Raw genomic sequence first — 72089 nt, 5'->3', positions numbered from 1 at the left:
TACTGCTCTAAGAAATAATTCGATTTGGAAAATTCAGGCACTACATAATTTGCCTATTTATTATTTGCATACAAATAACACTACTGAAATTATGTCCAAAAATATTATTCTTCATCCTTAGGCTGAAGAAAAGTGTTTATTGTTTACACCAAGTACTTAATTCCATTTTCTAAAAGTGCATGTTATATTAGGTCCCATTTTATAAAAGCAAGGCAGAGTACAAATTCAAGAAGTTTTACTGTGTCTTCTTTTTTTAATCAGATATTCCAGGGTACATGACACAACTTGTGTTTATTCTTTTCCAAGTGCCTTCAAATATAAATATTCCAAAAATACTTGAAGATGGATTAAGGAAATGTTTACTGTAAGAGTATTTATTCTGTGGCGTTTGGAATCACCTTTTGACTATAATTAAATTATTTACATATGGGTAAAAGTGGGGATCTATGTATGTCATTTCTCCTTCATAAACAGAAGTTGAGATAAGTCCTGAAAGTGAAAGTGAAGTCGCTCAGTCATGTCTGACTCTTTGCGACCCCATGCGACCCACCAGTCTCCTCTCTCCATGGGATTCTCCAGGCAAGAATACTGGAGTGGGTTGCCATTTCCTTCTCCAGGGGTTCTTCCCAACCCAGGGATCGAACCCAGGTCTCCTCCATTGCAGGCAGATGCTTTAACCTCTGAGCCACCAGGGAAGCCCTTGGATAAGTCCTACTTATCTTTAAATTATCTAAATTATTATCTCTAAATTATCTGGCTTCTGGAAAGAATCAAGTCTTCATCTATATATATCGCACTTGGAATTTTTTCTCTGGTTGGCATAACTTGAGTCTATCACTTTATCTCAGAAAACAAGATGTCTGTGTTGAAGTGCCATTCTTCTGTGTCAATAGGTTCCTTCATCTAGTTAGTGAGTCTGGGAACAATATGCATGTGTCTCACATTGATTCAAATGTTTTCAGTGGTTGTGCCCTTGGAGTGTCTTTGCATTATCTCCAACTCGCCTGTCCTCCTTCAGTTCACACCACACCGCATCTGCTTGATATCCTGCGGTCATCTGTCTCCCTCACACAACTAAACCAGCAAAGCTGAATTGTAATGGGTGGCTAGAAACCTGGTGGGAGAAAATGGAAGTGAATTTGAACTCAAGATTAAATTTCCCTTCTAGGATTCCAAAGGAATCAATGGGTCTATGACCTTAAGTTTTTGCTAAGTATCTACAAGTGAACTACTTTGATTGATCTATCAGTAGTGCGTTTGCTTGTGAATACTTTTTAGAAATAAATTTTCATTCAGATGATAACAAGAGGATTTTGCAAATTAACTTATTTCTCCAAAATTTTTTTTTCTTAAAGAGAAATTGGGCAATACCTGAAACGAAATACATCTGGACTATTTTCTAGACCTTTGAGAATAAAATAATGCCCAAGTGATTGTGACTCTCACCTAACTTTTTCTTTTATTAATAAGGGAGGGATTTATCATGAATCTGGATCATGTATAAAGCAGTCTCTGTTACTGTCCAAAAGATACAGCCACTGAGGAAGGAATAAAGGTATTTAGTTTAATCATGTTGTTCTAGGCCTATAGACTAATGAAATCATGTCAGAGGTGGGAAAGGGTTAGGGGAAACCTGCCTGAAGATCTGGCTTTGGCAGTAGCCTCTCTACCCCTAACCACTCTCTTTCCCCACATTCAGTCCAGATCCTTCCCCTCCATACTTGTCTTACATGCTAACCTTGATGCTGTGTCCAGTAGAGGAGCTCTCATTCTGTTCTGAGCAAACTCTCCCATATTTGGAATGTTCTTTTCACTGATATTCATTGAAAACTGGTAGTCAAAAATAATAGCTGCAATTAATTAGGTGCTTACTTATATGCATTATTTCATTTGATAACTCTATGAGTGCTATTTTTATCCTATTTTACAGTTGAGGAAATTGGGCCTTGAGAGGTTAAATGAATTGTCCAAAGCCAGAACACAAGCTGGGGCTTAATTAAATGGATGTCAACCCCTGTGCATTTAACTTCCACGGTACATGGTACAAGGCTATCAGTCATCCCAAGTCCATACTCCTCACTTCCACTACTGCTTACCTATTGCCGTTGTTTTCTGAAAGCCAGTCAAGGTCAAAGCTCTGGAAAGGTTTTATCTTCTGGGGAAGACTTCTCTCTTATCAGCATCTTCACTGGGGACTCTCTTCTGAAGCTTCTTCGTTTGACTTCATGGCACATTTTATCGTGGAATCTTGGTTTTCCTTCCCCTCTGATGTTTTTCGCCTTCTCCTTTTTGCTCTGTTGGCATTCCCCTAGGCTTATCCTTAGCCCCCTTACCTCTGGTCAGTACATTTTGTTGCTTCTGGATGAAATTTACATAGGCACTGAAGACAGATCATTTCACATCCTATCTTCTAATATATTCGCTATGTTATTTGATAATATTCACTTCTGCTATAAAAACCTCAAAACAAGCAAGATGGATGAAATGCACAAGAAATGTTAAGTATAGGTAGTAAGTGGGTAGCTTATGATATACAGGCAAAAACACATGGCATATGTGGATAATCAGTAAATGAGAAGCCCATGAGATATAGGCAGAATGAATACAGAGTTAGTGACCTGCAAACACATACTAACCAAAGGAAGAGATCATGGAACAAATGAGAATGTTACTTACAGACATAGAGAGATGTGTAAGCCAAGTCGCAATCATGCCCCACCCACAACTCTAGCACAACTACTGATATTCCTTTCAAAGCTTTTAGTGTTTTATTTGAACTTCTGGTTTGCTACTTTTCCTGCCGTGTACACATCCTGTCTTCACATCTAGTCTGAAAGCTCCCAGAAGGCAGGTACCCTGACCTATGCAAACTTCATTATGGGGAGCATTTGGCATCCAGAGCTGCTGCCTTATACAGTTGAATAGTTCATGGCATAACCTGGGTGCCTCAGCTCAAAGTTAACTGCTTCTCTTTTATTGTTATTTTCATAAAGCTGTCCAACTGTGAAATCAAGAATTAGTGTTCTCCAGTTCTCTCAATAGTAAAAACATGTGTATCACCTAGGCAGAAAGCACTTCTTTTCCTTTTACTGAAAATAAACAAAAAATAAACAAAAATAATTTACACACATATGCTGATGCATTGCGCATACACCCTAGCTTTAATCTACTGAGAGTATGTTACATAGAGGCAGGACAATAAAGCAGCTAAAAGCACTGACTCTCGAGTTCAATGCCAGGTTTTGAGACTTGCATTTGTAACTGCCTATCTCTGAAACCTTGAATAAGCTTATTTTTCACCTACCTTCCCCAGAGTCCCTATCTATGAATGTTGGGAAAATAGAAATGGTACCGAGTGTATAGGGCTATTGTATGGAATAAATGAGCTAAAGCAGGCGAAAAGTGCTTAGAACAGTGCCTGGCAAGTGGTAAGCTGTCACTACATCTTGGCTTTTATTATAAGAGCTACATATCCTACAAAGCCATTTTAAACAGACCTCTTTCTCTATATTGTGAATAACCTTCCAGCCAGAACTGTTTGCCTTTCAAAACCAGATTCCAGTCTCACATCCTCTGTAGATAAGTGACTACGTGCACACTCATTATCAAGGCCAAGAAAAGCTGCAAATAATGCTGACGGTCATTAACTCTAATAATACTCCTTTTATGTTTGCTTTGTCCTGTCAAGTTTATGAACCATTTTCACATTCACCGCATCATTGGATTTTCACACCTCTGTAACAAAAGCAGCCAGCTATTATTTTTCATTTTTGAAAGACAAGAACTAAAGCACAAAGGGGTTAAAACGGCTTGCCTTTGGTTACCTGGAGGATGACCGTGAGCTCAGAGCATTGTAACTTCTGACCGTGGACCTTCTTTCTGCAGCACTGGTTGAGTAGGCTCTACTGACAGGTCTTAAGAGCAAAAATAGCTTCAAGCCTATAGTCCCTGACTCTCCCCAACACTCTTTTTCTGTTCTTTTTAAAAGAATAAGAAGTACCTTGTTGTTTATTTTCCTCAAGGATTTTGCTACTAAGATCCTCCTTCCTTCACTATGATCTTCAAGTTCTGAGAAAATAGAAAATAGAGCCCACACAGGGCTTCCCGGGTAGAACTAGTGGTAAAGAACCTGTCTGCCAGTGCAGGAGACATAAGAGATGTGGGTTTGATCTCTGGGTTGAGAAGATCTCCTGGAGGAGGGCATAGCAACCCACTCCAGTATTCTTGCCTGGAGAATCCCATAGACAGAGGAGCCTGGTGGGCTATGGTCCATAGGATTGCACAGAATCAGACGCAACTGAAGCAACTTATCACAGCACACACACAGACCCCTCACAAAAACTGATGTTTTCCTCATTCATAGGTGCTGCATTTAAGCCTAGTGGCTGCATAACAGAGGAGTTCAAGCAGCACTGACTCAGAGAGGCATTGTCTGGGTGTAATTCGTCTTTACCGGTTACCAGTTTCATGACCTTAAGAAAGTTACTTAATTTCCCCCTGCCTCACTTGCCCCATCTATAAAATGGGGAGAACATATTACCTTCCTCATAGGGTTCTTATGATGATTGTAAGAAATAATATGTGTAAATTACTCAAAAGAGCACCTGACAAAATAGATGTGTGCTCCTGTTATTATTATGTGTGAGAAAAGAGTCTTTAATTTGTTCTCCTTTTGACTGGTTTTGCTCCACGTGCCTACTGCAAGAACTGTCTCTGTGTGAATTTTAGCATTCGTGTAAATCCTCAAATGCTAAACCAATGCATCTCTCACATCAGTTCTTTGATTCTCCCAGATCTACTCTCCCTTGCACACCTTGAATTAAAATATCCATGGTCTCACATTGTCCCCAAACCTATCTCAACGAGTCTGTTTCCTGACTTTTACCCTCGTCACCATGATCCCCCTCCAGTTTTGCCTAAGGAATATGTTGCTATGGCAACACTCACCACCCACAGTCAACAGTCAAATTTCATTTCTCAGACATAGCTATTAAAAAATAAATGGCCCATGTAACATTCTTTGTGTTTGTTTCCCTGTTCATTTGTGAAATCTCCTACCTTTTCAAGGCATTACTAAATGTAATAAAATACCCTTTTTAAACATTTGGGCAAAAATGTGTTAATTCAACAAAGACACTATTCAGATTCTCAATGTTATAAATAGCTTTCCATCAACATGAAGTTTTAAAAAAAAAGTCACAGTCATAAGCTACTTCAGTCCTAGATTTTGTTTAGTCAAACTGCATCTTATTTTGTAATAGGAACATAAAGTGAATTGTTACATATTATTTGCTAAAAAGAATTCTGCCTCTTTAATTTTTAGAACCCAAAGTAAAAATGACTTATTTAACTGAGTCAGAAAGAAGAAGAGTGGTGTAGGATTTCTCCCTCTCTTCAGTGGCCTCCCCACCAAATCCATTTTTATTTCCCCAATGGAGGACAAACTAATAACCCACGGTATGTGTACAAGCCGTGGTGAACATCACGAATTTCTAGGATACCTTTCCCGGTGCATGGCCGGGTAAAACCCAGTCCAGCCCCCAACAGTGGGATATCATGTGTCAATAGCAACCATGTTTAACTCATTTCCATGCCTGACTCTCCAGCCTTCTCTTGGTGGGTCCTTAAAAAGTGATGTCTGCAGTTGAGTCTCCTGCTGTGGAGGCCTGGGAATGGAGGTAAGGAGGAAGCTTTACCCTATCAATGCCATCTCTCCACTTGTTGGCAGATAGAACAGCAGATGAATAAGCAGAAGCCCACCCCTACCCTTCCCTTTATTCTCCCACTTTCCCCATCTCACCACCTCCTCCAATTCTTTTCTCCTATCTTTGATGATACTCCACACTGGTGATGATTAATTATAACCAGAACAGCATTTGACAAGAATACATATGAGTATGATATCACTTGAAGTTTAAGGAAAGAATATAGCTTGGAAAGTTTTAGGACAATGTTCTTATAAGAACTTTTTAGAATAAAACTCTTAGGAATTTTGACCACATGCCATTAAAAATCAGTGTCTATAACAGGAGGTTTTCATTTCTCTAAACTGTGAGACTGCTTTTGTATTTTAACTTTACTGGAAAATCTCAGTTAACTCACTTAAAACATTAAAAACTCTTTTATAGATGTGGACAAGGGAAACAAGGATAACTGGCAGGAGCATACAAACTAGAAAGCACTCGAAAACTGCCTTGTAAGATTATGAATATGGTATGTAATAATGAATGTGCTGATTTTGCCTAATTCTGTGTTAAGAGATGTACTCTGAATTTTAAAGGAAGATGCACTTCTTTATTTAATTCAGAGAAAATGACTTAGGGATTCGTCCAAAAATTCTAAATATCAGACAAATCCTTCCTACCATACTGACATTTCCTATTAAAAGTGAGTAAATACTACCACCAAAAATCAATGAAGTAATTCCTTTTGAAGAAGCAGTGTGGGTAGGTGGCAGAGAGACAATGGGTATATATCAGAAAAACAGACATCACAATAGACAGCAGCTGGGCCAAGGTAGGGCTTCCCTTGTGGCTCAGATGGTAAAGCGTCTGCCTACAATGCGGGAGACCTGGGTTCAATCCCTGGGTCGGGAAGTTCCCCTGGAGAAGGAAATAGCAACCCACTCCAGTATTTTTGCCTGGAAAATCCCATGGACAGAGGAGCCCAGTAGGCTACAGTCCATGGGGTCGCAAGGTAGGCAACTACACGGTATAAGGTGATTCCCCACTGTGGAAAGTCCAGCTTTCCAGTAATAGAGGTTAGTGTGTGGTTCCACTCTACTGGGAAAGAATGAAAAGATTTCTCTTGTTGAAAGTTGTTCCAAGTGGATTTTTTAAATACTAGATTAATATAATTTTTGACCTGTCATAACTATTGCTTTTTCTTATATCTAGGCATTTACCCTCTGGAAATTATCATTTTAAGCAAGTTAAAAAGCAGTTAGATAAGACTTAGGGATTTCTCTGGTGAGCTTCCCTGGTGGCTCAGATGGCAAAGCGTCTGCCTGCAATGTGGGAGACCCGAGTTCGATCCCTGGGTTGGGAAGATCTCCTGGAAAAGGAAATGGCAACCCAATCCAGTATTCTTGCCTGGAGAATCCCATAGACGGAGGGGCCTCGTAGGCTACAGTCCATGGGGTTGCAGAGTCAGACACGATTGAGCGACTTCACTTTCACCTTTCACTTTCACTTTCTGGTGGCTTCAGTTAAGTTCAGTTCAGTCGCTCAGTCGTGTCCGACTCTTTGCGACCCCATGAATCACACCATGCCAGGCCTCCCTATCCATCACCATCTCCCGGAGTTCACTCAGACTCACGTCTATCGAGTCCGTGATGCCATCCAGCCATCTCATCCTCTGTCGTCCCCTTCTCCTCCTGCCCCTAATCCCTCCCAGCATCAGAGTCTTTTCCAATGAGACAACTCTTCGCATGAGGTGGCCAAAGTACTGGAGTTTCAGCTTTAGCATCATTCCTTCCAAAGAACACCCAGGGCTGATCTCCTTCAGAATGGACTGGTTGGATCTCCTTGCAGTCCAAGGGACTGTCAAGAGTCTTCTCCAACACCACAGTTCAAAACCATCAGTTCTTCAGTGCTCAGCTTTCTTCACAGTCCAACTCTCACATCCATACATGACCACTGGAAAAACCATAGCCTTGACTAGACAGAACTTTGTCGTCAAAGTAATGTCTCTGCTTTTGAATATGTTATCTAGGTTAGTCATAACTTTCCTTCCAAGGAGTAAGCGTCTTTTAATTTCATGTTTGCAGTCACTATCTGCAGTGATTCTGGAGCCCAAAACAATAAAGTCTGACACTGTTTCCACTGTTTCCCCATCTATTTGCCATGAAGTCATGGGACCAGATGCCATGATCTTCATTTTCTGAATGTTGAGCTTTAAGCCAACTTTTTCACTCTCCTCTTTCACTTTCATCAAGAGACTTATTAGTTTCTCTTCACTTTCTGCCATAAGGGTGGTGTCATCTGCATATCTGAGGTTATTGATATTTCTCCTGGCAATCTTGGTTCCAGCTTGTTCTTCCAGCCCAGTGTTTCTCATGATGTACTCTGCATAGAAGTTAAATAAGCAGAGTGACAATATATAGCCTTGACATACTCCTTTTCCTATTTGGAACCAGTCTGTTGTTCCATGTTCAGTTCTAACTGTTGCTTCCTGACCTGCATATAGGTTTCTCAAGAGGCAAGTCAGGTGGTCTGGTATTCCCATCTCTTTCAGAATTTTCCACAGTTTATTGTGATCCACACAGTCAAAGGCTTTGGCATAGTCAATAAAGCAGAAATAGATGGTTTTCTGGAACTTTCTTGCTTTTTCCATGATCCAACGGATGTTGGCAATTTGATCTCTGGTTCCTCTGCCTTTTCTAAAACCAGCTTGAACATCTGGAAGTTCGCGGTTCACGTACTGCTGAAGCCTGGCTTGGAGAATTTTGAGCATTACTTTAGTAGCGTGTGAGATGAGTGCAATTGTGCAATAGTTTGAGCATTCTTTGGCATTGCCTTTCTTTGGGATTGGAATGAAAACTGACCTTTCCCAGTCCCGTGGCCACTGCTGAGTTTTCCATATTTGCTGGCATATTGAGCGCAGCACTTTCACAGCATCATCTTTCAGGATTTGAAATAGCTCAACTGGAATTCCATCACCTCCACTACTTTGTTCATAGTGATGCTTCCTAAGGCCCACTTGACTTCACATTCCAGGATGTCTGGCTCTAGGTGAGTGATCATACCATCGTGATTATCTTGGTCATGAAGCTCTTTTTTGTACTGTTCTTCTGTGTATTCTTGCCACCTCTTCTTAATATCTTCTGCTTCTATTAGCTTAGTGGCTAGGATTCCGTACTTTCACTGCTGTGGCCCAGGTTCAACCCCTGGTTGATAACTGAGATCTTGCAAGTCATGCAGTGTGGCCAAAAAAAAAAAGAAGAAAAGAGAGAGAGAAGATTTAAACACAATGTAAAGAAAAAAAATATTTCCTCCTCATCTTCATGATGGGAAGAAAATAAAACAATTTCCTGAGAAGAGGTGGTGTATCTAAAATCAAAGGGAATTTCCTAATGGTGAAATTCAAACTAAATTCAATTTTAGCTAAAGAGCATCTTGATTGTTATCTTAATGAGTCTCAGGTGGAGATAGTCGTTGCCAAATTCAGCAGTTTCTAGTGTTTGGCTTTTTTCACTGAAGACTTCAGAATATTTGAAATTAATGAAAGGTATTAGTACAGTATACCCTTGATGATGATTCAAGATACAGAGTTAAAGTCACCAGAAGCTTTGCAGGCATGGGGTTAGGCCCCCAGAGTGTGTTAGTAGAAAGAAGAAACAAAGCAATTCTCTCCCTCACCATGTCAATGGAGGATTCATTTTCTAGGCTCTTCTTGTATCCAGTACTAATAAGAGGGAACTCCACTTGAATTCCTTTGAGAATGTACAGAGTTTAAATCTGGTATCATGTTTAACTTGTCTGCTTTATACTTTAGAGAACCAAAAGATTTATACCTTGAAGCTATTTTTTGCCCAAATGCTTTGAAAGGAGAGCACATTAGTGCATTGAACTCTGTGAGCAGTGTCTGATGTAATGAATGGATGATTTAACATGGGATTAACACTCTTCTCACAAAAATACCTCCGGTGTATACAGACCAAGGTCTCAAAACAAAGGCAGCTAGCCCCCGAAGGCAACCAGACATTCTGATTGGTCAGATAAGCCAGCGTTTATTATTTTAATTATGAAAAGGCAAATCATGGTTCTTATCAGCCTCCAGCGATAAAACAGGACCCATGGGCTTCCTTTATTAGTTGTTGATATTAATCAGAAAACCTGCTTACTGCTATTCTAGTTGCTCTGGAGGGTGGGATGCAGTCCAAAGTATCAAATTAATGACCATGAAATGCAGTTGAAAAACTACAACTATCACACAGGAAACAATAGCAAATAATACGAGGTGATATATTCATACAGCAAAGTCTCCTGCTTCTGTTAGAGAGAAATGAGAAGCCACATAAATTTTTTTTTAAGCTGGGAGAAGGAGTGGGGAAAAGAGGGTACCTAGTGGATCCTAAGTGGATCTGAGCTTTGTGATAACCTTGGAGGAAGTGTGGAAGTCAGAGTGTGCTCAGGTGGGAGCAGGTAGGGGTGCATAACAGGAGTGGAGAGACCATGTTCGGAAGCTAAGAATCTAGTTGATAAAGAACAGAAGTAGTGGGAACAGAGAGAATACAAAGGATACATTCAAGAGACGTGTCTAATGTGGGAGCCATAGGAAAGAGTATGGTCGTGGAAGAAAGAAAGAGGAGGGTTCAAGGATATCTGTGGTTTCTCCTTTGGACAAAGATCTTAACCTGAAATAGACATTTATGGGAATTTTGGCATGAAGTGATGATAACTTCAGTCTAAAGGCAGGACAGTTTTGATGTTAGAAAACTCAGAAGCAGACTCATAGACTTAGAGAATGAATGTACGGTTATCAAGAGAGGAGGATTGTGGAGAGGTATAGATTGAGAATTTGGGATTGACATGTATACACTGCCATATTTAAAATAAAATGTCTTTCCATGGGGGAAAAAAAAACCCTCAGGCAAATACTGTGGCTGTAGGTCAGACATCTGACAGAACTCAAGGCTCCATTGACTACAGGTATATGCATATGAAACTGATGCCTGTGCTGTCTACTGTGTTCTCAGCACCCAACACCCCTGAAAAGGAAGCTCTACTATTCATTTTAAAAAGTTGGCTTGAAATTCAGCATTCAAAACACTAAGATCATGACATCCAGTCCCATCGCTTCATGGCAAATAGATGGGGAAACAATGACAGACTTTATTTCTTGGGCTCCAAAATCACTGCAGATGGTGATTGCAGCCATGAAATTCAAAGACCTTGAAAGAAAAGCTATGACTAACCTAGACAGCATATTAAAAAGCAGAGACATACTTGCTGACAATGGTCCATTTAATCAAATCTATGGTTTTTCCAGTAGTCATGTACAGACTTGGTGAGAGTTGGACCATAAAGAAAGCTGAGAGCTGAAGGATTGATACTTTTGAATTGTGGTGCTGGAGAAGACTCTTGAGAGTCCTTTGAACTGCAAGGAAATCCAACCAGTCCATCCTAAAGGAAATCAGCCCTGAATATTTATTGGAAGGATTGATGCTAAGCTGAAGCTCCAATACTTTGGCCACCTGATGTGGAGAACTAACTCACTGGAAAAGACCCTGATGCTGGGAAAGATTGAAGGCAGGAGGAGAAGGGGACAACAGAGGATGAGATGGTTGGATGGCATCACCAACGTGATAGAAATGAGTTTGAGCAAGCTCCAGGAGTTGGTGATGGACAGGGAAGCCTGGCATACTGTAGTCCTTGGGGTCACAAAGAGCTGGACATGACTGAGAGACTGAACTGAATATTCACTTGTGGTTCACAGACTTGATGCTCAGCTACCATTCTCCTTCACTCCTCCAGTAGAATTTGATCCTGTTTCTACTATACCTGCCTACCCTTTGTCCTCAGTGTATCCTTGCCCCTCCAGGATCAGTGGGTCAAGAATGTGTTCTCTGAAATCTTCTTTTACAGCCAGTCCATCCTAAAGGAGATCAGGCCTGGGTGTTCATTGGAAGGACTGATGCTGAAGTGAAATTCCAATACTTTGGCCACCTCACGCGAAGAGTTGACTCATTGGAAAAGACTCTGATGCTGGGAGGGACTGGGGGCAGGAGGAGAAAGGGACGACAGAGGATGAGATGGCTGGATGGCATCATCAACTCAATGGGCATGAGTTTGAGTGAACTCCGAGAGTTGGTGATGGACAGGGAGGCCTGGCGTACTGCGACTCATGGGGTCGCAGAGTTGGACACGACTGAGTGACTGAACTGAACTGAATTGCTTTTCTTCATAGCACTTATCACACTTTGTAACTATCTGTTAATTTTTTGTCTTTCATGAGATCATAAATTCCTTTAAAGTGAAAACACATTTCTATTTTATTTATCACTAGATTTTCAATACAGGGTTCAGTGTTAAGGATGTGGGAGATGCTCAATAAATATACACTTAATGAATGAATGTGAGTTCTCCATTTCAGTTCCATTGCCTTTGATGCTTTGTGTACCTCATGGATGCTGTTTCCATGAGCAGAATTCCGGTAGTCAATTGTATGTGATTGGAGAAAGTGAAAGATAAAAGCATGATGGAAAAATATAAGTGGATTTAATGTCTCACCAGAGAAAGGAGATGAACAAGGGAAATGTCAGTGACTCAGACCTGTGTGACTGAAAGCTTTCTCTCTGTCATCTCCTGCTACCGGGGAGTGCTACATTATGGTCCAGGGAAAAAAAGAAAAGAAAAGCTCTGTTTTGGTAGTTGAGTTGGTGTTGTACTCAAATTCAAGTTACAACAGGCTGAATTATATGGTAATTCTATTTTTAATTTTTCAAGGAACCGCCATACTGTTTTCCATAGCAGCTACACCATTCTGTATTACCACTAATAGTCGAAAACTGTGTGAATATAATTAAGATTACTGAGCTGTATGCTTAAAAATACTTAAGATGGTAAATTTTATGTTATGTCTTTTACCACTTTATTTTAAAATGTGAGGTATCATTGGGTGCCTACAGGGTGTTGCTACTGCAAGGAGATCAAACCAGTCAATCCTAAAGGAGGTCAGTCCTGAATATTCATTGGAAGGACTGATGCTAAAGCTGAATCTCAAATTTTTTCTTTGGCCACCTGATGCAAAGAACTGACTCATTAGAAAAGACCCTGATGCTGGGAAAGATTGAAGGCAGGGGGAGAAGGGAACGACACAGGATGAGATGGTTGGATGGCATCACCAACTCAATGGACATGAGTTTGAGCAAGCTCCAGGAGTTGGTGATGGATAGGGAAGCCTGGCGTGCTGCACTCCATGGGGCCGCAAAGAGTCAGACATGATTGAGGGACTGAACTGAACAGGGTGCTGCTAAGCACCTCAGCTGACAGATTCCTTGAATGATACTGGAACCTGTAAACCCCAGTGTTTCAGTGGAGAGCCTTGGGGGAGAAGATGGAGTGCTGAATAATAAAACCCATTCTAACCTTATCACTACCCTGAGTTTTCATCCAGATGAATTAAGTATTCTCATTGTTCATAAAACGCCTGAATATCAGTTTTAAATTGACTATGAAGTAGTAAGAAAAAAATATTAGGAAATTTAATATATTTTATTTGGCCTTCTTTCTTGCACTTAATATTTTGTTTTCATTAAGCTGCCCCAAGCTGAATTTAAGATAATTTTATCTTCTTTCATCCTTTGATTGTCCTATAAAGCCTCCTGTGATCCAATTCTTAATATTGATGGGGTGTCAGTAACTCAAAAATATCCAAAGGATATTGGTCTCTAACACTGCCCTCATATTTCTGTGCTCTTTTAAAAGAATCCAGAGTATTCTCTTGAGCAGTTTCAAAAGGTGAAGAGAACAGATTTCCTGAACATAAACATAGACTCAACAATAAGAATTTTATATGTATTCCCTGTTGACATATATATATATAAAACAAATAAAATATATATTTTTATAGATAAATTTTTGTATATATATATATACATATATATATATATATATAATATCTCAGATGGAACAGATTTGGAGAAGGGAGAATCTATTCCAGGCTGAGAATTAACAAAGGTAAATGTTTATTCCAAGAGAGAGGCCGGCAAATTGAATTCTTAACCCTTGTCTTTAAAGAGGGATAAGGCAGAGCTAATACTCCACAACAGGAAGAGAGAGTCAGAGAAAGGCCAGGGGAGCTGCCCTCTCCCTTGTTGGACTGGGGCTCCTGGGTGTAGCAGAGTCATTGTGTGTCTGTCTGTTGCTGAGCCTTTTTCTGAATTCTCTCAGTACAGAGAATGGAAGAGGGTTTCCTGCTCTGCTGGCAACGCCTTCTCTGTGCTGAAACCCCACTCTCTCCACTCTCCAAATATTCACAAAGGAGGTTCAGGAATGAGTGAGGAGGAATTTCCACAACCTTTTCCCTGATGGCAAGTGTTTCTGCTGGTTTTCCAAGCCACTGGGCAGAAGACCTAAAGCCTGTCAGAGGCTTACTGCAACCTTCCTCCAGGTCTCCCTGTCCTGGTCCTGAAGGCACATTCAGATACTAACCCAAGAATCCTGCAGTCATTCAAGACTACCCAGCTTGTAACGGACAACACATTTCTAAATCCCTGCCTGACTCTCCAGTTTCATCTCCTGCAATTCGGGGTGACCCTGCTAAGTTGAAGACCAAGAAAACTATAATCCTCAAGAGGATTCCCCAGTGAGATTTTCCAACCAACACCTATCCAGTCACACAGAGTGAATGAGGAAGGGTTATTATTAAGCAATGACATGTTCACAAATACACTTAAAATCGTGAATTCCTACGCTAAATATGAGGCATTGAAAGTAGGTTGGTACAAAGTATCCTAGTCTTTCAATAACTGTAAAGCCAAATCTACAGCAAGACACAAAATTCATGCTAAATTCACAAAAGATATAATTTAGCAAAAATATAGTAACCATGATCTTCAGTATTTCATAGATGTGTGTGGCTGTAAGTATAGTATAGCAAGCAGTACTTTTCCTAGTCTCCCCACTATAATAAAACATGTCATATTACATGAATGCAGGATAAAACAAAGAGGTAGAGTACCAAAAAGATATATGGCATCCAATTTTATTGAATACATTTGCCGAAATCACTGCTATTTTATTTTATTTATTTTTTTTATTTTTTTTGCTCTTTTAAAACAAAAATTCCTGATGCTAAATCTGAAAGTCAAAAATCTTCTGAAGGTAATGGATCTGAAATGTCTTACAATAGTAAGAATAAATCACATTTCTGGAATAGACAAGCCAATATAGAATCTGTTGTGCAAGAGTGTGTGAATTTCTCAGATACACAGCCCCTAAAACAGGCCAGATAGTAAGTCTGGCTAATAATAATCTCAGGGTCCCTGACTCTACAAGGTAAATGCTAAGGTAACTGCTGATTATCCCTAGTACTTACAAAGTGATAACAGATAAGCCTAATGGGATTTGAATTTAAGTAGCTGTGATTTTTCCCCCCTCCCTCTTCCAGCTCTGTGAAGTGAAAATTGCATAGGTGCCAATAGAAAGGCACACTTTCAGACTTAAGGCATGCCCTGATGACCAAGCGCACTTATCATGCTAATCCTACCAGACCAGATCAGAGTATTCGACTAGCGCTGGAACAGGCACCACAATAAGCTGTCTAGCGGCCTAAAGAGAAATGCCGCCCCCTTTGTCACAACAAGAATTTCTTAAAACAGGAAGAGTAGTACTTCCAATCACTTTGTTAAGAGACACACTAGCCAACAGGCCTAGAACTGCTGGCCTCATGGAATAATGATCTGATTCATGACAAAAAGCTAGAAAATTCCATGTGTTCACTTATTTAAGATAGAGCATCTTTGCTACATCACCAGCACTTTATGTGTGTCTACACACATGCACACTATGTGTGAGTGTTATTTCTTGAATGCCTACCATAGACCTACCAATGCTAGGGACCTGGAATAAATGCTGAAGAAGAGAGACTGCACAACTGCTGCCCCCAAGGAAATTCAGTCTAGTGGAGCCGTGTTTCTCAAAACTTTTAACATGCATACACATCATCTGGGGATCTTGTTAATATACAAATTCTAGTTCCTTGTGTCTGGGGTGGTGCTGAGATTCTGTGTTTCCAAGGCAGGAGACACAAGTGATACCAGTTTGATCCCTGGGTTGGAAAGATCCCCTGGAATTGGAAATGGCAACCCCCTCCAGTATACTTGCTGGGGAAATCCGATGGATAGAGGAGACTGGTGGGCTCCAGTCCATGGGGTTGCAAAGAGTGACGCGATTGAACACAAACACAACTAGTCCCTTTTAATGCCAGTGTTCTTGACATTTGCGTAGTAAGGTACTAGAGGACATAGACAGTGTATCACACAATTATAGAAGGGAAAAGCACAAGCATCCATGAGATCAAATAGAGTGGGGAACCTCATATATACTTCAGGGTTTAGTGAGGACTTTAAGCCACAGGAGTTTAGAGTTTAAACTCATGTTTAAGCCACAGGAGTTTAGAATGTGGCAGACTGAGTTATTGAGACCAACTGTAGTGAGTGCTACATACACCTTTGGTGTCTTTCTGCCTGAAGGTATTTTACTCTACATCAGAATGTGCAGGACCTGGTTCAGGGATTGTTGGGAGTGCCTAAGGCCAAATACCCTGGAGCTGCTTGCTTGAAGCTAGTTGGTACTGCTTCACCACCCGTTGGTGGGACACACTTGGGTTTCATAGATTCTCAGATGGTTCCCTCCAGTATTGGTCCCTAGTTGCCCACAGTCACAACTCATTAACTTCCCTGTCTCATTTGTTGTCAGTGACTTCTGCCTCACCTCCAAATAAATTACTATGAAGAGCTCCAAAATCCTTGTCTCAGTGTTTGTTTTTGAAAGTGAAATGTGAAAGTGAAGTCGCTCAGTCGTGTCCGACTCTTTACGACCCCATGGACTGCAGCCTACCAGGCTCCTCCCTCCATGGGATTCTCCAGGAAAGAGAACTGGAGTGGGTTGCCATTTCCTTCTCCAGGGGATCTTCCCGACCCAGGGATTGAACCAGGGTCTCCTGCATTCCAGGTAGACGCTTTAACCTCTGAGCCATGGGGAACTTGAATTAAGAAATCATCCCTTTCAAAGAAGACAACAGCAATGAAATATACACACACTCATGTTTGTCTATATGTGTACACACACACACACACACACACACACACACACACACACACACAAAACCAGGTTGAATTCTAAGGGGTTAGAAAGAACATGGAAACCTAAGTGAGTGCCGTGACTGCCTACTTTTGACCTTGGACATTTGCCACCAATCCTGGTGATCTTGAACTTTTATAGCTTTACAAGGAGAGAAGAACAAATGTCCAAACTCACTCCCACCCAAGGAAACCTCCTACCAATCAGCTGAGCTACATCCTCAATGTCAGGATAAACCAGAAATAAACCTCTCCTAAGGTCAGAGAACTGCAGGAGAAGTTACCTTGGGATTGAACAGAGGAGAAAGGAAATATCTTAACGAAGCTGTAATCAGAAACTGTTCCCACTCCCTGACTGGGATGGTGGCTTCTTGTTTATTATAAAACTGTCCATAAGTATTTCAGGTACTTACGTACATTTTATCCCACAATTTTCAATGATATAATTTTAAAAAATCTAACAGACAAGAGAGGAATGAGGTCAATCAAGGGAAATCATGTAAGAATTATGAGATGTTTTGGAGGAACAGAGAACAGGCTAGTGTGGCTAGAGTACAATGGGCAAGGGGGAGAATGGTGGTGGGTTCAGTCATATATTCATTTACTCATCTGTGACAAGTACTACCTTATGGAGCTTGTGTTGAATGAGAGACAGGCAAGAACAATCAAGTAAATGAACAAGATCATTTCTATGATATGAAGAAAACAAAATAGGTTGGTATCACAGAATGGCTGGGGCTAGAGAATTAACTTGGTGGGAAAATGGAGATTGGGTTGCCAAGAGGATAACCTAGAAAGAGAAAGGTCTCAATAAGGATTTGAGCTTTATTTTATTTTAGGAGCAACAGAGGTATACACAGAAGAGAGACAATCAGACTAAGGCTCTTAAAGATCATACAGATGAGTCTGAAGAATTCATATGGGGTTCAGAACGATGCAGGCAGAATGGCAAGAAGATATTTGATAGGGGTGGACTAGAATGATCGCGAGTGAAAGTGAAGTCGCTCAGTCGTGTCTGACCCTTTGCGACCCCATGGACTGTAGCCTACCAGGCTACATGCCATCCATGGGCTTTTCCAGGCAAGAATACTGGAGTGGGTTACCATTTCCTTCTCCAGGAGATCTTCCCAACCCAGGGATTGAACCTGGGTCTCCCATATTATAGGCAGACGCTTTACCATCTGAGCCATAGTGAGACATAAAACTAGATCATTCAAAGTATACTGTAGACTTTACACTTAACCTCTGGTACAGATGCTTCCCCTGAAGGAAATCGCTAATCATGGAGTCCTAGCATTTTGGCTCTAATTGAGCAGATGACTGGCATATCACTGAAGCTGAATCAATCAGAATCTTTTCCCGGAATTTTACTAATGGAGCTAGAGGAGAAGGCTCTTCTTTAGTAGAATGTTACAAGGGTATAGCATGAGAACTGCCAGTTTTTTGGTTCAGGTCTTTTGAATAAAGACAGAAGGAAGCAGGAGAGGATGCAGCCATGAAGAGAGAAGAGAAAGGGAGAGAGATTAAGACAAACCCTAGTGTGATTATATCTCCTGGCTGCTGCGGTTTGGGCAGTATTCCATTCGACCATTGGAACGACTCCAGGATTTTCCCAGTTACAAATCATATAATTCCTTTTAGCATTAAGCTAATTTGAGTTGGATTTCTGTCAATTACAATAAAATTTAAAAAAACACAACCCATATAAGAGGTGAGGAAGGTGATGGTGAGCATCTTAAAGGATAGATGTACCATTTACTGAAATGATGAAGGTGAGTTGAGAACCTGGGTCAGGATGTAAGAACCAAAGTTATGTTTGCTGCTGCTGCTGCTGTTGCTGCTGCTGCTAAGTCACTTCAGTCGTGTTCGACTCTGTGTGACCCCATAGACGGCAGCCCACCAAGCTCCCCCGTCCCTGGGATTCTCCAGGCGAGAACACTGGAGTGGGGTGCCATTTCCTTCTCCAGTGCATGAAAGTGAAAAGTGAAAGTGGAGTCACTCAGTTGTGTCTGACTCTTACTGACCCCATGGACTGCTCCCCCATGGACCAGGCTCCTCCGCCCATGGGATTCTCCAGGCAAGAGTACTGGAGTGCGGTGCCATTGCATTCTCCGAAAGTTACGTTTAGGAAATGGGAATCTGAAATACAATATGAGATATCGTATACTAAGTACATGGTGGATATATGAATTTAGAGCTTAGCCGAGAAACCAGTGTGGATTTGTTTGGGCATCACTGGCATACAGATGATATCCCAAAACATAGGATGATATGAGATGAGATTACATGAAAGAAAGTATCCAGAGGAAAGAGAAAAGGGCCCAAGACTAGGACCTGATCAAATCTTTAAGAAAAAGGTTTGTAATTCACATACCATCCCCCTGCTTCCATACGACTGTAGTCTGTTTGTCTGCTGGATGTTATTAGCTAACCCTGCAAGTTTCACCTTCATTGTGATCAGTCGAAAAACAAAAAGGTCTGGGTAAGAGGGGTGTGTGTGTGTGTGTAACTTTAAAGTAGTGAGACTGATTTTCAAGTGTAGTACATAAACTGGCTCTGCAGGCAATTTAAAAAAAAATCTTAGATAAATATTTATACTTTAGAACTTGGTAGGCATTTGGATTATAACAAGGCTTTTGTGTGCATGAGTCATACCTCCATTATTTCTTGATTATAAACTTGGCAATGGGGACATGTACTAGTTCTGTAATGGCCACTGGAGAATAATTTTCTATATTACCTCCAGGGCACACGGAACATGATCAGGACTGCCTCTGTTTAGAGAGCAGTTTGAACGAAGGAGCATAAAGTTTAATGTCTTTTAAAATTTCTTGTTTCTGTAGTAAACCAAATGAGTACCTGTTATTGTGACCTACGTTTCTGAAATGAGTGACTTTATAGAAATGTATGCAGACGACTTAAAGATGATGCTACCTAAAAGAAGTCTTTACCTGTTTAAGTGTTATGTGAATTTGTTAGGTTAAGAGTCTGTATGATCTGTGCATTAAGGGTCGTATCCTACATCTTGATTAGGCCATGTACATAATATGATTAGAAGCTGTGTTTTCAGAAAATAAAATTACCAAATTTTATCCTTCTTTAAGTACTATCATATATACTTGAGACTTAGAATTTAGAATTTACTCAGTTTGAAATATAAAGAAAATGATCTTTGATCATTTTGTTAAGGTTCAATAAACATTTTGTTAAGGTCCAATACACATTTTGTTATGGTTCAATATAGTTCTAAAAGGCAATGAATCTTTACAATTCTTGGTCTCTAGCTTAGATTAGCTTCTGAATGCCATGTTCTCCTAATGGAATGTTGTTTCCTTTTCAATTTCCTCTGAAGTATTTTTATATATCTTTGGTGATCTCTGAAATATGCTAAGACACAGATGTTGTTTTCTTTCAACAGTAGCAGAATTTATTCAGTGAGATTGACAACTTTATAAACTTATAGCTTGAATGTGATTAGTGAAATTTTATCCTTCTTCATCATTGTTTCTGACATTTTGAAATTAATAATCAAATGAAAATATTGGGCTAAACTTATTCTCCTTATATATGGTCCCTAGTTCTTTGGATGGGGTGACCCTGTATAAATGAATGAACAAATAAATATCATACATAATTCTAAGTAATAATACACAGATTGTCTAAAAAAGAAACAAATATTTTATTATGCTTCTTCAGATTAATAATTAGCTTACATTTAGAAATGTGTTACCTTCAAAATAATGTGGGGATCAAAGGGAATATACTGACAATATTTCTTGAAAATATAACTAGCATCTTATTTTGTTTATACCTTACATTTTGGAATTCAGCTGCTCAGAGTCAGATTAATTATAATGTTTGGTTCATGTCATTCATCATTTGTCCAGATAAAGCCACTTTTCTTTATTTTATTAATTATGTAATTACTGATTTTTAATAATGGAATAACCACCTACAAACCCACTATCCAAATCAAAAGCTAGGACTCTAACTACAGCCCACATCAAATACCATTTCTCCTACCAGAATACTGATCAGATTAACTCAAATTGCTACTTGCAACTATATTTCATTCATTTTGATTGCTATATAATATTCATTGAGTGAATATATCATAGGTTATTGATCTGTCATCTGTTGCTTGACAGTTGGATTAATTCTGCTTTTTTAAATGTGAACAATGCTGCTATCAGCATCCTTTTGTATGTTTTCTTGTACATGTGCAAGCTTCTCTTGAGTATTATATACCTGAGCATGAAAATTATACTGAGGTAAACAGTATATGAATGTTCAATTTTGGGAAAAAGTCGCAAGCATTCCCAAAGTTGTTACTCTTATCTGTAATATATAAAAAAGGCTATAGATTTTCACTTTCTGTTGTCAGCATTTCAAATATTTGGAATCCAGTGGAGGTAAAATGGTATCCTATTATGATGGTAATAGCATTATTTAGAAATAAAAACAGTCTGGGAATAAGGTTTACTCTCTTTTTCTTGGCTGTGCTGGGTCTTCATTGCTACTCTAGGGCTGTCTCTAGTTGCCCTGAGCAGGGCTCACTCCTCCTTGTGGCACTCAGGCTTCTCGTTGCCCTGGCTTCTCTTGTGGAGCATAGGCTGTAGGGCACAGGCGCTCAGTAGTTGTGGCTCTCAGGCTTATATGCCTAGCCGCATGTAGGATCTTCCCAGATCAGGGATTGAACTCATGTTCCCTCCGTTGGCAGGTGGATTCTTAACCACAGGACCACCTGGTAAGTCCTAAAGTTTACTTTTGAGTTGATCAAAATATTTTGGAACTGATAGAGGTGATGGTTGCGTAACATTGAGAATGTACTAATTAATCACCTTAAATGTACACCTTCAGTTCAGTTCAGTTCAGTCGCTCAGTTGTGTCTGACTCTTTGCAACCCCATGCACTGCAGCACGCCAGGCCTCCCTGTCCATCACCAACTCCTGGAGTTCACCCAAACTCATGTGCATTAAGTCGGTGATGCCATCCAGCCATCTCATCCTCTGTCGTCCCCTTCTCCTCCTGCCGCCAACCCCTCCCAGCAGCAGAGTCTTTTCCAGTGAGTCAACTCTTCGTATAAGGTAGCCAAAGTATTGGAGTTTCAGCCTCAGCATCAGTCCTTCCAATGAACACCCAGGACTGGTCTCCTTTAGGATGGACTGGTTGGATCTCCTTGCAGTCCAGGGAGCTTGCAAGAGGCTTCTCCAACACCGCAGTTCAAAAGCATCAATTCTTCAGTGCTCAGCTTTCTTCACAGTCCAACTCCCACATCCATACATGACCACTGGAAAAACCATAGCCTTGACTAGGCAGACCTTTGTTGGCAAAGTAATATCTCTGCTCTTTAATATGCTATCTAGGTTGGTCATAACTTTCCTTCCAAGGAGTAAGTGTCTTTAAAATGGTTCATTTTATGTTATGTGAATTTTACCTCCATTAAAAAAAATAAACCCACAGGCTCTGAGTTCATCCTTGTTCACTTGGCATACCAACTATCCATACATGATCTCTGCATTTCAGTTTTCTTATCTGAAAAGTGGGTACATAAGTAATAGCAACCTCCAATGGCATTCAGGAGCACTAAATCTGCTATTGCTAGAATAAATATTCAATCAAGTGAGCTGTTAATAAAAATCAATAATAAATTTAAAATATTAAAAATTAAAACATCCATTCATTTTTAGTTTTCTCAGGTATATTATACATTTCAAAATATGTTAGTGGTGTATAGGTCAATTGTTGTTTTTCAGTTGCTAAATCGTGTTTGCCTATTTGCAACCCCTTGGACAGCAGCATGCCTTCCCTGTCCTTCACTGTCTCCCAGAGTTTGCTCAAACTCATGTCCACTGAGTTGGTGATGCCATCCAACCATCTTATCCTCCATCGCCCCCTTCTCCTCCTGCCCTCAATCTTTCCCAGCATCAGGGTATTTCCAGTGAGTCAGTTCTTTGCATCGGGTGGCCAAAGTATTGGAACTTCAGCTTCATCATCAATCCTTCCAGTGAATATTCAGGGTTGATTTCCTTTACGATTGACTGGTTTGATCTCCTTGCTGCCCAAGGGACTCTCAAGAGTCTTCTCCAGCACACAATTCAAAAGCATCAATTCTTTGGCGCTCAGTCTTCTTTACGGTCCAACTTTAACATAGGTCAATACAAAGTAATTAATTACAAAAGGATATATGTCTTATTTTGTCCTAGTTTGTTTTTCTCACATCATCACAGGCATAGCCAGGACTGTGATAGGCAGCCATTATGGCCACTATCCTCACTTCTAATATCCCACCTCTCTAGGAAGAATGCCCATAGGGAAATCATGTATTTACTATAAGTTTTTCAACCATTTAGTCTTTCTTACTTTGGAACCCTGACCACATCTCAAGTGATTTTGAAAATATGTAAGAAATTTCCACTGACTACTTAGATTTGTAGAAAGTTTTATTTTGGTAAAATATACAGTACTGCATACACACATTTACAAACATGCATTCATTAGACTGCAAAGGTATAGAGAGTTGGCCCAAGTAATTAGGTATTTTAAAAATCCATTGTTAGATTTCTAGATTTCCATGTTCCTTAACATACTTAATTTAAATGCAGAGTCATGTTTAAGGTGACTCTAGGGCATCTGAAATGAAGGACTATTGAATGTCCTTTAAGTGGGGAAACAGCAAGGGTAGGAGAGAAATCCTGCTGCAAGACTCCACAGTCAGCAAAAGCACCATAAGTGTGATGATGATTCTTGGTGTTTACTATCATTTGTTAAGATACAGTACGTAGAATTTCCAAAAGGAAGAGTGAGAAGTGATGAAAGTCAGGTGGTGGTTGTTGTTCAGTGGCTGGGTCATGTCTAAAGTGAGGTAGAAGCACACAAATGTGGTCCCGAGAGCTTCCTTCCTGCCCCTCCTACTAACCTGACAGTCTAATCCAGCAACAGTGAGTTTAAGAGCCTGGTGTGCATTACCTGTGGAATCCGAACTTTCATTCTGATTATAGATACTTACAAGCATCAGGCATGGTTAAGAGTGCTTAGTTGAAACTATGTACTTCTGATCGAACGTTATTTGGTCACCGTGAGCCAAGGTAGACAATAATTTTCTAAAATGATGCATTTTGTCTAAATTGTTAACAAGAAAATCCTTTCACAGACCATGCCATTTAACTCTCTTTGTTCACCTTTAATTCCTCTCTGCTTCCAACTGAGTCGAAGGATTTGTATCAAAACAAAACAGCCCTTGGAACTCTGAAGAAATGGACCCGTCTCTTTTTAAGCTTTTTTTAAGCTGCAGGGTATTTTTTTTACAGTATACAGTACACATACTAATGTAATAAATATTTTAATTTCTTAAGGATATTGAACTCTAGTGTCCCTTAGAGGGGACTTTTATAACTTACTGCTACAAATATTTGCACTTAATCATAGAAGAAAATGATATTAAAATAGTTCAAGGATAAAATCCTATGTGGGGTAGTTCTCAAACAGGCCATGATATCATTTATATATAACCTATAAGCTTGAAGAAGTTATGAATCAATATAGTGGCAAGGAACCTAACATAATAGTTAAGATCAACGCTTGTTATTTTTCATTTAGGCCTAGAAACACACATTCTTTCCTGAATGAACTAATAAGCCCATTTCAAAGAGAAAGAAATGGAAGCGAAAATCAAAGTTTTAAGGTGAGCCTTGCCTGAAGAAACAGGCTTTCCCTTTTCAGATACCAGAAAGGAACTTCTTTGACCAGCAATTCAGTTCAGTTCAGTCTCTCAGTCGTATCCGACCCTTTGCGACCCTATGGACTGCAGCATGGCAGGCTTCCCTGTCCTTCAGTATCTCCCGGAGTTTGCTCAAACTCATGTCCCTGGAGTCGGTGATGCCATCCAACCATCTCATCCTCTGCTGCTCATCCTCTGACTAGCAATTCGCACTGCAATATCGGCTCCGACAGCACTGAAGCGGAGCCAAGGAGAGACCAGGGCTTTCATAGTGCTGCCCCTGGTGGCGAGAGGAGGTGCTTATATTTCGCACAAGATTCCCCCATCCGCACCCCACCCTCAACCCCGAGTCTCGGGACTGACGGAGACGGAGCCGTCTAGAAATTGTCGTGAGGCCAACTCCGCGGCTCCGGACGCAGCACAATGGGCGGGCGTGGGCGCTCAGCGAGTTCCTCTTCTCCAGCCCTTCCTGCCAGTGTTCGCCAAAATGTTTGGGGGTTTGAGGCTGCGAAACTCCCTGAGCTGGGGGAAAAAACGATAAACGCTTCTTCCCAGGGGCGATTTTCTTTTCTATTTCCCCGGCCCTCACCAGGGTGTTTGACCTTCGGGCGGACAGCGTTCCCCGTGCCCTGAAGCCAGCTGTGTTCCTGACCCCAGAATAAATCAGGGCTGCCCGCGGGGCCTCGCAGAGCTCCGGACACGTTTCCTGTCGAGGCCTAAGGGAAGCGGTTTGCCGCCGGGACCCTGGAGGGGAGGCTTGGCGGTCTAGGGGACGGGCGGGGGTGGGGTGGGGTGGGGGAGCGGAAAGCGGGGGGAGCCAGCGGTGGGAGGCGGTGCCCGCGCTCCCGGGACATCCCCACGCCCTCTGACGGTACAGACCCAAGCTGGGAGCAGCTGTGGGCGCTGGGCCTGCAAGATGAGGCCGGCGCTCGCCCTGTGCTTCCTCTGGCAGGCTTTCTGGCCCCGGCCCGGCCGTGGCGAGCACCCCACCGCCGACCGCGCGGGCTGCTTGGCCTCGGGGGCCTGCTACAGCCTGCACCACGCTACCTTCAAGCGGCAGGAGGCCCAGGAGGCCTGCAACCTGCGTCATGGGGCGCTCAGCACGGTGCGCGGGGGCACGGAGCTCCGCGCGGTGCTCGCGCTCCTGCGGGTGGGCCCGGGGCCAGGAGGGGGCTCCAAAGACCTTCTCTTCTGGGTGGCACTGGAGCGCCGAAGATCCGTCTGCACCCTGGAGAATGAGCCTTTGCGGGGTTTCTCCTGGTTGTCCCCCGACGTCGGCGGGTCGGAAAGCGACACGCTGAAGTGGGTGGAGGAGCCCCAACGCTCCTGCACCGTTCGGAGGTGCGCGGGACTCCTGGCCACCGGGGGAATCGAGCCCGCGGGCTGGAAGGAGATGCGATGCCACCAGCGCGCCGACGGCTACCTGTGCAAGTACCAGTTCCAGAGCGTGTGCCCCGCACCGCGCCCCGGGGCCGCTTTGAACTTGAGCTACCGCGCGCCCTTCCAGCTGCACAGCGCGGCGCTGGACTTCAGTCCCCCGGGGACGGAGGTGAGTGCGCTCTGCCCTGGGCAGCTCTCCATCACGGCCACCTGCACCGCGGACGAGGTTGGCGCGCGCTGGGAAGGGATACCCTCCGGGGCCGAGCTCTGTCCCTGTCCCGGGAGGTATCTACGGGCTGGCAAGTGCGCTGAGCTCCCTGATTGCCTAGACGACGTCGGAGGCTTTGCTTGCGAGTGTGCTGAGGGTTTCGTGCTGGGGAAAGACAGACTCTCCTGTGTAACCAATGGGGAAGGACAGCCGACCCCTGGAGGGACCCCGGTGCTCACCTGGCACCCTCCAGCCACTGCAGCCAGCCTCGCGCCGAAGGGAACGTGGTCACCCAGTGTCCAGGAGAGGCCAGGAGAGATACCCAATGCCCCTGGACAAGGCAGTGCAACAGCATCTTTTCCCGAGATACCTCGGTGGGGAGCACAGAGCACGCTATCTACCCTTCAGATGTCCCCTCAAACAGAGGTAAAGGCGGACGTGAACTCTTCAGGAACAGCCTTTCCCAAGGTTAATGCTACGTCTCCCTCGGACAACCCCCAGTCTTTCGATTCTTCCACCGTGGTCTTCGTACTTGTGAGCATGGCTGTAGTAGTGCTGGTGATACTGACCGTGACAGTGCTGGGGCTTTTCAAACTCTGCTTCCACAGGAGCCCTTCCCCTCAACAAAGAAAGGGGCCTTTGGCCTCGCCAGGCACGGAGGGTGATGCTGAGGTGGCTCCTCTGAGCTCCAGCTCTGCACGTTGCACGGACGATGGGGTGAAGGCCGGGGACTATGGTCTGCGGGACAGAGTAGAGGGAGCCTCATTGACGGGGTCCTCTCTTGGCTCTGGTGACACATAGGGAAATGGGGGACAGTGAGCGCTCCTCGTGAGTAGGTTTTCACGTTTAGTGAAAAGGGAAAAGAGGAACTTATTTGTGCGGCTGACAATTCCTACAGAAATTCTGCCCACTAAATTCCCTCTATTCCATACTGAGGAGCCGGATCTGAACTGAACACTCCTTCTATGAAGATGGAGGAAGTGGAAGGGCCTCAAGGTAGTAGAAGGGGGCCAGAATCCTACTGGGGAGAGCTATTTTCTTGTGTTTATTCTGGGGAGTTTGAAGAGGTGGTTGAACTTTTTATGACATGGGAAGCGAATAAAGTTTTGTTTTTTTTTAATCAAAATGGAAAGGAAACCTTCTGTTTACATTGTACTGGCTGGCTGGGAATCTATTGGTTTGAAATTCCCAGGCAAAAAAATAAAGTATTGTTGATAACCCAGGCTCAAATATCATTGGTTTCCCAGAGGAGTAAGACCAGCAGAGGGGCATGCTGAGAATATAAGAGTGCCTCCTGCTTTTACAGGAAGGAGAAAGTCCTTGTAATGAGGAGTAGATCTTTAAGAACTTTTTTCTTGGTTCTTTTATACTTTATTTTCAAAGTCATTGTTACTTGCGTACTTGCTATAAATCCAAACTGTAGCGTTTCGAGAGTGCTGGCTCTAGAAGCAAATTATAGTTGACCACCAATTCAAGTGTTTACTGAGTGTCCTTGCTCAAGGAAACACATGATTTGTGTTTCCCTCTTCCATTTTTTGTACTCCTCTGTGTAATACCTCCTCAACCAAATAGACCTTTCCCAAACATCAGGATGCTGATCCTCACTTCCAATTATGGCAATGTTAATTTTCAATTAAAGTGTTGCTGCTGAGTATTGATTAGAAATCTTCTGGGTACATTAAAACAAAAGTAAACTGGGTTTCCTCCACAGTTGCTAGGTTCTTGAGCACTGTTTAATCCATAGGAAAATTTGAATTCCAAACCACTTCCTTCCCCCACATCATGAAAATGTGTGCAGTGACCATACATGCCCATACTGGAATGATTACAGGTTAACAAGATTCTGTGTGGGCAAAGGCACATGGAATAGGCAAACAGCTTCCCATAAGAATTAATAGTGTAAGAAATAAGTGGGAAATATAAATATCTATCATCTTGTTAGGACTTGGGATATTAGAAAATTATCTAAATGGAGCATTCTTCTAAAAAACAATCAAGATGTAATGATAATCCCTATTTAGTGAGACTGAGACCACCCCCCAGAAAATATCCCACTTTTATTAATATGCTAGCACTTTAGAATGAAATATTTGGGGGTTGGTGCATGGATGGAGATAGAGAAACAAGCTAAGTAGTCAGGAAGATGGGAAACAAGGAAGAAGTTTACACTATGATTGACATAAAATCATTGGGGTGCTCTTGAGTATGTAATGTATTAGATATGTACATATACGCATTATATGAAGTATTGTAACATTCAAGGGATAAAGTAATAGGTAATTTGCTTCATATACTAAGTGTATGTTTAAACAGTTAAATTTAAGCAAAATCACAAATGAATTAGAGTCAACAACTTTCAAGGAAATTTTATGTAAAATCATTTAAAAAGATAACTAAAATCACGTAAGTAGATGGCTTACCCAATGTACCCAGCTTGTTTGAATGAATGTGTCTCAGTTCACCTCAGTTGTAGTATTTTATCTTTGCTCTTTCCCATAAAACCTCTCCACAGAGAAGGTAACTATTTGAATAGAATATATGGCACTTTCTTTTGTAAGGTGAAAAATAGCCTATCTTTAAGGGAAAGGCTACCCACTCCAGTATTCTGGCCTGGAGAATTCCATGGACTATCTAACTAAACTGAATGTAAATCATCTGTAGCTAGTACTATCTGTATCTAGAAGTATTTATAGCTACCTCTGTGTATGTGTATACACATACTTTGTCTTAAAGTAGGTACTTGTACCATTGTTAAAATACCATAGAGTATGCATCACTAATTTATTATGCACGTTGCCAATGGTGACATTACACATTTGGGGGTCCGACCGAATGCCCTAGTGAAGAATAAATAGGTGTCAGCTCAATAACTTAACTGCTATTTCCTATTACTTCCCCATATAAGTAAATCAGGAAAGAATTACAGAACACAGTATGTTTTTACATTTGACTTCCTGACAAATAGCAATTGCAGACCAAGCTCCATATAATTTTGTTTGCTTTCTGGCTGTGACATTTTTCATAAAATTTCGAACCCATGGCAGAATCGAGCCAACCAAGCATGATCTCTTAAAAGCTCTGTTAGGTTAAGGTCAGTGTCCTTCCTCAGAATATTTCTCTACTATCACTTCATTATTTCTCCAACCTCTTTAGGTTGATTCCTTTCTTACTTAAAACCCTCTGCCCCTGCACTTACTTCACAGCTGCCTGTTCAGTCATTTTCTTAGAAGGAAAACTTGGAATCTGATTTACAGTCTTTTTCTCTGGCTAAGTCCTGCTAAGGAGAAGGCAATGGCGCTCCACTCTAGTACCCTTGCCTGGAAAATCCAATGGGTGGAGGAGCCTGCTAGGCTACAGTCCCTGGGGTCATGAAGAGTCAGACACAACTGAGCGACTTCACTTTCAAGTTTCACTTTCATGCATTGGAGAAGGAAATGGCAACCCACTCCAGTGTTCTCGCCTGGAGAATCCTGGGGATGGAGGAGCCTGGCGGGCTGCCGTCTCTAGGGTCGCACAGAGTGGGACACGACTGAAGCTACGCAGCAGCAGCAAGTTCAATCATCTTCCGTAGTCTCTGAGTCCTTGTGTGTGACTCTTCCAGTGCCTGTGTGTTTCAGTTCCTTGCTCTCCTCACTTCTAACAAGCTCCACCTTATTTCAGCCTCCGCTCCAACAGCTGTGCCTGAGCCTTTCAGATGATTTTGAAACTGCTGTACAAATGCAGGCATTTGTGTGGGCATGCATGTGTTCAGAGACCTACTAGATTAGTCTTTAGAGACTGGGCTTTGAAATCTCTCTCCATAGATTTTAACCCTACTCAGGTAACTCTGATTTTAATCAAGGTTTGCAAACCACTCGATGCAATTGTGTGTACCTCAACACCAAAGTTTCATGTTCTCTTTTCTCCATTCCCACTATGTCTGGAGAGTAGAGGGTGCTTGGAAGAAAAGTGATGACCAACCTAGATAGCATATTCAAAAGCAGAGACATTACTTTGCCGACTAAGGTCCATCTAGTCAAGGCTATGGTTTTTCCTGTGGTCATGTATGGATGTGAGAGTTGGACTGTGAAGAAGGCTGAGCGCCAAAGAATTGATGCTTTTGAGCTGTGGTGTTGGAGAAGACTCTTGAGAGTCCCTTGGACTGCAAGGAGATCCAACCAGTCCATTCTGAAGGAGATCAGCCCTAGGATTTCTTTGGAAGGAATGATGCTAAAGCTGAAACTCCAGTACTTTGGCCACCTCATGCGAAGAGTTGACTCATTGGAAAAGACCCTGATGCTGGGAGGGATTGGGGGCAGGGGAAGAAGGGGATGACAGAGGATGAGAAGGCTGGATGGCATCACTGACTCGATGGACGCGAGTCTGAGTGAACTCTGAGAGTTGGTGATGGACAGGGAGGCCTGGCGTGCTGCGATTCATGGGGTCACAAAGAGTCGGACACGACTGAGCGACTGAACTGAACTGAACTGACCTGTCAGGATGACCGCAGTCTGAATTTTGCTGATTTCATACTCATGATGCATTTTGACATTTTCCTCTGTCTCCTATATTTCCTGAAAATTGATACTTAGATTCAGAGGCTTGAACAGACTTATTTGTCATATCTTTGACAAGACTAAATGCAGTGGTGTTTTTCCTTAACAAGAGCATATAATGTCTGTTTTTTACTCTTAGCAGCCACTCATGCTTAAAGCTTAGATACATTACTTCATCAGGGTTACAAAATGGTGCTTATTTTTTTTCATTTATCACCTAGGAACCTTTATAAGGAGACACTTTCTTTCATTTACTAGTTGGTTATCAAATTATACATGCCATATGTAAGAAAGTCAGAATAAATACTTATTTCTTTATGTTCATCAATTTTTAGGTAATAAATTTCCCTCTAATCGTCAAAAGATCAATTATATTTTAACTATTAAGATGAGTTTACAGTACTGAACATATTTGATGGGTTCCAATCAATTGCCATTCATATTTTTATTGAAACTCAAATTTTCCTATCTTTGGCCAGTGAGAGCTTCCTAAGTTGACCCCTGAGTCCTTTTGACATGATTCTAGTGTCCTCTGATGATTTCCTTGCCATCTGGTGTAACAAGACTTTCCAGGCTCATTATGTATATTTCCTGCCCCAGATCTGGAATTAGCCCTTTCTCCAGGAAGTCTTGGTGTCTCTTAATGAAAGATGATATTTCAAGACTGCAATCTGGACTCTGTAAGAATTTCACTGCTAAGGAATTGGTCATTGTTTCTAGGCCTTTTCAGAAGAAAGATCTGGAAAGTGTCATAATTCCTGAAATAAGAGAATTCTACCAGCAAGATAAAGGAAACAAAATATGTAGAAATGAAACAGAAGTATTCAGATAAGTTTCCCTAAGTGGGCATTTGCTTTGGGTGCAGTGGGGCATGTGATGATAGAAACTGGACAGACTGGAGGGTAATGAGCGTAAAGGGAAATGATACCTTACTTCCCAGGGCAAGTCCCAGGGGAACTGAAAACCTCTTAGAGAAACAGCAGTCAAACTTGGTGCTGATGTTGTAGAATAGCAGTGTCTAAGAGGGGTATCTAGATGGACCAACTCACAGAATGGTGTGAGAGAGAAGCTAAAGTTCTTTCGTCTGAGAGTTGTCCTATGGATCTTGTGAAACCTTAGGGTTGGAGTAATCATGACACTGAATAACCTGAATAGACCCAACACACAAAAATTAACTGAAAGGGGAACTGGTACCTTACTGCCACAGATGTAGACAGCTGAAAACCACTGAAGACTGTATGTCCCACTATCAACCAGGCTGGACAGATCTCGTGACCGCAGGACTAATCATCTATCCTATAATGCCAGGGTAATATATATACTTCCTAGCACTCATCTTTTCCCCATGGATACTTGCAGAAATGAAAGGAAGAGAATCAGAGAGTGACCAGTTAACCAGGAAGCGCTAAGTAAAATCAGAAATACATGAATTGGCCTCTGTGTGGCAAGATTAAGTTTTCTGTCATCAACGGAAATGATGCTTAAGAACTGAGTTCTGTTACTGAGAAATAAATAAATTTCTATTCATACATATGTTTCATTAGCTTTTCTCTTAGAAAGAAGTATATATGCTTTTAACTTTGTAACTTAGAGGTACTGTTAACTGCCTCATAAAATTGTTATGACAAAATGAATATAGAGACTTATTACAGTAACCTGGAGTAGAGAAAAGTCAAAAGTGTTAATCACTCAGGCATGTCCAGCTCTTTGTGGACCCATGGACTGTAGCCCACCAGGCTCCTGTGTATATGGAATTCTCCAAGCAAGAATACTGGAGTGGGTTGCCATGCCCTCCTCCAAGGGATCTTCCTGACCCAGGGATCGAACCCACATCTCCTGCATTGCGGCAGATTCTGAGCCACAAAGGAAGTAGAGTAGGCACTCAAATGCCGTAGTGGCAGGTTGAGGAGGGAAGCTATGAAGTGCCCTCATCATGATATTTATAAAGGCTTCTCTGGTGGCTCAGTTGGTAAAGAATCCATCTGCAATACAGAAAGTTCTGCCTGCAATGCGGGAGACCTGAGTTTGAGCCCTGGGTCGCGAAGATCCCCTAGAAAAGGAAATTGCAACCCACTCGTGTATTCTTACCTGGAGAATCCCATGGACAGAGAAGCCTGGTGGGCTACAGTCTATGGGGTCACAGGGTGAGACATGACTTAGTCACTAAGCCGCCACTATTCAGACAAGAGCTTTAGGAAGTCTTATTAATGTCATTGGAAACTAGTGAATGTAACTCAAGAGTGCTGAGAATCAGAAAACAAGTCAAACATTCTCTTGAGTTTGTTCTCCTGTTGTTTTCGTAACAGTCATCAAGCTAGGCCTTGAAAACAGACATGATGACAGGGTCTAGTGAGGCAATCTGCAATTGAATTGAATCTGTATTTTCTTCTACCAGTCAAGATTTTTGAATTGTGAGTAAAGTAAATTTATGTTGGAGTTGTTCCTTGCTAAGAGGTAGTAACTGTAAGAGCGTACCAATTCCTTCAGTAGTGAGTATATCTCATAGTGCATCTTTATTTATACCCAGGACATTTTTGTGGCTATATTTGATTGATATGTGCTTCTTCTGATTCTTGCTAATTTCAAAGAATATTGAATAAATGTTACCAAGTCAAGGAACAAAAAAGAAAACAAGTCTACAGGTCTGTAACCCTGAACAACAACAACAACAACAACAACAAAAGCATTTAAATATGTCCAAAGAGAGAAAATGCTGCCCCTAAGATAAACATATTTTTGTTCTTTTTCCCAAGTATGCTAACTTGTTATATGATATGAGGATGTGATGGGAGCTAATAGTAGTACTCATTATTTTTTAAATGATCTGTTTCCAATTCTCATATTTTTCTTTCAAATGGCAGAACTGGGAGCATGCAGTATCAGCCAGCAGCTACTAGATGAGTGGATACTTAAAGTAACCAGAAGGCTCTTTCTCAAAGCCTTGGGTAGGAACATGTCCTTAATATGAACCGCTTCAGTAGGTAAATTTTCCTGACATAGTAGTGTCTCAGGAGGCAGGGACTGTAATTTGGCTCCTGGACAAGCCCCATGTGGCCTGACTGTCTACTGCTGTGATCGTGGGTCCCTCAACAGTGTCCAGAGTGTCTGTCTGGCCAACACTACTATTACCAGTATGCTGTGCTTGGTTTAAAGTATTTTCTTTCCTATTACTCCCCTCATCAACATGTATAGAAAGCTCTTAAAAATGATAAACCATAAACAAACTCCTTTACAGTCTCTTTGCAAGAAAGTTGAATATAAACTGAGAGGAACAAAACAAAATAATTCCAGATTTCTCTGATATATTGTAATATCCATGTAGTACTTTTTATAGATCTATAATATCCTACATAGGAATTTTTTATAGAAAAGTAATTTTTTTACATGTAGTATATTGTTTTCTATATCCTTACAACATCCCTGTGGAAATGGGGAGGGATAGATGGGTAGAAATCTGTAGTGTCTGTGACAGTTTTTCTTAAACTAAGACTTGCTAAATTACCGAGACCATTATATAGCAAATCTGCCAGGTTTTTCCTTTTAACAGGAGGCCCTCTTCCTTGAGTGGGTAAGAAGCTAAGGGGTTTTTTTTATGGATTGCAATCTCTTTGTTCCTAAGGCTGAGTCACATCTGACTGAGTTCCTCGGGTTTATGTGGAAGCTAGGTCAGGATAACACCTTCTTATTCATCCCTCTCCTGTATTTGGCAGGTGACTCAAGAGTCATGGACCAATGCTAGGAAATCCTTGCTCTCAGCGGTTAGGGCCTTTATCTGTACCCCCTCACACCACCTTTTCCCTATTTGAGGTCACAGGGTAGGCAGGAGTGGGATGACTAACCCTTTTATTTATGGTCTTGATATTCCTCTCAATGATTTGAGACTTCTGTCTCATTGTTATCTTTAAATTTCCTCTCTGCACTGCCCTCCCCTTTGGATTACTTATTCATTAAGTCTCGTAAAAGTGTTACTTGCTCAGTTGTATCCGACTCTTTGCGAACCCATGGACTGTAGCCCTCCAGACTTCTCTATCTATGAAATTCTCCAGGCAAGAATCCTGGAGTAAGTAGCCTTTCCTTCGCCAGGGGATCTTCCCCACCCACGGATCGAACCCGGGTTTCCTGTATTGCAGGCAGGTTATTAACTGTCTGAGCAACCAGGGAAGCCCCTCCATTAAATCTGTCGCCGTAGTTTAGTCGCTCAGTTGTGTCCAACTCTTTGCAACCCCATGGACTATAGCCCAACAAGCTCCTCTGACCATGGAATTCTCCAGGTAAGAATACTGGAGTGGGTTGCCATTTCCTTCTTCAGGCGATCTTCCCAACCCAGGGATAAAACCCATGTCTCCTGCATTGCAGGTAGATTCTTTACCACTCAGCCACCAGGAAAGCCATTAAGTCTGCCCTATCCTAAGTCACTACCACAAACAGGAACCTTATCTCCTTGCTTTCTCCTTTTCCTCTTCATTTCTCTCCTCCTGGAGAGTTACCCCAGCCTGTTATCAGTGTGACCTTCACAACACACTACTGCAACATTCAGCTCTGTGGCTCGAAAGGATGCCAGGCTTTCTCCTTGAACTCCACACTCCTGAGCCTCACCCAGGGGCCCCAGACCTTATTGAGTTGCTTCCTATTTTATTCTGGGTTTTGTTTTGTTTTGTTTTGCCAATTTGAGTTGCTTAGTGTTGGTTTATTGCAGCTCTGTAATTTTAACACAAATTCCTTCTACCTGGAACGCCAGCTGGCCCATGCTAAAATGTGTCCATAGTACAAATCCTAGTTTAAATGCTGCCTCCAGCAAGATATTTTCTCCAGTCACCTGAGGCTCAAACTGATTCTCTGAAATCTCTCATCACTTCATTTAAATCATTCTTATTTTAGCTACCAGTATACATATTTTTCATCGCCTCTACTACATTGTATGCTGTTGAACTGAGAAACTCTGTTCAGTTCAGTTCAGTTGCTCAGTTGTGTCTGATTCTTTGCGACCCCATGAATCGCAGCACGCCAGGCCTCCCTGTCCATCACCAACTCCCAGAGTTCACTCAGACTCACATCCATCGAGTCGGTGATGCCATCCAGCCATCTCACTCTCTGTCGTCCCCTTCTCCTCCTGCCCCCAATCCCTCCCAGCATCAGAGTCTTTTCCAATGAGTCAACTCTTCATATGAGGTGGCCAAAGTACTGGAGTTTCAGCTTTAGCATCATTCCTTCCAAAGAACACCTAGGGCTGATCTCCTTTAGAATGCACTGGTTGGATCTCCTTGCAGTCCAAGGGACTCTCAAGAGTCTTCTCCAACACCACAGTTCAAAAGCATCAATTCTTCAGCTCTCAGCCTTCTTCATAGTCCAACTCTCACATCCATATGTGACTACTGGAAAAACCATAGCCTTGACTAGACGGACTTTTGTTGGCAAAGTAATGTCTCTGCTTTTGAATATGCTATCTAGGTTGGTCATAACTTTTCTTCCAAGGAGTAAGCATCTTTTAATTTCATGGCTGCAGTCACCATCTGCAGTGATTTTAGAGCCCCCAGAAATAGTCTGACACTGTTTCCACTGTTTCCCCATGTATTTCCCATGAAGTGATGGGACCAGATGCCATGATCTTCATTTTCTGAATGTTGAGCTTTAAGCCAACTTTTTCACTCTCCTCTTTTACTTTCATCAAGAGGCTTTTTAGTTCCTCTTCACTTTCTGCCATAAGGGTGGTGTCATCTGCATATCTGAGGTTATTGATATTTCTCCCGGCAATCTTGAGAAACTACACCTTACAAATTTTGTAAAAAAAAACAAAAACAAATTGCCTTTACATTGCAAGCTATGAATAGAGGTTTTCTAAATAAATTATACATAGGAAGAAATTATAATAAATTTGTTTAAATTAATATCAATTTTTATATTGAATAATCAAGTTTCTATACTTTTTAAATCCTGAACAATAATTTAGTAACTATTATTGTTGTTCAGTCACTCAGTTGTGTCAGACTCTTTTTGACCCTGTGGACTGCAAAACTCCAAGCTTCCCTGTTCTTCACTATCTCCTGGAGTTTTGCTCAAACTCATGTCCTTTGAGTCAGTGATGCCATCCAACCATCTCATCCTCTGTCACTGTAGTAACTATATTATGTACTATATTTACTCAAAGCTCTCCCAGATTCCGTTTTCACTTCATGATATATATGTATTAACTCAGACAAGTTTGAGGTCAGGTTCTCTGATATGTATCCCAAAACGTCTGACTTTCTCATATTCACACATACCCTCCAACATCACTAAGAACTGAAACACTTCTTTCTCCCCAGACTATCTCTTTTCTTACAAAGACATGCTTAAAATATGAGACATCCAGAGCACATCTGTTTCTCCTAAAATCCTCCAACACCTGCCTGCTCCATGAAGCCTGCCCAATATCCTCCCCTCTGAAGATCAGTGTCAGATGTCCTGATAGCTCCAACAGCAGTTTTGCCATTGTTTGGAAGAGTAAAGGTGGGAGCAAATCCAAGGCAGACCATGACCCCTAAGCTAAAGGATACATGGCAATGGGCTTGGTCCCTAGGGATACAATCCCCTGGCAGGAGGACTTAGCCAACAAAATAGTCCCACAGCTGTAACTTGGGGGAGAGCAGGGTCTCTGGGCACACTGGCTTCAGATACTTCAGAGTCTATGGAGCTAGGATCTTAAGTGCTCCCAGCCAGCAATACCAGTCCAGACTCAATAACCCAACAAATTCATGATCCAAAAACTTAGAAAAGGAGAAAACAGAAATTAAATTTAAAATAATTTACATATCTGTAGTCCTTTTGCTCTCACCCATAGCCTCCCCTGTTACTGTCTCTTCTTGATCGCCCACTTTTTCACCATCCTCATGTCCCTTTGTTTCATTTCTTGAACCCAAAGACAGACTTACAGATTAAAATTGGAAACAAGGGAGGAGAATGCTGGTGAATATCTCCAAGCCTTTGAAGCTGAAGGCAGACCCCTGCTCTCGTCGAGACTGCCTTTTGGTCTCAGGGCCAGGACTGCAGGTGGTGTGGGAGGTGGCTATGGCTCTACGCGTCCATGGTCAGGGCCCCAGACCACCAGTCTTCCCAGTGATCTGACTCAGAGTGCCTCCTGCTTCTGCAGGGGTTTATCTGCCCTCTTACTCTCAGGCAAGATTGATAGAATTAAGAGCACATAGCTCCCTCCTTTTCACTTACCACGATCTTAGTGAATTGATTAATTTGTATGTATTCATCATCTGTATCACCTTTAATACATAGGTCTGTAAGGGCAGAGACCACATCTGCCTGTTTTTTTTCCACATCCACAGTGTCAGGCATGTAAATGGTACTAAGTCCTTATTGAATAAATGGAGGAATAGGTAGATGGTTTGACACACAGCTGAAGGGCAGGGCGGGTGGGCGGAGATGCTTTTGCTGATCTCTTCTGAACATATTTGCATTTGACTATATATACACATGTACATGCACACATCTTTTATCTCTATAGCTCTTCAGAGGTTGCCTATGTGCCTCTTCTCTAGGCCTCTGAAGTCGCAACCATGCCTTTCTTTCAGGGATGTACTCCTTCTTCCACTCTCTGTCTGTGCTCCATAGCTCAGTCATGTCTGACTTTTTGTGACTGCAGGGACTGTAGCCCTCCCGGCTCTTCTATCCATGGGATTTTTCCAGGCAAGAATCCTGGAGTGGGTTGCCATTTCATAATCCAAAGGATCTTCCCAACCCAGGGATCAAACTCTCATCTCTAGGGTCTCCTGCATTGGCAGGAAGATTCTTTACCTCTGAGCCACCAGGGAAGCCCTCTCTAGCCCTCCAGTTATCCTCTACCCTGCCCTCCCTTTGGATGATCTGGCATCTTCCTGTCCCTTATTCTACATCAGCCCTTACAGACAGTCCAGGAGATCCATTAGCAGAAGGGTACACGGGAGGGCAAGGCCCACTTGACAGTTGTATTGAGGACTTGTCCTGTTTACCATCACATATGCTGGAAAAGATCAAAGCTGAGCAGAGGTCTGTTTGGGTCTTGCACAGAATGTGGCTCCCCAGGCTATATCTTCATTGCAGACAACACCTGCTCTCCAGGCCTCAGCTGCCTACTCCACATTCTGCTGTAGAGTTCCTCCCCCAGGGCAGATACAACAGGGCCTCAAATTAAACTCATCACAGGTGTCTTTTGTAACATTTATCTCTTTAATGATACAGTGCTTATTTCAGAATTCTAGGCTGGAACCCTCAATTGCTCTTTTCAATCAATTTTTTCTTTTTTTTAAGATTTTTTTTATATAGACCATTTTCAAAGTCTTTATTTAATTTGTTACAATAATATTTCTGTTTTATGTTTTGTTTTTTTGCCACAAGACATGTGGGATTCTAGCTGTCCAGTCAGAGATCGAAACTGCACACCCTGCATTGATTGGAAGGCAAAGTCTTAAACTGGCCAGCCAGAGACATCCCTTCATTTCTTTCTTTAACCTTTAAATTCTCCGTCACAGATTCCTATTGATCCTCCCTTTGAAACGTGCATCAGATCTGCCCTTTTGTGTTGAAGTCTACCATTGCCAGCCCAGCCTACATTTTTATCACTGTAATCCCAATTTACTCATTTTTTAAAATTTAATATTTATATCTAAACTCACTTAGCAAACCAGTTTAATCTTTCTGTGGCTCCTTTTTTTTTAAAAAAAAAAATGCAAAACAGCTTCTTATTTTCTAGCACATGAAGACCCAAAAATCCATGACCAACTACTCAAAATGTGGTCCCACGCTATGTACTGGTCCAATCTTGTGTCCCAAGATTCTTGTAGATACCCATCAGGCTCGCCTCATATTCCCCAGGGAAACAACAAAGACATATTAAGCACATGCTTTGTGCCAGGCCCAGTGATTGGCACTGGAGGGAGATAAGGCAGGATCCAAGACAGACTTGATCCCTGTCTTCACGAACCCTGAAGTCTACCTCGGGATTTTCCTTCCTTCTCCAGGTCTGCCAGTAGGGCACTGCTAACTGAACATACTTTGCCATTATACTGCTGACTCTTCATATACTCAACCAAAGAAGGGCTTTGCTGGTGGCTCAGTGGTAGAGAATCACCTGCCAATGCAGGAGATGTGGATTGTCTCTCTGATCCAGGAGGATCCCGCATTCCTCGGAGCAACTAAGCCATGTACCACAACTATTGAGGCTGTGCTCTAGAGCCAAGGAACCACAACTACTGAAGGCTGGGCACCCTAGAGCCCAGGCTCCACAACAAGAGAGTAGCCTCCACTAGAGAAAAGCCTGCACAGCAATGAAGACCTGGCACAGCCAATAATTTTTTTAAATTATTTTTAAAAAAATCCAGAGGATATTTCTTAGCCTTGTCATTTGGGGAGGGCACCATGCTAGACAAGGGAAACTTCAAGTCTGGAAGTTAGAGATTATGTCTTCAGGACACACCCAGCACGTGTCTGGATGTGGGTGAGTAGTCCAAAACCTTTGACTTTTATATATATGTGTGTGTGTGTGTGTATATACTTTTTGTCCATGCCCCAAGGCTAGTGCCCTGACCATGGATCAGTCTGTGCCCCCTGCATTGGAAATGCAGAGCCCTAACCACTGGACCACCAGGGAAGTCCGTCTATACCTTTTAAAATGAATGACAAATAATAAAAGGTTGTAAACAGAGCAATCTGAATTCAGAGGAGAGAGAAAGCAGAATGTTGAGGAGTCTGCAGAAGGCTGTGCTTTGGAGGATGTGGGCTGTGTGCAGAGCAAGGCGTGGGAGGAGAACATTCCAAGCAAGAGAGGTGCTGACTGTCCCCAACTACCTGCCCTCTCTGTTTCCATAGTGATGGAGTATACACAGCCCTGGTGGCCCTTGAACCAGGACTATCTGTGCAACAATGTTCTCATCCATAACATGTGAGCAGAAATCATGGGTACAGCGTCCACAGCATCTGCTTTAAAATCAGAGGGGGATACTTTATGCTGTGAAATAAACAGCATAAGGTTATTTCTTGCTCACAAAAGTCTGTTGCAAGCCCAGGGGCTTCTTCACATTCACTCAGGATTCCTGCGGGTTTCCATCTCAGATTGTTAAAAGTGAGGCCAAACTGAATGTCAGAATTTGGGGCAGAGAAAGGTTTATCACAAGGCCATGTAAGGAGACATGGTGAGTCGTGCCTTGAAAAGTCTAGACCTCCCCAAAGAGTTTCAGCAAAGCATTATTAAAGGGCAGTTGAAGGGCGTGGGTTGCAGGTTATGTGGTCAGCTGTGCACAGTTCTCTGACTGACCAACGGTGAGGCAGCAGGGTGTTTACATCATCCCAAGGGTTTACATCATCAGTCCTTAGGCTCCAGGAGGCCTGGGGTATGTGCTTATGGTCTTCAAGTACTTCTTCCATTTGGTGAGGAGTTTTCACATCTGCAAAACAATGCAAGAAATTTGCATCAAATACTAGTATCTAGGTACTTTGAGAGGAACTAAAGCGGAGATGGGGGAAGGCCTGTCCCAGGAAGGCCCCATAAGGTCCTGCTCTGTACTTAGTCATTCAGTCGTGTCTGACTTTTTTCTGACCCCCATGAACTATAGTCCATCAGGCTCCTCTGCCCATGGGGATTCTCCAGGCAAGAATACTGGGGTGGGTTGCCATGCCCTCTTCCAAGGGATCTTCCCAACCCAGGGATCGAACCCAGGTCTCCCGCATTGCAGGCAGATTCTTTCCTCTCTAAGCCACCAGGGAAGCCCTTCTCTGCTCAATCTTTGATTCTTTGATTCTCCTCAATCTCGAGGAGAACAGATTTTGAACAAGAAAAGGAATACAGATTCAAATTAAGAGGTTAATTGTAAACTTGACAAAGGTACCCTCACATGGTCCTGTCACATCTGCCCATCAACATGTGTTTTGGTCATCCTGGCAAGGGGAACAGGGGCTGGGGAATCAAGCCCAGTAATGAAAACCTTGGCACACAGGTAACTCATGCTACACTAGCTCCTGTCCCTCTGGTCAACACTAGTCACATGGCTGTGCCTAATCACACGAATGAAGAATTGTAATCTTCCATGTGCCTATCAATAGAAAAGAATTGGATACTAGTAAATACTGTAATGTGTATTACACTTACGCAAAGTGAAGGTGCATGTCATCAGCTTAATGTCTACTTTCTGAAGGCTGAGACACATGTATGCATTGACCAGTCTTTGACCGTGAAAATGAGGAAAGTGCCCCTTGAGGATGGTGGAAACACAGGATGAAAGAAACTCGAGTTGATGAATGGTTTCGTGGGGCAGAACCACTACACCAACCTGGATCATCCACTTCCTGACAACTGTGGGAGAGAGAAATAAACTTCTATCAGGTTCAAGCCCCTGTGTCTTGAAGTCTCTCTCAGCAGCTTAGCCGAAACTCCCAACCAATACAGGCAATGGCGTTAACTGGAGTTAGTGTAAGTAAGGGTGTAGCATTGTCGCTTTAAAATAAACAAGAGGAATGACCAGGGCAAGTCCAACGCATGTAGCAGGGCACCCAAAGCCAGTGTTCTGGAACAAAACCAGAGGGATAGAGTGGGGAGGGATGTGGGAGGGGGGTTTAGGAGCATGGCTGAGTCATATAAATGTATGGCAAAAACCATCATAATACTGTAAAATAACTATCCTCCAGTTAAAATAAAGAATTAATTTTAAAAAATAAACAAAAGGAACAGCAAGACACATCTGTCTGTTCCAACCCAATGATAAGCTTTGAGCTAGTATGAACTAAAAACAGAAAACTTTTTCTGGTTTCTTTAAGATCTAGCATATTTCTACATTCAGAGGGTATTCTTTTGTGGATAATTATTGGCTGATTGATAGACAGTAGAAAGAAACAAAAATAGGAGAAATCAAAGTTCTAGATGTAACTATACCAAAGTCAGTTGAGTCTCCAAAATATAGCACACAGCCTCCAAACTGAGAAGGACATATACCACCCTGACACAGGAAAAGGTTTAGACAGTCAGTCTTCTAACTAAAAAGAAAGGAATTCGACAGTGAAAACCATCCATTGCCCTATTGCTTCTCCAAAGCTACAATGTGAAATGGCTTTAACCCTTTGAGCCACTAAAGAAAAGAGCATGACTACATAGGAGAAAGTATTGTTTGTTTGCTGTTTTATTTTATTTATATTATTATTATTTCTTTCACTTTTTAAGTTGCAACAATAGAGAGTGGTTAAGGATTCTCAAGGAAGACGTGTTTCTTTCGATTTTTTTTCATAAGTGATTTTCTCTTCCCCTTTTTAACAGGATAATTAGGGAAGGTATTTGTTTCAACAAGTAAGGTCATAATTATACCCAACAATTTTTTTATACTCCATTTAAACATGCAAAAGTTTCACCTGTTTGTTCGTTAGAAATATTATATTAAAGGTATTAATGTTATAGTAATAATAAAACAGACTACAGTTTCTTCTTAGTCAAGATTAAGTGAAATATGCATCAACCACAAGAGGGCTAATATTCTGATCTCATATCCAGATAAATGTCAGTGAAATGATAGCTTTCAAGAGGCTGCACGAAACAATCTAAAATAAAATGCAGAATTAGAGAACTGACAAAATAATTGGGGGAAAAGTAAAAATGAACATGATAATAGACAATGTATATATAACCAGAGTAACTCATAATGAGATATTTATATTTATTTTAATCCGATCATTACCCAATTTTTCTATAAAGTTGGTTCTATGAACATTTATTTCACTAGCCTCATGATGAAATTATTATAAATATGACTTTAACCAAAATCAGTGGAGGGAAAGCTCGGATCCGAGGACAGTCTTGCCCCTTGCAGCCCTGGCTTGGGGTGCTGACCGCAGGAGAGGCAGTTCCAGGGTATCTGGGAAGGAAGCTGGGGTGATGCTGACTGAGGTGTGCACTTGACCCTGGAAATCAGAGCTGGATCTTGGGGAGGCTGGGATTCTAGTCCCTAACCCCGACCAGCTGTGGAGCTTTGGTGTTGAGATACAAGGGGCCGAAGCTCACCCACTTACAAACCAAGTCAAACAGGAAGAGGAATCAGAAAACGATTCCCTTTTAAACTAATGAAAGACAGGGCTGCCCTGGTGGCTCAGTGGTAAAGAATCTGCCTGCCAATGCAGGAGTCACAGGTTCCATCCCTGGTCCATGAACATCCCACATGCCGAGGGGCAAGTGAGCTCTTCCACAGCTACTGAGCCTGTGCTCTAGAGCCCTCAAGCCACAACTACTCAGCCCATGTGTCCTAGAGCCCATGATCTGCCTGGAGAGACGCCACCAAAACAAGAAGCCTGTGAACCGCAACCAGAAGGCAGCCCCCACTCTCCACAAGTAGACAAGCCCGCACAGCAACGAGGACCCAGCACAGCCAAAAAACTAAGAAAAGATAGACATGTGTAGGCACCATGGCCCTGAAAACATGGAACCTGAATTAGACAACCCTGCCTCACGATACCCAGTCAAAAGCACAACTAGCCAGCTATGGGCCTCCCACAGCAAAGCCTAATCCTGACGCTGAACCCACACACCTAGCTCCTCCCCAACTCACTCCAATCAACTTGCTCGACCTCCAAGGGGAGGTAGGAAGGCAGGAGTGCTTAGGAAAAATCCCCTTTTCAAAGAACCCAGAGGCGTGAAGAAGAGACCTCTCCCAAGGTGAGTCCCTCAGCTGTATAAACCTGAGTTTTCCATCTGTGAAAGTATCTCCAGTGTATCTTTTTGTTCTAGTTTATTTATGATTTTAAAAAGTCTTTGAGGGGCATGTATGTACCTAGGACTAGACAAGGACAGTGCTCTTGCGGGTCACTTAGAATGGGAAGGGTGTTCCTGACCTAAGTATATGAAATGTATGCCATCATATGGTTTTATTATATTTCAACAAATATCTATTGAGTATCTTCTATGTGCCAGTGAACAGAGTGATTAAAAAAAAACAGACCAGATCTCCACCTGTTCTTCCCAGAGCTTACACTCTAGTGTGTGTGATGTATGGGTGCATGAATAGTTGTGTCCAACTCTTTGTGACCCCATGGACTGTAGCCTGCCAGGCTCCTCTGTCCATGGAATTTCCCAGGCAAGAATACTGAAGTGAGTTGCCATTTCTTACTCCAGGGGATCTTCCCAACCCAGGGATTGAACTCGCGTCTCTGGCATCTCCTGCATTGGCAGACAGATTCTTTACCGCTAGCACCACCTGGGAAGCCCGCACACTAGGGAGGAGAGATATTAAATAAGCAAGCCCATAAAAGTGCAATTACCAAATCAGTAAGTGCTTTAAAGCAAGAAAAAGTGGGGGGTGGTAGTTGGAGGAAGGACAAAAAACAAACTTCCAGACAGAAGGAATAGCATGTGCAGAAGGCCCTGAGGCTGAGATGGTTACAGCACTTTTGAGATGTTAGATGAAGACTCTGGCCAAGAGTTCATTGAGCAAGACTGTGACTGATACTATTTGCATATGGTAGGACCAGGCAGGCAGGACATTACAGAATATGCCAAGGAGCTTGGATTTTATTCTGAGAGAATGAAAATCCAGTGAAGAGACTTAAGCTAGGGGGAAATATGCTCTAAATTATGACACTAAAAATGACTAAACAGATTTGGAAACAGATCTGTGAAGAACAGATTTGGAAACATTTAAGATCAATACCCTCATGAAGTCAGAGAAGGCAATGGCACCCCACTCTGGTACTCTTGCCTGGAAAATCCCATGGACGGAGGAGCCTGGTAGGCTGCAGTCCATGGGGTCACTAAGAGTCAGACACAACCGAGCGACTTCACTTTCACTTTTCACTTTCACGCATTGGAGAAAGAAATGGCAACCCACTCCAGTGTTCTTGCCTGGAGAATCCCAGGGACGGGGGAGCCTGGTGGGCTGCTGTCTATGGGGTCGCACAGAGTCAGACACGACTGAAGCGACTTAGCAGCAGCAGCAGCAGCACCCCCATGAAGTAATGTAAGCCACCTGGCAAAGTCACAGGGGAGAAGGGAGAGGGTGTCCTTTGGGCCTCTGGAGTGTAGCCCCAGAGCTCTTGCATCACAGTCATCACTGGTAAGAGCTCTTGCCACCTACGTGGGTCATTAGAGCCAAGTTGGTTAATAACTGATAGTTGGTGAGATGATATTAACCTATCATTTTATATACTAATGTTAATACTATTTAGTGCTTCATTCAAAGGAGTAAAGGTGAATTTTTATCCAAGGGTCCCCCAAATAAAGTTTATTCCTAATAGATATTTTCCCCAGTGACTCTGGTAAAGAATCCACCTGCAATGCAGGAACCACTGAGACAAAACTGGCTGTCTAAAGTGTATGTGCCTGGATAAAGTTCCTTTGTCTTGGTAAAAGAAGGGGTAGAAGAATTATTGGGGAGAAGATTTTTTTAATTGAAGTATAGTTAATTTACAATCTTGTGTTAGTTTCCAGTGTACAGCAAACTGATTCAGTTATACATACGTGTATATGTATATATATATATATATATACTTCTTTAGATTTTTTTTTCCTTTATAGGTTATTATAAGAAATTGATTACAGTTCCCTGTGCTATACAGTAGGTCCTTGTTTACCTATTTTATATAGAGTGGTGTACATATTTTAATCCCCAACTCCTAGTTTATCTGGGAGAAGATGGTTTTTATCTTGATGTTGTACTTCAGACCTTGAGTTAGTTACATTTATAAGCAATAGCTAGAGATAACACTTTATTTTACCTCACTGTGCATGAATGTTAAGTCACTTTAGTCATGTCCAGCTCTTTGCAACTCCATGTAGCCCACCAGGCTCCTCTGTCCATGGGGATTCTCCAGCAAGAATACTGGAGTGGGTTGCCATGCTCTCCTCCAAAGGGATCCCATCCCAGAGATTGAACCCATGTCTCTCGCGTCTCCTGTATTGGCCGGCAAGTTCTTAAGCACTGGCTGTCCCCAAAGTACTATTGAGTCACCAATGGCAAAAAAAAAAAAAAAAAAAAAAGCCTATAAAGTAGAAAAATAAAGAAACAAACAAAAGTGAGAGCCTTTGTTTACTACCTTGAGCTCCTCCTTAAAGGAAGCACTATTAGGACAACACTCCTGCAAGACAGGTCACCGGACTCCAGGCTCCTGGGAACTACAGGTGGGAGGTTACCTCTGGTCATTCCCAGTCCTGAGACTGCCTACAAGGAACCCTGACTCCATTCATTCAACTCATTCACCGAATACTTAGAGTGCCTCCAATGGCCCAGGCCTCAGTTAAGAAAAAATGTTTTGTTTTGTTTTGTTTTTTCCTGCAAAGAAACACGGCTTAACTGACTTTAGAGAAAAGGGAGTTTATGGGTTCATGTAACTCCAAAGTGCAGAGTGAACAAAGTGCAGCTTCAGGCAATACTGGAGACAAATGCCCCAGTGGTTTTGGGGGGGATCCATTCTTGGTTCTGTTTTCTCCCATGTTCCATGCATTCTCATGAGTAGCTCTCCTTAGAGCTGATGGTCCCCAGGCTGGCTCACAGTATAGCAACTAAAGTGAAAGTTGACTTTCCCCTTCACAATAGGAACAAAACCCCTAAGATTGCCTCTAATTAGACCACCGTGTGCAGATCTGAACCAATCACTGACGGAAGGGGGCTGGCCAGGGACTTGTGCCACTTTGACCCATCGAACTTCAGTCATGTCCTTATCCACATGGGGCAAAGCAGGGAGGTTCATCACCATCCAAACGGCATGGCCAAAATTAGAAGACTACAAAGAGTATGGCTCGGTGATTCCCTAAAGACATCTTTGTTAGAAGAAAGGTGATAGCAAGGCAGTAGATATCCACAAAGTACTTAAACATCAGTGACATGAGGTACAAAACAACCTTGCCCTCACGAACAATGCAGGAAAAGGATGATTCCACCATGCAGTGCCATACATTATGTAATTGGGCTGATCATACGTCTTGGCTAGCCAAGGCAGTCATAGTTTATGCCTGGTGTCCCAGCATAATTATTAAGAATGGACTGCCTTGGGCTCAAAAATGCCCTGGTTTGGATGATGTGTTTTATGGCCACTCTAACAGTAACTTATGTATCTCCAAATGCACATGAAAGAAGGACAAAGGGATGACTGACTGGGAGAGAGGTGACAGCAGTGGGCTGGAAGGGCTTCACAAGGAAGGCAGTGCTTTCCCTGCACATTGAAGAATGTGCTGAAATGCTCCAGAGGCTCTAGATGCTGAGCAAGTTGAAGCACCAGGAAAGGTGAGGTATGAGCAATCACTGGGGGTAGAGGAATTGCTCCCACACCTCTGTGACCCAACAGGATCAAAGATGTGCAGAGGACAGGAAAGGTGAGCCAGGTAACTGGCCTCTGACCAAAAGAAGAAGCACCACATGAAATAAAAGGAGGGACTTCCCTGCTGGATCAGTGGTTGAAAATCTGCCCGCCAATGCAGGGGACACAGGTCTGATGCCTGGTCCTGGAAGATCCCACATGCAGTGGAGCAGCTAAGCCTGTACACCTAGAGTCTGTGATCCACACTGAGAGAAGCCACCGCAGTGAGCAGCCAGCACACCACAGCGGAGAGCGGCCCACACTCACCGCCACTAGAGAAAGCCTGCACACAGCAATGAAGACCCATAAATATAATAATATAAATGATTTTTACAAAAATAAAATGAATTATCCAAGCTTTTCAAGTCTGGTAGTAAGCTAGACTTCCATGGTTTAGAATAGAAAGACAAAAGTCTTCCTTTTATTTCTGGTCCCTTGAAACACTCTGGAAGTATGTTGAACCTGAGAAGGAAATTTAGAAGCTTGTTTCACTTCACTTAGATTCATAACACCTGATGCTGAAGATGTAACCTGGACTCAGAAGATGAGCAATGTCCTCTGTCAGGCCCAGACATATGTTACTGGCTTCGATCATATATCATCTGTGACTCAGGTAATCATGAACGTGAAATGAAGAAACAAACAGTTGTGTTGTATAATATGTTTTCTGCTTATCCTCCTTGTGAGATACATTATTTCAAAAGGACAGATAGAAATGGATGTATCATAGGGTATCAACAGAGCCAATACATTTGGCTTAAGAGAAGTATGTATTTTAAGTTGTTCCTGTAAATTTTACCCCAGATATATTGATAATTTTGCATTATTAGCTTCACACAGCTGAAGAGAACGTTCAGTCTTTAGTGTGAAATTGTTATATTCACTATTTAAGAGGGAAAAGGAAATTATAAATATGCAGTGTAATCTATGGGAATGTAACTTCTTCCTAGTCTAGTATTTTCTAGTACTTGTTTCACAATTCTTCATACCTCCCTACAATGTCAAAGTTTCATACAAGCAAATCTTAAAATGAATAATGGAGTTGAATATACTATAATTTCAAACACTTGTGTGTTGAACAGCTAGTTATTCTCTAGAGTACCTCTGTGAATGGGTAAGGTTAAATGTCTTTATGTAATATAATGAAAATGAAACATGAGTGTTAAACTCTAATCAATCCTATCCCTTTCTAGCTATAGCTTTTGGTAGAACAGATATTATAGTGTTCACATGATATCACTTATTTAGATTCAAAGAGAATAACTTAGTCATTAATACTGATAACCCTGGGGCTTCCCAGGTGGAGCTAGTGGTAAAGAACCCAGCTGCCAAAGCAGGAGACAAGAGAGACATGGGTTCAGTCCCTGGGTCGGGAAGAGCCTCTGAAGGAGGGCATGGCAACCCACTCCAGTAAATTCTTGCCTGGAGAGTCCCAGTGGACAGAGGAGCCTGGCAGGCTACGTCCATAGGGTCACAAAGAGTCAAACAGGACTGAAGCAACTTAGCACGTCCGCTCGCACAGATAACCCTTGGGGTTCAGTAGTGAGGTGGGTGTCTCTGTCCTCTTCGTCCTTATCCCTCCCGAAGCCTTCAGTCTTCTTTGCAGTTCATGTCAGACTATCTCACCTCTCTTGTCGCTGCCATCTGCTGACCTCTGGTACCTTCCTTTGTTCACAGAAGATGTCAGTATGTGAATCTGTCATCTTTTCTGCTCCTTAAGCTATTATCTTTATCGATGTCTTCAAGAGCCTTGAGAAAAACTCATTGCTCACATGGCCTTTCCCCTCCTTACCTTCAGTGTCCTTTCCCCCTATCTTGTAACACCACCCACCCCCACAGGTAGACCCTGGACCTTGTTATCACTGACTACTGTACTGTCCCTGAGTTTTATATCCGATTGTCAAACCTGACTCCCCTTCACGTTCTCTCATCCCTACTCCGGCTGTGCTTTGATCACACCAAAATCATCAGTCTTCACTCTTGTTCATTCTGCATGATCTCTCTCACTTTTCTTTATTCCTTATTCAACTACATCACCCTATATCTATGTGCTTTTTTATTGGGGTATTGTTGCTTCACAGTGTTATGTTAGTTGCTGCTGTACAACAAAGTGAATCAGCTATAAGGCAATGGCACCCCACTCCAGTACTCTTGCCTGGAAAATCCCATGGACGGAGGAGCCTGGTAGGCTGCAGTCCATGGGGTCGCGAAGAGTCGGACATGACTGAACGACTTCACTTTGACTTTTCACGTTCATGCCTTGGAGAAGGAAATGGCAACCCACTCCAGTATTCTTGCCTAGAGAATCCCAGGGATGGGGGAGCCTGGTGGGCTGCCGTCTATGGGGTTGCACAGAGTCAGACACGACTGAAGCGACTTAGCAGTAGCAGCAGCAGCATAATACCTATATCTCTTCCCTCTTGGACCTCCCTTCCACCTACCACCCCATCCCACCCATCACATAGCACCAGGCTGTGCTACACAGCAGCTTCCCATTAGCTGCTTTACACACAGTACTGTATATATGCAAATCCCAATCTCCCAATTCATCCCACCACCCCACTAGCTCCCAGGTCCACACATCTGTTTCCTATGTCTGCCCTGCAAATAGGCCCATCTGTACCATTTTACTAGATTTCACATATATGACTTAATATATTGTACTTGGTTTTTTCTTTTCTGACTTATTTGTATGACAGTCTCTAGGTCCATTCACTTTTCAAAAGTTAATTCTCTTGCCCTCTTTTTCTTCCAGTTCACTTTCCCCCAGAGAACTCTAATGCCGGTTGTCCCACTAGCTCTTACTCCACACTGGCCACAGAACAAGTCTGAAGAAAAGCACGTGCTTTCTGTCGACTGATTCCAGTTTAAATTCATGATCATGGATCCTTACTGGGTCTTTAGTACTGCTTGTTACCTTAATACTTTAATAGATGCTCACTTCCCACTCTTCGAGATGAGCCCATGCCATGATTTTCCTGTCTCCTCAAACTGCCAGTCTCCACCCCAGGGTGTGGAACACCCTCGGTGCACCCGTTTTCTCATGCCTTCCTTTGTAAGAGAGGAGTGTGCCAGCTTCCACCAAAGTCACCACTTGGGCACAAGCTCTCCAACCCGTGCTTTGCTATTCCAGGACCCTCTTCCTGGAATATTCCTACTTTTCATTGCTTTATCCTTCTGGACTTAATCACTCCCACTAGCATAAACATGTTCTCTTGATTCCTCCCTCCAGCTCCTGCTATATTTTTCAGCTCCTTTTCAGAAGAAAACTTTCCAGAAGTGTTGACTGAAGTTGTCTCCATTTCCTCTCCATTCCTGTCTTTCCTCAGTTCAGTTCAGTTCAGTTCAGTCGCTCAGTCATGTCTGACTCTCTGCAACCCCATGAATCGCAGCACGCCAGGCCTCCCTGTCCATCACCAACTCCCGGAGTTCACCCAGATTCACGTCCATAGAGTCGGTGATGCCATCCAGCCATCTCATCCTCTGTCGTCCCCTTCTCCTCCTGCCCCCAATCCCTCCCAGCATCAGAGTCTTTTCCAATGAGTCAACTCTTCGTATGAGGTGGCCAAAGTATTGGAGCTTCAGCTTTAGCATCATTCCTTCCAAAGAAATCCCAGGGCTGATCTCCTTCAGAATGGACTGGTTGGATCTCCTTGCAGTCCAAGGGACTCTCAAGAGTCTTCTCCAGCACCACAGTTCAAAAGCATCAATTCTCTGGCGCTCAGCCTTCTTCACAGTCCAACTCTCACATCCATACATGACCACAGGAAAAGCCATAGCCTTGACTAGACGGACCTTAGTCAGCAAAGTAATGTCTCTGCTTTAGAATATGCTATCTAGGTTGGTCATAATTTTCCTTCTAAAGAGTAAGCGTCTTTTAATTTCATGGCTGCAGTCACCATCTGAAGTGATTTTGGAGCCCCCAGAAATAAAGTCTGACACTGTTTCCACTGTTCCCCATCTATTTCCCATGAAGTGATGGGACCAGATGCCATGATCTTCGTTTTCTGAATGTTGAGCTTTAAGCCAACTTTTTCACTCTCCTCTTTCACTTTCATCAAGAGGCTTTTAGTTCCTCTTCACTTTCTGCCATAAGGGTGGTATCATCTGCATATCTGAGGTTATTGATATTTCTCCCAGCAATCTTGATTCCAGCTGGTGTTTCTTCCAGTCCAGCATTTCTCAGCCCACTCCAATTGGCCTTTATCCCCATTCCTTTGAAAGTGTACTGTGTCGGGTCAACAACAACCTACATTCTATCCAATTTAATGGTCCTTTGATCATCCTTGTCTTACTAGATTTCTCATAAGCATTTGGCACAGGTGACAAATCTTTCCAGAGACATTTTTCTCTCTTGACTTTCCTTTCTCACTGTCCACTTCTCCTCTCCTGCTCGTCCTCTCTGCCCAGTCCCAATGTGTTCCCAGATTACAGTATTCCCATATTAGGTCCTCAGCTGGGAATTCCCTTTCCTTCAATCTCCCACATGTCATTTAAGTCTTATTTAAATAGAAGCCCTGCAGAAGGACATTTTCTGACAACTCGATTTTAGTTTTCAGAAACTCTATATCGTCTATTGTAATAGCTGTTAATGTGTTTGTTTTTTGTCTCATCCCACTAAAAATTCCACGAAAGTAGAGAATTTGCCTATCCTGTTCACAGCTCTAAGCAACTAAAAAGATTTCTTGCATGAATGAGAAAATTAATACTGGCTTGCACAGTAAAAACTAATACTTTTTCATTAACAACTACATCTTCTTTGCATTGCTATGATTGTCAAAACATTTGATGCCGTGTGAATGGAAATTTTTTCACTCATCCTCAAAATAAGATTGGTTTTCTTTTCCATTTAAACTCAAAGAGGGTCTAGAATTCAATGAAGTTTTAGAAATCACTGCATTTACTTCAATCTTTGTTTTTAAATACTAACTTAGGAACTGTAATACTTATCCTTTATAGGTCAAGACCCACTCTTAAAAAAAGAAAAGCTCTTCGCTGGCAGTGACAGAGTTATTGTTGTTGTTCAGTCATGAAGTCATGTCCGACTCTTTGCAACCCCATGGACTGCAGCACACCAGGCTTCCCTGTCCTTTACCATCTCCTGGAGCTTGCTCAAACTTATGTCCATTGAGTCAGTGATGCGATGCAACAATCTCATCCTCTGTTGTCCCCTTCTCCTTTTGCCTTCAATCTTTCCCAGCATCAGGGTCTTTTCCAGTGAGTCAACTGTTCATATCAGGTGGTCAAAGTATTGGAGCTTTAGCTACAGCATCAGTACTTCCAGTGAACATTCTGTGTTGATTTCCCATAGGACTGACTGGTTTGATCTCCTTGCTGTCCAAGGGACTCTCAAGAGTCTTCTCCAGCACCATAATTAAAAAGAATCAATTCTTCAGTGCTCAAACTCTCACATCAATACATGACTACTGGAAAAAACATAGCTTTGACTATATGGACTTTTGTCAGCAAATGATGTCTCTGCTTTTTAATAAGCTATGTTGGTCATAGCTTTTCTTCTAAAAGGAGAAAGCATCTTTTAATTTCATGGCTACAGTCACCATCTGCTGTGATTTTGAAGCCTAAGATTTCTCACTAAATCAAAGACAAATATACCACAAGGTGATTTTGTCAACTCCAAATTAAAGCTTAAATGGTAAGATTTAAACTTAAATATACTTATTTAAGTGCAGTTCTAGATTATTTTTGTGGCATTGTTTAATGCAAAGCATATTAATAATACATATTCCATAAATTATGTGAATTCTTTCTTTAATTTATAATTTTGATTAATCATTTCTCTAACTCTGGACACTGAGATGGAAAATAAATTCTAGAAATGAGAATCTAGAAAACTTGAGTAAATTTTTAATTTAGTTTTTCTTCAACCAAAATTAAATCAACTAAAATAATCTGTCAATCATTAATTACACAATTCATGAAATTCAGAGCAATTTTTCATGATAACCTAAAGAGTCATGTGCCCTTGTAGAAACCAGAATTTGCTTAATAAAGATAACAACACAAGGTCTTGCCAAAAATCTCTCTTAATATGTGAAATAAATGTGTATTTCTCAATATTGTCTCATTTTCACACCAAAGAACTGCTGCATCTGAGCACTATACACAGGACAAATAATATTCCACCCTAAAGAACAAAGGCCTTTTTGGGCCAATACAGATGATGACTTGCACTGCTTTCATTAAAAAGTCAAATACTAAGGTAAAAAAAAAAAAAACAACTACTTTTAAGGATTTTTTTTTTCTCATAACTCCTCAGCAATGAAAAGTATTATTAACCAATATCACTTGTCTAGGGTTGTTAACCCACAGGTAGGGCATTAGTCCAGTGAGGAAATAAATTGAATACAATCTTTTCAAACAAGATACTAATTTAAGGATACACATTCACAAATTTGCTGTCAAAATTTGTCATTTTTCTAAAAGAAATGAAGCATGGTTGAGAATAAGCAATTAAAACAAAGATGCAAAATCAGGCTATTGACAAAGTCATATTATCACTAATCTTTGATTTCTAAGAATAATATTTGAGCTTTTAACTTACTGGACATAATATTAAAATATGTGTTTTCTAACTCAGAAGTAGCCTTCAAATGGTGACAAAATATGATCATAAATAGGAGTAAATAGGTGTGACTTTTGAAAAAATATATTCCAGTACTAAAAAGTCATTATATATTACCAAAGATTGAGAAATAAATTAAGTCAGATTCTTAAGTGTTTGTTTTCCTTCTGTAATATTTTAACCAAAAAAAAAAAAAAGAGAGAGATTTCCTATTTCTAGAGAGTTATTTGCAAAATGTCTTCTATTTCACACTATTTGGTCAATGTTTATTTTTCTAGTGTTATGCAGCTTATAGGAAACACATGAAATACTACATTTATTTGAATTTTTATTCAGTGTTGAGTTATACTTTTATACCTCAGCTAAATGTTGTCTTGATATATTAAATGTAGACCTCTACACTATCCCTTTATAGTTTTATCTGTCATTTGATTTTTTTCCAAGTCATTAGTCCTTCATTTCATTTTTTCTATCATGGTTTTAAATATCCAGTGAGACCTTATGATTTTTATCTGAACACTAATAAACCACTTATTTGAAGCAGCTTTTACTATATCCAGGAGATCATAATAAGGATAATGGAGTAATAGTCACTGTCTTCACCACCACACGATTCCTACCAGTCACAAGCACAGCTTCCTCAAGCCCCAGCACGGTCTCCATGTTAATAACAGTTAATGAGCTAAAGTATTGAAGAAACATAGTCTCCTTTTGCTCAGGGATTTTGTATTGCATATGCTAATCATGTGAGAGAACTAGAGGAAAATGCAGTAGAAAAGGTTATGATTAAGGATGTTATGTATTATTTTTTTTTTTTTCTGATTTAAATAACTGCTGGGGCACAAACCAAGACCCAAGGGAGCTACAGAAACTTACACATTTACAAAAGTGGGTTCCCATAAAGAGAAGTGTCTTGCAGGAAGAATGTCAGGGTTAATATTTCCCATCACATTTGAAAATGATACCAGGTAAAGAGGGGTTGGCAACAATGCTCTTGTACTTAGGAGAGTTCCAGAAGGCTTCTAAAGAGCCACTGGAGGGCCAGGCAATTCTGATGATGGTGTGGTACAATTTGAAGGACCAGAAAAGGTCCCATATTACAAAATACACCTCCACCACTTAGAGGCTGATCACTGCACCTTAAATTTCTTCACTGGAAATACAATACTTTCCTTTATGAAGTCTTTTAAATCTACAGTTGAGATTCAATACCAGTTAGTGAAACCACCTGTGTCAGAAAACTTGTTTCCAAATGATGTTTGGGCTTTATTTTCAAGTTTCCTAAACTGGGCTTTAGGAATGTATGGTTTTCAAACTCTTAAGTGTCCTCACTGCGCAGCCAGGTTCAGGAACCATTGTTATTATTTCCCATTAGGAAGCCAGCATGCTTAGGATTAGAGAATTCATAATAAGCCAATCATATCTTGTACTTTAGAAAAGATGGTTGAGGGACTTCCTTGGTGGTCTAGTGGTTAAGAGGAGAGGGTGGGATGATTTGGGAGAATGACATTCTAACATGTATACTATCATGTGAATTGAATCGCCAGTCTATGTCTGACGCAGGATGCAGCATGCTTGGGGCTGGTGCATGGGGATGACCCAGAAAGATGTTATGGGGAGGGAGGTGGGAGGGGGGTTCATGTTTGGGAATGCATGTAAGAATTAAAGATTTTAAAATTTAAAAAATAAAAAACTAAAAAAAAAAAAAAAAGAATCTGCCTTGCAATGCAGGGGATGTAGATTCAATCCCTGGTCAGGGAACTAAGTTCCCACATGCTGTGGGGCAACTAACCCCGAGTGCCACAGTGAAAGGTCCTGCGTGACACAACAAAGATTCCTTGTACCATAACTAAAGACCTGATGCAGCTTAAAAAAAAAAAAAAGGTTGTATTAAAAAAATGATTTAAAAAAGAAAAAAAAAAAGATAGTTGGTCAGTGAGAGTCCAGAAAACTAAAAGAAACCCTCAAAATGTAAGTAATAGCCCCAATTACCAAAATCAGTGACTTTAAGACTACATTGTCTTAATATATCCATCAATTTAATGCAATTGTATTTTGCTGAACACTTAGAAAACTCCCCATGTGCCAAGTCTTATACTGAGTACTCTACAAATACTAGTTTATTTAATCTTCATAAAAACCCTGATATATGTTCTTTTGTTAATATTTCCCCTGTTTTACAGATGAGGAAACTACAGCTAAGGTGAAGATATGAAGTCATTTACCCGAGCTATTAAGTGGATGAGCTTCACAACTCCAGCTCCTAATCCTGGGTCCTGTGACCATTCAGATGGCAGGCTAGGCTCTGAGGAATCCAAGATGAATGGCCCAGAGGGAACCTGTAGACTGACTAATGGAATACGACTGAGAAATCAGGTTCCTGCCATCAGTGCTTTAGAAGAGAGGTCAAGATTTAGGTCTTGCCCAAGCAAATCCTGGCTGACTTGCTCTCTCCTCATGCTGCTCACCATCTTTGTAAGAATCCATCACTTGGCTTACCAAATGCGTCTCCTTGGCTTCCCCGGTGCTCTTTGCTAGAAAATGAGTGATAGGAAAGCTTGAATATACATTCAAGTGGAGTCGGTTTTATTTCCTTTTGAAATGGGATGTAACTGGATATTGGTTGTGATGATTCTAGAGATTCTCATTGTGGAGAAGGTATTGCCATAGGAGTAGGATTGGAATGGCTGCAGTCATCAATTTAATTCTTCATAGATCCAGCCTTGGTTTGCAAATGAGATGAGAGATGCAGCTGCAGGTGAGAGAGCACTCATTTAAAAAAAAAAAAAAACTTGGCAGGCCACAGCTTAAAAGTGTCCACAGCTGTTTGAAATTGTGCTTTGCATATTTACCTCTTTTGTTTTGCATGCTACTCCTGCTCATGGATTCAATGAGATAATTTACAAGAAGAATTTATAAGAAAATAAGTTGTTTTCTTTTTTAATGAATCACTTTTTAATATCTGGGAAGAATTTTTTCCTGAGTCTCTCATGTTTCCTTAACCAGACTCTATTCATTTGACTAATTCAGGGTATTTTATTTAATTGGTATCCTGATAAATGACATGACCTCTAAATTGGCAGAGTACCAGATTAAAAGATTTAGTTTAATGCTTTTCAATTACTTTACACTATTGTTACAGTGGAGCAGCTTACCAGTTTAAATAGAAAGGGAAAAAATTACAACTGTTAACTAATGTCCTAAAATCTATTTGGGCTTACCAAGTGGTGCTAATGGTAAAGGGCCTCACCTGCCCACACAGGAGACATAAAAGATCTGGGTTCAATCCTGGGTGAGGAAGATCTCCTGGAGGAGAAAATGGCAAACCACTCCAGTATTCTTGACTGGAATATCCCATGGACAGAGAAGCCTGGCGGGCTACAGTCTGTGGGGTTGCAAAGAGTCATACACCACTGAAGCAACTTACCATGCATCTTATAATTGCTTTAATGTTACTTAATTATATAATTCCTAATAATAGGTATATGTTTAGTGTATGTTCATAAGTGAAAAGAAAACTGTTTCTTGTTTTCATTGTTCTTGAACTATCGTTATCTCTGATATTTATATAAACAAGGATTATTAAAGTATATTAAAAATGCTGAAAAGACTGTCAATTGCTAACATTATGGGACAGAAATTGTTTTTATTCCTATTTTTTTAATTAATATATATGAAGCATGAGTGGATAACCTGCCCATAGTTTCATAACCACTAATATTCAAAGCAAGGATTCTAACGTAGGCATTCTGATTTTTAATTCCACTTACTTCATCACAGCTCTCTCTTGGAGCAGTTCTTGACATGGCCACATTTAACTTAGAGGTGAAACTGGTGTTTCTCATAGGCAATCTAATGGTCTCTGTGAGGAGAATTCAGTTCTTTAATATTTACCAATAATTTATTTCATTTCTTTTTCTCCTTAGGTACAGACTGTGAGTAGAGTGGGACATTTTGACATTTGATTTTGGACACTATGATTTGTAAAACTGGAGGCAATAGTCAGACTTTTCCCATTTCCATGTAGTTTGTGGAATTGAATCTGTGTGCCATTTAAAAGGATATTTTTTGTGTGTTTCTCTCTCTATATATATATTTGTTTTGCAAGAGAAATAGAGACTTCTAGTTAATAGGAATCTTGGTGAAGACCAAATGAGATAGCATGCAAAGCATCTGGCAAAATGTATCACTTACAAAGTAGGTACTGAAAAAAATGTTACTTCTCTTTTCTTTCCTGCCTGCTCTGCGGCTATATTTTAAACTCTGGACACTGACAGTTTTATGTAACTGCTATAAAATCTGGGGGGAACTGAAACTGTCAGTTTAATTCATGGGCATTGGTTATCTTCATGATGGTATTTCAGGCCCCAAATATGTAGCACACATATATTTGTAAGCTGCAGTAAAACAGAAGGAAATCCAAATATCTGGATATTATTTGCTAATCGTGGTGCCCATTTCTGGCTGTGGTGGGCTATCTTATTTCTATTACCTAAACCTGTATTTAAAGCAAACATTTTCCCAATTGCTGATGATAGAATATAGATTGAGCCAGCCTCCAGACCTTTGTATATCACTCCATGTTATTCATATGTGTTCCTGATCTCAATACGATCTTCAATATGCTTAACTGTATGCTCTGCATTATAGTAAAATGCCTTTATAAGTTGATTTTAAAATATATTTAAATAATGTTATTAATCTTATGGGAAGGCAATAAATTGTTACTAATCTGGATTGCCATCTAGTTATTCTCGTTTTAAAGATGTAGGATCTGATGCACAGGGTGATAAATTTTCTTGATGTCAAATGGAATCTATGAGTATAACTTGTGAAATATATTGAATTTCCCAAATAAATAATATGATGAGTGTTCCTTATCATTTCATTACATAAATAAAAATGAATTTTGCTCAGCTTTCATATGTGCTTGTATTTAAAGAAATGAAGTAAAGTTTTGTATATTTAAAGTATTTGATACTTAAATATATGACTAGATCAAACAGAAGAATTTTAAAACCTGAATCACTTTTATTTTCTACTTTCTCTTTCAGATATAATAATAATAGAATTTGATATCCATATATGTATGTTGTTGCTCAGTTGCTCAGTTGTGTCCAACTCTTTGCAACCCTGTAGACTGCAGCATGCCAGGCTTACCTGTCCTTCACTATCTCTCAGAGTTTGCTCAAACTCGTGTCCATTGAGTTAGTGCTGCCATCCAACCATCTCATCCTCTGTCATCCCCTTCTCCTCCTGCCCTCAATCTTTCCCAGCATCAGGGTCTTTACCTATGAGTCAACTCTGCATCAGGTGGCCAAAGTATTGGAGCTTTAGCTTCAACACCAGTCCTTCCAATAAATATTCAGGACTGATTTCCTTTAGGATGGACTGGTTGGATCTCCTTGCAGTCCAAGGGACTCTCAAGAGTAGTCTCCAGCACCACAATTCAAAAGCATCAATTCTTTGGCCTCCTGCTGTCTTTACGGTCCAACTCTCACCAAGTCTGTACATGACTACTGGAAAAACCATGCATGTGTGCCAAGTCAGCTTCAGTTGGGTCTGACTCTTGCCCACCCCATGGACTGCAGCCCACCAGGCTCCTCTTTCCATAGGATTTTCCAGGTAATAATACTGGAGTGGATTGCCATGCTCTCCTCCAGGGGATCTTCCCCACCCAGGGATCGTACCTGAGCCTCTTCAGTCTCCTGCGTTGGCAGGTGGGTTCTTTACCACTATTGCCACCTGGGAAGCTGAGGCGGTAAAACCATAGCTTTGACTATACAGATGCTTGTCAGCAAAGTGCTATTTCTGCTTATGCTGTCTGATACATGCACACACACATATCTGGCTCCTAAATCTGTGCTAGACAGCTGTCGATTTTTATTTAATTTTATTTTTTGCCACGTAATGTATCTTTCGTCATCTACTTGGGGTAATTGTATACAATTTTTCTTCTTGAGATCTGTCCCTTTGCCCCTCCCTCTTCTTGGTAGAGCTGACACTCCCAGCTCCAAATGTAGTGTGTATCACCCAGGCCCAGCCAACCATAATCCCCAGGCCCAGCTAATGGGTGCAGTGGTAGATTCTATCAGGATCTGGAATTTTATTTTATTCTACTTACAAGCTAGTAAGTTGTTCTTTTGCTATTTCATAGAGGCCAGCAGAAGACACAAGATTTCTGGGTCAGAGACAGAGAACGTTGTAACTCAGGGTGCAGCCGGTAAGCAACGTGATTAGCAATACTTCCATCTGTCCTTGATCCTCACGGGGGTGAGGCAGTGTGAGCCCAAATGGATGCTGTGCAGTGATGGGCCTGGGTCACAGCTGAGGGACACGGATCTTGGGGAACCATCGAATTGTAGTAAGCAGTAATCGAGCCTTCTCTTTGCCTTTACTCAAGATTGCTTGCTAAAAACAAAACTCTGAGAAATAATCTAGGTAAAAATTGGCTAGCGCCTCATATTCTTGCATACCTAGCAAGGAACACAGAGGGTGAGGGACACATGGAGGCACGCCTCCCAACAGATAAATGATCTGAGTCTAATCAGGGAGAATCATTTTTCCTCTTTCCCCTGAAATTTGAACCTGGAAAATATCATTTCGGTTTTCTGCAGCTGTCTGTAATTACACAGGAATAGCCAATCTGAGAATAGAGCCAAGATTGTGAAAGTCAGAGTTGAGAAAAGGAAACTGAAGAGATATATTGTACCGAGTTACAGACCAAGTACACCATGAGTTCTTCATTAAGAATTTTCAGTTATGTGAGCTAGTTAGGTTTTCATTCCGGTTTGGCATTCAACATGGGTTGTCTCATGATATCAGGTAAAGGAGGTATTATCATCCTGATCTTACAGATGAGCACAATCTGAGTATGGAGATTACCTTGCCCATTATCACCCAGTGAAGAAAACAGAGCTACATCTGCTGATGGCAAACTCCATGCTCTTAACAGTTAAACTGGTAGATCTCACACCTTAAGTACTTTAGAAATACCAAGGTTCATCCCAGACCTAATGAATCAAGGTCTCTAACATGGAGCTTAGAGAATATGCATTTTCATAAGTTCTTGGGTGATTCTGTTGCAGGGCTGTGGGCCACTTGTTAAGAAATGTTTGCTTTGGAAACAGATGTAATTTCAAGGATACAGCTGGCTGCCTGACCTTCTGATAATACATCCTTATTAAAAACCCTTGCTTCTGGAAAATAACACCCGAAGCCTTGTCAGTGAGGTAAACTACAAATCAAAAGAAATCCTTTTCTGAGAAGAGCTCTATTGGGAGAGGTGAGGAAAGTCAGAAAAAAAGAGTACTAGGCTGAAGGGAGAAGCATTAAGAAATGGGAACTTGAAAAGGAGGTGGTGGGCAGAGGTTTGAAGCTCTGTTTCACCAATTATTACCTAAGAAATTTCTTTTGGCTTCATTAATTAGGTTGTGTGTGTTTAAGTTCAGATTCCACACAGAGTTTATATAGAGGGAGACCTGAGAGTCTATTGCAAAAGATGTGCAGACATTTTCTTGATTTGCTAGTTACAGTGGCTCACTAGACATGAAGGAGGATGTTTAACTTAATTATTGACTTTGAATAGACATTTTGCCACTGCTAATAATATTAGGTAGATTAATGAATTGTTCAAGGGTTATAGAGACAGAAAGAACACTATTGAGATTTACTGTTCATCAATATTTGGACAACCTTTCCTAGAAGAGTCTTGCCAGTCACATGTATTATTGTAAAATATTTTCCTGCTTGCCTACGATGTCTTAGAATTTTTTCTCTCTCTCTCTTTAAATGAAGTATTAGTTGTCTTTTGATACAGATATTATTGTGAAAGTCAGAACTTTTTCTCTACATGCTATTCTACAGCATCTCCATAGTATGTCTTCCTCCAAGTGGACTCTGATACATGGTAAGTCTTTCTTAAATTTTTAAGGCTGGGAGCACTGGAGGTCATCATCTGTGTCTGGTCTGGGCATGTAGATGCTGAGGAGGGGCATAGAGTCAAATTCTACTGCAGAGATACTGTGCTCGCCGATGGCATTCCCTATTTCTCATTTTCTTTTATATTTTTTGTCCAATCAAAACAGAAGACTTGAATCAGTCTGGCTTAAAGAGGTATTTATTTTTAGAGTTTTAAGCTCATTATTATTCCAAAGAATTTTAGAAGCGTGCCTGTAGTCTCAGCCTTAAATAAGTATAATATTTCCAGCTTTAGGCCAAAAAGATTGCATTTGATATATGTTTTGACAATAGTTAAGTTCATCATCAAAGTGAATGTTTTACCAAAGGGCTTTTAAAAGCTATAACTCCTTTTGCAATGATGTTTTTCTCCACCCAACAGTTTGACAAGCAGGTGTCTTGATATTTTTGTTTGAACTGGTTGCTTCTGTTCACATGCTTTCTCAACTATATCGTCATTGCAGAAACATCATCCTTTTTCTTATGGGTAAAATCAGTAGCTGTATTTTGCTTCCAGAAGTACACTTACTATAGTACCCCATCTCTAGATAGTCAGCAAAGCAGTAAATAATCACTTACAACATTATCTCAGCATTTGCCTCGCTCTTGGAAGCCATGTAACAATCCTGAACCTCTCTGCTTTCTTTTAACACCAACAAATGAAATGTGTTCAGTGAAAAGCAAGATACTCATCTGAATATGTGGAAGAGGTTCTTATGAGCTCACAGGTGTATGGTGCAATAAGAGAGCAGCTTTGTGATACCTTGTTTTTAAAGCACACACCACTGTAACAATTATGTGATTGCCTATCAGTCATAACAGTTAAGGACCTAACTTGTCTGATATGGCACGCTGGAATAAAGAAGGGATGAGCAAGATAAGATTTGCAAGACATAACCCTTCTAATGAAGCGTTTTTTTCAAACACTGATATGAATATGTTATCTCTATTAGTTGTTGAAAATAAACTGGGAATATATCACAATTTTTTAAAATGTATTTTCTATATTGTTCTCCAGGAGAACTCCTTGCTTTTTCATTTCTCAAGCCCAAACTATACATTCAGCATTTTCCAATCATCACTGTTAAATTGGATGGGGCATCAAAGATTTTCAAATATGATCCTATCTTGGGGTATTGTGGGAGAAGATGACCTCAGAAACTCTACCCTGAGAACACCGAGGTTCCCAGTAAGAGAGAGCGTGGACATTAAACTGATACATTTTATGTTCCTCCATAAATCATGTTTCATTGCCCTGTCTCACCCTGAGGTGAGGCTCATCACCAACTTCTAGGCCATGAGAAAAGGCTTGGAAATAAGAGGAGGCTGTGGGGGTGGGGGTTGCACAGAGATTTGTCAAATTCTTTTTCTCCTGCCTCAATATAGCAATGTGTGCACGCTCAGTTGATCAGTCACGTCCGACTCTTTGCGACCCCATGAACTGTAGCTGCCAGACTCCCATGTCCACGGAATTTTCCAGGCAAGAATACTAAAGTGGGTTGCCATTTCCTACTCCAGGGGATTTTCCCAACCCAGGGACCAAACCCACGTCTCCTGCACTGGCAGGCAGATTCTTTACCACTGCACCACCTGGGAAGCCATCACAGGCTAAATCTAACTGCATCCCTATTACACTAGAGGAAAAGCACAGGACTTGAGTCCTTTAGTCTTAGCAATACATCAAAGGCTAATCAATCTGAATGACTCAAGTCCTGTGCTCTTTGTCTAATGTAACAGGGAGGCAGGGTGTATGGAACGTTTTTAATGAGTGAGGTTGACCTTTGTCAAGAAATGCAAAAGACCTGAGACAGAGCCATAGAAAAATTTACCAGCCCGAGGAGATCCTGAGGGTCACCAGTCTAGAGCCACTGGATTCCCTCTGGTCACTGAGCCAAGAGGCTCACCAGGAGGCTGCCTGCTGTGGCAAGGCCAGGTCACTTCTTGGCAGAGGCAGAGTCTTGGCAGAGACCCCAGACTGGGAGGCTATATGAGGACCCCTAAGACCCCGAGAGGGCTGTAGCCCACAGGAGTTGAGGCATGACCCTCGCCAAGCTGAGAAGTCAGATCACAGGCTCCGGAAGCTGCAGATTGAAACAAACTGCAACCAGGATCATCCCAGTGGACAAATGCCCTCTTCCCAGAGATCAAAGGGCAGACGGGACCCCTTTCCCAAGGACCCCACCTCATTCCCTCCTCCATTAGGACACAAAGCCTCTCCCAGTTCACTCTAAAGCCACTTTTAAGATAACAAAAGAGGAAAGGGAAGCCAGCGAAGAGACTATTGAAACATGTTTAAATAAAAATTTGAAATTCTCTGAAAATGGCTAAATTATCAGCTCAGCTGGATGTTTGAACAGTTATTTAATTTTTCCTCCCAGCCAACCAGCTGGAAGGGGCTTGGTTGGTCAGATGAATTAAAACAAAAAGAACAGAATGTTTTCTCTGCACATCGGAGTTAAGAGTTCAATTTGCCACCTTGCTATAGCTTTTAAAAATAATGAAAGAGCAACAGTTCAGCTATTCTTAATCATGCTGAGATTATGTGTAGAACTATAAAGCCTAGAGTTACAAGGCATTTGAAGGTATTTGAAGCCCACAATCCCCCCACCCTGGTTCTGGAATCACTGCTTGGAAAATACTCCTTTTTCCTTATTTTGCTGTGAAAATAAAATGTTTTTTTTAAAAAAAAAAAAAAAAACTCCTTTAGTACCTTCTTAAATTCTTCCAAGGATGGAAATGGCCATCACTGAAAAAAGCACAAAATATGTCTTACTGTACCATTTTTCTAGATTCCACATAGATGCATTCCTATATGCTAATTTTCTCTTTTTCACTTACTTCACTCTGTGTGACAGTCTCCAGGTCCATCCACGTCTCTGCCTGCATATGGCACGGTTTCACTCCTTTTTATGGCTGAGTAACATTCCACTGTGTATATGTACCTCATCTTCTTTACCCATTCCTCTGCTGATGGACATTTAGGTTGTTGCTTCCATGTCCTGGGCATTGTAAATAGTCCTGCAATGGACATTGGGGTGCATGTATCTTTTGGAATTATGGTTTTCTCCAGGTGTATGCCCAGGAGTGGGATTGCTATGAAGCAGATGGCTGGTGAGGGCCTACTGTATTGCATGGGTGGGGGGCGGGGAAGGAGGGGTACAATCTGTTTGTAAGACATGTATTAAGGTCATCTTAAAAATGCACTCCAGTATACATTAGGTGAGACAAATATTGTTTGATTCCACTTACACAGGGTACCTAGAATTGTCAAATTCATAGAGTCCAGAAGTCCATCAATAGATGCAATGGGCCAGAGGATGGGGGTGGGTGGTAAGGGGGGATGCGGAGTTAGTGTTTAATGGGGACAGAATTGCCATTTAGTAAGGTGAGACGGATGACGGTGAGAGTTGCATAACAACATGAACGCACTTGGTGCCATCAAAATGTACAGTTAAATATGGTTAAGATAGTATGTTTTCTATGGTATGACTTTTCTGCAATTAAAAATATTTAAAAACATCTTTCTTCTTTTCAGTTGAGATCTGATCTTTTTGTATTTCCTTTATCCATTGCCCTTTGCAACATCTTTAGGACATCTCTTTTTTTCCCTTTCCATTACCTTTCCCTGGGATGTAAATTAGCAATTACTTACTCTCATAACAGAGTCTCAGGTCATAAATGAGGGCAGCCAGTAGTTTAATCTGTGAGAGATTGTGATATCATCTAGTTCGTCTGGTAACCACAGCAAACCACAGAGGAAGAAGTATAGTTTCCTATTCATACTGACTCAGGTTTTTTTTTCTCAGAACTAACAGACTTCAAAAAATAGGTAAAATTATAACCCCAATCTTGGTAAAAATTCCAAAGGTAATCAGAAATCTTACTTTTTAATATCTAAATGAAACAAAGAACAACTAAGCCAATATGTGTGTGTCTTGAAGTAATCTGTTGAAACAGGAAGATTCAAATTGCAAAGTCAGACAACTTGCAACAACATAATACATTTGTTTATTTAGTTAATATTACAATGGAAACAGGTTAAGAGCACTAGATCTGTGTCCCCAGAAGAGGATAATGATCACGACTTTTATTTGTAAATTTCACTGTCCTTAACTATTAAAAATCTATTTTCCAAAGGAGTAATAATATGCATGATTTTTAAATGACAGATCTAAACTTTCAAATTTATGACCAAAAGCATGTTTGTTCATTAAATAAAACTTTAAGGGACATTGTAACTCTTGGTTACTGCTTTCAGGAAAGCACAATGTTCTTGAAGCAAATATACACAAAACATCTTTCCATAGTGATTTTCTACCATTGTGTATCATGTTAATGAAGGAACCTGAGAACCCGAGATGTTGAGAACTCCTGAGTGTTGTAATACACTCTGGTTTACTGAAACAGTCAACCAACCAACATGTGTTTAATGCCTACTATGTAGAAGCCAGCATCCTAAAGCAACCCAGGTAATACAAAGAAGTAAGATTATTGGTCTTTGCCCTGCTCAGGCTTCCAGTGAAGTTGGTCAGACAAAACACAGACCCAAATTAATTTACTTTCAATGTCTTCAAAAGAAGTGCCGGTGTTACCTAGATTGTATGTGAGAATCACCTATGCTGAGAACCTAGAAGAAACAGGTACATAAGCAAGGACATCCTCAGTGCCTACTAAAGTCTGTCTAAATCAGGCTGTGGAGTTCCAAGTTTGAGGGCAGGCTGTTTGAACCCTCATATCTAAAAGCATTCTAGCCAGTCTCACACCTGTCACTGTTAGTGACTGTGTTTGGCAATTGCTTCATGGACTCATGACAAGGGTGCAAGATAAATGTATCTAGTATGTGAGTCTATTTTGATTTGAATATAGTGTATATATATATATACTGAATACATACATATATATTCAAATCATATATAGGGCGATGTTGAAAGCTGGGACTTTCCACTCTGCATGGGAGGAGGCTAAACCACATTATTTAAAACAAGAGACTACATAAGAAAAGTAGGGACAACTCTGCAAACTTCACTGACGACAAGCCAAAACAGAAAGGCTAGAGGAAAGAATCAAAGAAGAGGGCCTAGCAAAAAGGAGAGGTTTTGAGGGGACCTTGGGGGTCCCCTGCCGCCTCTGGGCGGGCCCCACCAATATCCTGAAGAAAAGGCCCTGGGCTAGGGCAAGTAGAGAAAAGGAAAGCAGAGACCACATTTTTCAAACACCACAAATAAATAAATAAATATGTTAAGCAAGAGAATAACTTATTAGGCACCGCTTGAAAGGCAGCAGCCCTCAGGGGTCGGGCAGACCGCACCCTCTAGCCTGCAGGTGGCGGTGACATGGTCGGGATTGGCCGAGACTGGGAAGGCATCACCCGAGGTCCCCGCCTGGTGCCTGTTGTGACTCTTGGATGGGCACCTCCAGGAGCTAGGGTGAGGGAGAAAGCCTAGTGGAGCTGCACCCGCGCTCCCGGGCGTCCCCCGGGGCAATCGCACCCTGTCCCGCCTGGCCTAAGGCAGACGAGCGCCCCGGAAGTCCCCCTGCGCTTGGTCTTTGAAACCAAAAGCGCCCTTTGTGAACCAGGCGAGAGGGTGACTTCCATTACAAGCCTTCCTCCCCCATCAAACCCCGGAATCTTTTTTAAAACCCCTAGTCACTTGTTCTCAGCTCCTTTTTGCTCCAAAGAGGGGGTTTGGATAGGATCGCAGAATGCCTGGGGCTCGAAGCGCGGGACCGATTTTACTAAGCACCTGGCTCCGCTCTGGGTGGATGGGGAGTCGGGGTGGGGGGAGGTTTGGGGATGGGATGCGCGCACCTTCCTTCACTCGAGAGTGAGAGGAAAGACCCGCTGCCTAGATCCTTTTCCAGTCCGAGTTCCCTGAAAAGAGGGCTGCGGAGAGGGAGAGCGAGGGTTCTCCAGGCTCCGCTAGGGGCATCAAGCAGAATCCCGGCGAGCGAGGGCCGCCGCAGGGCGCCGCTGAGGGCGAGCTGTGTTTTCCCGAGGGAAACCTGTGGCGGTAACCGTGGCTCAGCTTAAACAGAAACAACGGCTGGCGGGGCTGAGGGTCGGGCCGAGTTGGAGACGTTTATAAGTTCACCACCTGCACCTGCGGGACCGGGCGGAAAGAAAGACCGAAATTGCCTTGGGTGGGGGGAGCACAGAGGGATGAAAAATGCAAGCGCAAGGGAGGAAGAAGCGGAAGAGGGGCCCGCTAGTCTTCCAGCTTATAAGCAAAGCTCCGGGTCCACGTTTGTCTCGCGCCTTTCCTGGGTTTCCACCCGAAGCGCAGTGTCCTGGCCCCGCTTTTATTCTCGCACCCCGACGCCTGGGGTCCTTTCGCCTCTCGCATCCGGCCTCCCTTTCTCCTCATTCTCCCCTTCTCTGGGCTCAAGGCTCCCCGGTTCGGACCCGGGGCTCAGAGGGTCGTGATCCTGGACGTGCAGGTGCCATTGCGGAAGACGCCGCCTGACTCCAGGTTCTCGGGCTGGAAGTCCTCCACGCTGTAAGCGCGGCTCTTGAGGGCCGTGGCGTAGTAGTCGACCGGCTCCTCGGCGGCGTTGTCCATCCAGCTGAGGCAAAGGATGCGCTGGAAAGAGCGCTTGAAGTTGTCTGAAAGGAAGCCGTAGAGGATGGGGTTGGCGCAGCTGTTGGCGTAGCCGAGGATGACCGACAGCTGGCTCACCGTGGCGTCGTCCTGCTCCGCGAACACGTTGACCAGCTGCACCACATAGAAGGGCATCCAGCAGATGACAAACACCATCACCACCATCATCACCATCAGGGTGATCTTGCGCTCCGAGCGCTTGCGCTGCTGCCAGCCGGCCTTGAGGGCCACCATGCGCATTTTGGCGATGATGAGCACGTAGCACAAGCAGATGGCCCCGACGGGCAGCAGGAAGCCCATGAGGAAAGTGTACAACACGAAGCCCACCAGCCAGCGCTGGGCGGGCTCGGGCATGAGCATGTTGCAGGCCACCGTGCCGTCGCTGTTGGCCGCCGTGCGCGAGAAGACCACGATGGGCAGAATGACGAGCAGCGACAGCACCCACACGCCCAGATTCACCACCTTGGCCACGGTGGGCCGGCGGTAGCGTGCGGCCTTGATGGGGTGCACCACGGCCACGTAGCGGTCCACGCTAAGCACGGTCAGACAGTAGATGCTGGTGAACATGTTGACTGCGTCCACGCTGAGCACGAGGCGGCAGAGTAGCGCGCCGAAGGGCCAGTGGCGAAGCAATGTGGAGGTGACCAGGAAAGGCACGCTGAGCATGAGCAGCTCATCGGCGATGGCCAGGTTGAGGATGTAGATGTTGGTGGCCGTCTTCATCTTGGCGTAGCGCAGGATCACGTAGATGACCATGGAGTTCCCGCAGAGCCCCACCAGGCACACCACGGAGTAGATGAAAGAGATGAGGATAGCGCTGCCCTGGCCTTCGCTCAAGGTCCCGTTCTGGGACGCGTTTCGCCCCGGTTCTTCCATCCCGTCTGCAGCGCCGGCCCCGGGGCCCCTGCCGCCGCCGCCTTCGCCGCAGCTTCCTGGGCTGGGGCTAGGAGAGGAGGGAGAGGAGGCGGTGCCATTGGGGAACATCTCAGCTGATGGGGGCCGGTGGGGTTGCCGGGGCTAGGGCGTTCTCCGGGCGACCCCCGCCGCTGGCGCCCTCACTCGGCACCCCGGCGGTCCGCCCGCAGCTCCCAGTCACCCGGCGCCTGGGGGAAGCGCTCGGCGACCGCAGGAAGCGCAGCTCCACCGCTGCCGGCGGAGCGCATCGCCCGGCGGCTGCCGGTGCGCAGCCGCTCGCCGCTCCTGGGCGCCTGGGCACACGCGAGCGTGGAGAGGGGAGGCCGGGAGACTGGAGCCCCGCGCGGCACAGCCATTAACTGCCGCGGCTGTGGGCTGGCGAATGATTAATAGACACCACCAGCGCGTCAGCAGCTACGAAAGGGAGGGGGGCGGGGGGCGGAGAAAGCGAGGAAGGTAGGCGATAGAGGTGGCTTATCACCCTTCGCCCAATTTTTCCTTCCCAGTTTTGAGCTCCAGTCGACTAGAGCAGCTGCTTCCAAGGTTCCCCTTTACCCATCCTTCAGGGAGACCTGGGGAGTGCCTCCGCTTTCCTGGAGGGTGGGTGAGGAACAAGGCTGTAGATGCTGTCCCATCCCACCGAGCTCCTAGCCAAAGCAAGGCGTGAAGCCGACCTTAGGCACAGACGATGTCTGGAGTTCATCTGTTTCCCTCGGTTGCCGCCCCGCCCTGAGGGTCCCCCAACTCCACGCGGATCCATCGTCCGGAGCCCTAACCACCGCCCCCCCCCCGCCCCGCCCCCGCCTGCCCTTCCACTCTGACCCGCTGCGGAATTCCTTACCCAAGGCGCGCTGTCTCCAGACCGACGCGCAGCTGGCCCGTGCAAAGTGCCCGTGCGGTCTGGTAAGCGCGGTGACGTTCTCCGTGCGGTCCCTCTCCTTTCCTGGGGCGGGACCCCAGCACAGGCGCCCACTCAGATAGACTCTGAAGAGTCGCGGAAACTGACCCTAAGCCGAGAGCGCGAGGAGGAGGAAGGACCGCAACCTGGCGTTCGGGGCTTCTGCCTAACAACCCCGCAGGCAGCGCTTGGCGGGCGGGAGTGTTTGGGGGCCCGGAGAAAACCCACCGCGAATCTCTTAATACAGCCGGTAGTGCCCAGAGCCCCCTGCGTCTGCCGAGCAACAGCGACTGCCGAAAGGAGGACGCGGAGCTGGGAGCGGAGGAGCCGGAGCCTAACCGCTCTCCCGCCCTCCCCCATCCAAACGTGCCAGGCGCGGTATTGAAAATCCATCTAGGTGTTCGCTGGGGATAGATACGGCTGCGCCGCCTGGAAAGGCTCCGCCCGCGTCCCTGCTGTACTTTGTACCCTGCAGAGTCGGCGGGCCCCGGGGGAGGAGAGTGTACAGGCCTGGGCGAGCAGGGGTGCCAGTCGGGGTCCGGCCGTGCAGGTGATCGGACCTGTCACCAACTCCAGGAACAGCAGGCGGACGGACCTTGTTCAAGACTTTCTGTGAAATACCTAAGATTTCAGCCTATTTTGAGCCCCCTGGATGTGGGCTGTTTACGTTCCTAAACCTTTAAGAGACAGAAATCGATGTAGGCATGCCTAAAGCGCGCTGACTTTATTTAGGAACTGAACAGTTACTAAATGAACAAAAAACAGTTCAGTTATCATGACTTTTAACGATCTGTTAGGACGTCCCACTATCCCTAATCTGGGTTCCCTTGGGCTTTCCAATTCTTCCAGTCCAAAAGAGAATCACTCCAACTCCCCAGTTCTTTTCAAGATCTCCCTCAAGTCCTTGTCTGAATCGTGTGGGCTCCTTGGAAAACTGACCCGCAGCATCCTAGCGCGGCGGGGGCTCGTTCAAGATTTAGCTTTCTGTCCAGTTTTTGTTAGTTCTTCCCCTCAACCAGGAAGCACCCACTGTCTTGTGAGTCTCATCATCCCTTCCATCAGTACCGTTTACAATAAGGAGAGGCAAACCTAAATAGAAACTAAACTCCTCATCAAGGATATTTGTGCCAGACAGTGTGGAATGCAGAAATTGAAAGGGAAAAACAGTATAATTTCTATTTTCCCCTCGCTTTATACAGGTA

The 72089-nt window shown here is 42.6% G+C and overlaps 2 protein-coding genes and 1 long non-coding RNA gene across 3 annotated transcripts; 2 read left to right on the top strand and 1 right to left on the bottom strand.

Moving 5' to 3' along the window:
• The first annotated feature begins 25400 nt into the window (after window positions 1-25400).
• Window positions 25401-27333, top strand: CLEC14A (C-type lectin domain containing 14A). The gene has a single exon (XM_012099161.4). It carries the CDS (start codon window positions 25444-25446, stop codon window positions 26914-26916), a length of 1473 nt encoding a protein of 490 aa, XP_011954551.4. The 5' UTR covers window positions 25401-25443; the 3' UTR covers window positions 26917-27333.
• A 6269-nt stretch (window positions 27334-33602) lies between these two features.
• LOC132658130 (uncharacterized) lies at window positions 33603-59439 on the top strand. Its single transcript, XR_009597253.1, has 3 exons — window positions 33603-48546; window positions 53245-53586; window positions 56700-59439. It is a non-coding gene; the product is annotated as an uncharacterized LOC132658130 (long non-coding RNA).
• Window positions 59440-66460: 7021 nt separating this feature from the next.
• On the bottom strand, window positions 66461-70350 carry SSTR1 (somatostatin receptor 1). The gene has a single exon (XM_012098844.4). It carries the CDS (start codon window positions 70056-70058, stop codon window positions 68886-68888), a length of 1173 nt encoding a protein of 390 aa, XP_011954234.1. The 5' UTR covers window positions 70059-70350; the 3' UTR covers window positions 66461-68885.
• Window positions 70351-72089: the final 1739 nt, after the last annotated feature.

This window comes from Ovis aries, chromosome 18 (assembly GCF_016772045.2).
Source record: "Ovis aries strain OAR_USU_Benz2616 breed Rambouillet chromosome 18, ARS-UI_Ramb_v3.0, whole genome shotgun sequence".
Classification (NCBI taxonomy): domain Eukaryota; kingdom Metazoa; phylum Chordata; class Mammalia; order Artiodactyla; family Bovidae; genus Ovis; species Ovis aries.
The sequence above is the reverse complement of the archived record's forward strand: the minus strand, read 5'-3'. Positions and strand labels throughout refer to the sequence as shown.

Bases quoted from the DNA above. Each gene is read 5' to 3' on its own strand.
- SSTR1 (XM_012098844.4), bottom strand. From the start codon at position 70,058: ATGTTCCCCAATGGCACCGCCTCCTCTCCCTCCTCTCCTAGCCCCAGC.
- CLEC14A (XM_012099161.4), top strand. From the start codon at position 25,444: ATGAGGCCGGCGCTCGCCCTGTGCTTCCTCTGGCAGGCTTTCTGGCCC.